General features: G+C 52.0%; 2 protein-coding genes and 1 pseudogene across 4 annotated transcripts; 2 read left to right on the forward strand and 1 right to left on the reverse strand.

The window, feature by feature from the left end:
* The first annotated feature begins 18,667 nt into the window (after positions 1–18,667).
* LOC129473786 (putative uncharacterized protein encoded by LINC00336) lies at positions 18,668–24,425 on the forward strand (annotated as a pseudogene).
* Positions 22,905–35,572, reverse strand: LOC129473788 (putative gametogenetin-binding protein 1). 3 transcript variants are annotated; one of them, XM_055264714.2, is made up of 5 exons: positions 35,416–35,572; positions 28,178–28,284; positions 26,318–26,449; positions 25,233–25,351; positions 22,905–23,065 (listed from the first exon to the last, which is right to left on the reverse strand). In XM_055264714.2, exons 3-5 carry the CDS (start codon positions 26,412–26,414, stop codon positions 23,015–23,017), a joined length of 267 nt encoding a protein of 88 aa, XP_055120689.1. In that variant the 5' UTR covers positions 26,415–26,449; positions 28,178–28,284; positions 35,416–35,572; the 3' UTR covers positions 22,905–23,014. The 3 variants fall into 3 exon arrangements, 2 of the variants coding, with proteins under 2 accessions (XP_055120689.1, XP_063489089.1); XM_063633019.1 differs by lacking the exons at positions 28,178–28,284; positions 35,416–35,572 and having other exon boundaries at positions 22,905–23,128; positions 26,318–27,085; XR_008654364.2 differs by lacking the exons at positions 22,905–23,065; positions 26,318–26,449; positions 28,178–28,284; positions 35,416–35,572 and adding an exon at positions 23,373–23,433 and having other exon boundaries at positions 25,233–25,352.
* On the forward strand, positions 30,411–38,325 carry BAK1 (BCL2 antagonist/killer 1). Its single transcript, XM_055264708.2, has 6 exons — positions 30,411–30,752; positions 33,158–33,258; positions 34,952–35,087; positions 35,439–35,582; positions 36,671–36,851; positions 36,978–38,325. Exons 2-6 carry the CDS (start codon positions 33,189–33,191, stop codon positions 37,080–37,082), a joined length of 636 nt encoding a protein of 211 aa, XP_055120683.1. The 5' UTR covers positions 30,411–30,752; positions 33,158–33,188; the 3' UTR covers positions 37,083–38,325.
* Positions 38,326–69,388: the final 31,063 nt, after the last annotated feature.

Below are 69,388 nucleotides of genomic sequence, written 5' to 3' on the forward strand. Positions count from 1 at the left end.
AGGGTGTGATGATACAAGACTGGAGCTCTCCCAAGGGAGGCTACAGCAGTAGGGGATGGGTGGGGAGGCAGGGAGGCAGGAGGGATTCCCTGAGGAAGTGACACTTGAACTGACATTCTAAGCATTGGGGAATGGAAAGTGCAAAGGCCCAGAGGCAGGAAGGAACACAGTGAACATGCTCCAGGAAGGAGCAAGCAGCGCAGCTGTAATGGAGCAGGAGGGGCCCCGGCAAGAGATGGGGCCAAGGCCAGGCAGGACTTGGAGCCACAGGAAGGGACTGGTCTTTGTCTTAAGCAATGAGAAGCCATGGAGGGCTTTTGCCTGGGAGGACTGGCTGGTAGCTGGGTTTTGAAGCCCACTCCCAGTCTCTGAGTGCAGCACTGTTGGGAGCGGCTGCCACAGGGTCCAGGCAGCAGGTGCTGGGGCTGGATGTTGGGGAGGGAAACAGGAAAGGAGAGAAGTGGGCAGATTCAAGGGAGTCAAGAGCAAATTACAGCGGTCCTTGGAGATGACAGGATATGGGGTGTGAGGGTGACTTTCCCGCCCTCTGGGGCCCCTAGACTGAGGGAGTGATGGGGCACGTCACAGTGTAGGAGCTGACAGAACCAGACAGGCTGTCATGCTTGGGGAGGTGGCTTTCATTCTCTCTCCACACCTGCTTCCCCTCCTCAGCCTCCCAAGGGCCTTGGGATGGGCAGGGCATCCGCCTGCTTCACAGGAAAATTCTAACCTCCTGAGTCCACACTGTGACCAGGCCAGTCCCTCCTGGAATCCCAGGCAGGGAAGGAGTCCAGTGGCTTAATCATCCTGCTGATTAGCTGATGCATGTGGCAGGCCAGCCAACGTCCTCCTCCCTTCTGATCCTCATCCAGGGTGGGTGGGGCTCCTGGGAGAGCAACTCTGAAGAAAGCCCTGCACCGGCTGCCCACAGATGGCTCTTTTTCTTTTTAATTAAGAGACTTTAGTTTGCAGAACAGTTTTAGGTTTACAGAAAAATTGAGCAGATAATGCAGAGTTGTCATATACCCCCCTCACCCTCTCACAGATTCCCCTATGATTACCGTGGTGCTCTGGTGTGATATGTGTGTTACAATTGTGGAACCAATATTGAAACATTATCATTAATGAAACACCACAGTTTGCATGAGGGCTCATTTTTCATTTTGTGCAGTTCCATGGCTTCTGAAAAATGTGCAATGTCATGCATCCATTTTTACAGTATGCAGACAGCTTCACCACCCCAGGAGAGCAATTCCAGAGGAAACCAGCCAGGTGCTCTCAGTCCATAGACTGCACCCCACCCTTCCAGGCAATGCTACCCTGCTACCCTCACCACGGTGGAGAGCAGCCATCATAGAGACACCAGATGAGTGAGGAAATTGAGGCTCAGAGATGTTATTTCATTTGTTCATGGTCACACAGCTGGTAGTAGCAAAGCTTGGGACCCCAGGTTCATTTGCGTTCCTCTAAAGTGGACGCTGAGGCCAGGACTTGGGGATAGCAGTTTATCTGGGAGAAGATCCCGGGAAGCACAAGCCTGGTTGGCACAGGGGCTCTACCCAGCTGGTGACATTCTCAGGGGCTGTGCCCTCCAGCTTCAGGTTGTCCCACCAAGGGGCGGGAGAGCCAAGGTGGGGGGCGGGAGAGCCAAGGTGGGGAGCAGGTTGTTTAACCACTAATTCCTCTGCTTCTTGGTTGAGGGTAGTACTGGGGACATTAATCCCAGCATTCCCATGTCCCTGTGGAGAGGGAGGAAGCCCAGGACAGAGGAGCAGCCTAGCAGAGCCCATGGAAGGACTCGGAGGGGCGCTGAGGGCCAACCTAGGTCCTCTGCTTTTTCCTCCGCATCTCCAATCACTCATTCATCCCATAGACCCTCAGTGGGGGCCTGCTGTGTGCCAGCCCTGTGCAGGGCTCATTTCACAGGAAACATTGGGATCCCTGTCACTTTGCTGCAGGAAGCAGCAAAGTGTGGAATCTCAGGGTCCCTGGAAGGGGGTCCCCAGGGATGGAAGGGCCTGTGATCAGTCTCCTTCAGCTCCAAAGGGTGGTTCCCAGAAGACAGAGATGGATTCCTGCCAAGCACTGCCCCCACTCAGCCTGAGTCCCTGGGTGAACCAACCCTGAAGAACCATTGGGCCGGCAGTCTCCTCTCCCCTCCCAGCCAAAGCAGGGGCATGAGGGGGAGGACTCCCCAAGGGCCTTGGTGCCCCTGGTTGCCATGACCCCCAGTTGCAACCCAGCTCCTGACCCCCTGCAAGCCTGTGATAGACATGGATTGGGCCAAGCTAAACATCAGCAGCTCCTTCCTGTGGTTGGCACTGCTGTCATTCTATGCTCTATTTCAAAATGTAGCCACTCCCAGGAGTGACCCCAGCATACCAGCAGCTCTCTGTGTTTGTCCGGAGTTGGCTGGGAGAGCGGAGAGGAAAACTACCCAGGGTGAGGCACATGGGGAGGATTCAGAAAGGAGGAACAAATAACCAACCATCTCCAACACCCGATGCCCACCCCTAGGTGGTGCCATGGTGCATAGGTGTGTTGGTGCTTAGTCTTAACTCGTTCTAGTCCCCATTTTACAGATGAGGAAACTGAGGCTTACCAAGCTGTTGGGACTTGCTGCCGATCAAACAGCTAATGGATCATTCCCATGCTCCAGATGGGGGATGGAAACTCAGCTGTTTAACAGGTTGGTGAAGGCTGTACAGCCAGCAAGGCATCCTCATTGTTCACATAAGGAAAGCTCAGGGAGGTGAAGGGGTTTGCTCAATGTCACAAGCTAATAAGTGACAGAGCTGTGACTTAAACTTGGGTCTGCTTGTCGCCAGAGCCTGGAGGCATCACCTCCATGCTGCAGAAGGGTCACAGCTAGGGAATCTGGGAGGAGAATCTCTTTTCACTCAGGAGTTATGCCCAGACAAAGGCAGAGCAGCCCGGCAGAGGACCCCTCACAGACCCTGCCCCAAACACTTCCCCAGCAGTGGCTGGGAGGAGCCTCGAAGTTGGGACAGAGACTTCACCAAGCCTGTCTCCAGCCTCCACCTGCAGCTGCCTCCAAGATCTCTGATTCCACCTTCCGGTGGCGGCCCCTGGCCCACTCCCTCCATCCTGAGCCAGACAGGCCTTTGAACCCAGGGTGAGTTTTCTCTGGCACCACAGTCTGTGGACCACACACAGGCTCCACCTGCCCTGCTTCCAGCCAACTCCACTGCCAATCACTGAGATTCATTAGCTCTCCCTTTGCCCCACAGACAAAATGCACAGGAAGAAGCCAAGAGGTTAGACAGCAGGGAGGACTTCCAGGTTGTTGGGAATGGAGATGTGAAGATTGGGTGACAGAGGTTGTAATGTTCTTTGAAAAAGGAAAATGCAGGAATGCAGCCTGCCTGACTAAAATTCCAAGTTCAGAGGCTCCAGACTCTCCAGAGTGATTAACCGTTTTTTTTGTTTGTTTTTTTTTTGTCCTTTCCAGCTCTCTCCCTTCAGGGCTTGGGTGCTGGGATCGGGAACTGGAAGGTTGCCTCTGGAACCTGTTCAGACCTCCAACCAGGACCACACCCGACAGCTCACATTGTTCCCATTCATAGTCAATAATAATTAGCATTTAGTGAACAGTTACTACAGGCTCTTTATGTCTATATCAACTCACTTAATCCCCAAATGGCCCTATGGAAGGGGTACTATTATTAGGCCTACTTGACAGATGAGAAAACTGAGGCCGAAGGCCCTCCACAGGACTCTTCATCTTCCCAACGTCTGCCCATCCTTCAAGGCTCAGCTTAAATGTCTTCCTTCCTGAAAGGTCATGCCAAGGACCTCTAGCCTCTCTCTTTTCTGCTCTCCACAATGCAGTCAGTGCTTAGGGACCACCCCTGTTTGGAGCCTAGGCTCTCCAGGCAAACCTGCCACTGCCTAGCTCTTTTTTTTTTTTTTTTTTTTTTTGAGGCAGTCTTGCTCTGTCACCCAAGCTGGAGTGCAGTGGCATGATCTTGGCTCACTGCAACCTCCACCTCAGGTTCAAGCGATTCTCCTGCCTCAGCCTCCTGAGTAGCTGGGATTACAGGCGTCTGCCTCTGTGCCTGGCTAATTTTTGTATTTTTAGTAGAGACGAGGTTTCACCATGTTGGCCAGGCTGGTCTCGAACTCCTGACCTTGTGATCCACCTGCCTCGGCCTCCCATAGTGCTGGGATTACAAGTGTGAGCCACCACACCTGGCCAGTATAGCTCTTAACCTTGAACAAAGCCTTCTCTAAACCTCAGCTTTCTTATCTGTCAAGTGGGGATTATGAAGTAACAACTGTAGAGGACTGACACGGTTTGGATATCTCATGTTGAAATGTAATCCTCACCAGGCGCAGTGGCTCACGCCTGTAATCCCAGCACTTTGGGAGGTCGAGGTGAGCAGATCACGAGGTCAGGAGTTGGAGACCCTGGCCAAAATGGTGAAACCCTGTCTCTACTAAAAATACAAAAATTAGCCGGGCATGATGGCATGCACCTGTAGTCCTAGCTACTAAGGAGGCTGAGGCAGAAGAATCGCTTGAACCCAGGAGGCAGAGGTTGCAGTGAGCTGAGATCGTCCCACTGCACTCCAGCCTGGGTAACAGAGCTAGACTCCATCTCAAAAAAAAAAAGAAATGTAATCCTCAATGTTGGAGGTGGGGCCTGGTAGGAGGTGTTTGGGTTAAGGGGGTGGATCCCTCTTGAATGACTGGTGCCCTCCTCATGGTAATGAATGAGTTCTTACTCTGGGTATTGTACAAAATCTGGTTGTTTAAAAAAAAAAATGTGGCACCTCTCTCCTTGCTCTCTCTCTTGCTTCCTCTTTCACCATGTGGTATGCCTGCTCCCCCTCTGCCTTCCACCATGATTGGAAGCTTCTTGAGGCCCTCACCAGGAGCAGATGCTGGTGCCATGCTTCCTGTACAGCCTGCAGAACTGTGAGTTGATTAAGCCTCTTTTCTGTATAAATTACATGATCTTAGGTATTTTTTTAGAGCAATGCAAGAACGGACCAACAGAGAAAATTGGCACCAAGAGTGGGGCATTGCTATAAAGATACCTGAAGATGTGAAAGTGGCTTTGGAACTGAATAATGGGTAGAGATTGGAAGAGTTTGGAGGGCTAAGAGGAAGACAGGAAGTTGAGGGAAAGTTTGGAACTTCTTAGAGACTGGTCAAATGGTTGTAACCAAAATGCTGATAGTGAGATGGATAGTGAATGCCAGGCTGATGAGGTGTCAGATGGAAATGAAGAACTTATTGAGAACTGGAGCAAAGGTCACCCGTGTTATGCCCTCGCAAAGAACTTGGCTGCATTGTCTCCACGCTCTAGGGATTTGTGGAAGTTTGAACTTAAGAGTGATGACTAGGGCATCTGATGGAATAAATTTCTAAGCAGTAAAGCATTCAAGATGTGGCCTGACTGCTTCTAACAACCTATAACCAGATATGGGAGCAAATAAATGACTTAAAGTTGGAACTTACACTTAAAAGGGAAGCAGAGCTTAAAGGTTTGGAAATTTTGCAGCCTGACCATGTGGCAGAGAAAGAAAAAAAGCATTTTTGGCCAGGCGCGGTGGCTCACGCTTGTAATCCCAGCACTTTGGGAGGCCGAGGCGGGCGGATCATGAGGTCAGGAGATCGAGACCACGGTGAAACCCCGTCTCTACTAAAAATACAAAAAAATTAGCCGGGCGTGGTGGTGGGCGCCTGTAGTCCCAGCTACTCAGAGAGGCTGAGGCAGGAGAATGGCGTGAACCCGAGAGGCAGAGCTTGCAGTGAGCCGAGATTGCGCCACTGCACTCCAGCCTGGGCGACAGAGTGAGACTCCGTCTCAAAAAAAAAAAAAAAAAAAAAAAAGCATTTTATTTTCTTTTCTTGAGATGGAGTTTTGCTCTTGTTGCCCAGGCTGGAGTGCAATAGCATGATCCTGGCTCACTGTAACCTCCGCCTCCCGGGTTCAAGCAATTCTCCTGCTTCAGCCTCCCTAGTAGCTGGGATTACAGGTACCCACCTAACTTTCTGTATTTTTAGTAGACTCAAGGTTTCACTATGTTGGCCAGGCTGGTCTCGAACTCCTAACCTCAGGCAACCCACCCACCTCAGCCTCCCAAAGTGGTGGGATTACAGGCGTGAGCCACTGTGCCCGGCTCATGAAAAAAGCATTTTCAGAAGAGGAATACAAGCAGGCTGTGGAGCAATCACTTGCTAGAGAAAATTTCAAGAATAAAAGGGAGCCAAGTGCTAATATCCAAGACAATGGAAAAAAAAGGCCTCGAAGGCATTTCAGAAACCATTAGAGGCAGCCCCTCCCATCACAGACCCAGAGGCCTAGGAAGAAAGACTGGTTTCCTGGGCCAGGCCCAGGGTCCTGCTGCCCTGCCCAGCTTTGAGACAGTGCTGCACACATCCCAGCTGCTCCATGTCCAGCTGTGGCTCAAAGGGCACCAGGTATGGCTTGGGCTGCCATTCTGGAGGGTGCAAGCCGTAAGCCTTGGCAGCTTCCATGTGGTGTTAAGTCTGCATGTGAACAGAGTGCAAGCATGAAGGAGGCTTGACAGCTTCCCCCTAGATGTCAGAGAATGTATGAGAACGGCTGGGTGCCCAGGCAGAAGCCTGCCACAGAGGTACAGCCTGCCACAGGGGAGGAGCGATGTGGAAATGGAATCCCCACAGAGTCCCTATCAGGGCACTGCCTAGTGGAGCTGTGGGAAGGAGGCTGCCATGCTCCAGACCTCAGAATGATAGAGCCACGGGCAGCTTGCATACTGAGCCTGGAAAAGCTGCAGGCACTCAGCTTCAATGAAGAGCACCCACAGGGGCTGCGCCCTCCAAAGCCACAAGGGCAGAGCTACCCAGGATATGGGACATGGAGTCAAAGGAGATTATTTCAGAGCTTTAAGAATTAATGACTGGGCCGGGTTCTGTAGCTCATGCCTATAATCCCAGCACTTTGGGAGGCTGAGGGTGGTGGATCACCTGAGGTCAGGAGTTCGAGACCAGCCTGACCAACAAGGTGAAACTCCGTCTCTACTAAAAATACAAAAATTAGCGGCCGTGGTGGGAGGCACCTGTAGTCCCAGCTACCTGGGAGCCTGAGGCAAGAGAATGGCTGGAACCTGGGAGGCGGAGTTTGCAGTGAGGCAAGATCGCACCGCTGCACTCCAGCCTGGGGGACAGAGCGAGACTCTGTCTCAAAAAAAAAAAAAAAAAAATTTAATGACTGCCCTGCTGGATTTAGGACTTGTGTGGGGTGTCTTGACCCTTTCTTTTGGTAAATTTCTCTCTTTGGGAATAAGAATGTTTACCCAATGCCTGTACTACCGTTGTATCTGGGAAATAAATAACTTGTCTTTGACAAGCTCCTGACCTCAGGTGATCTGCCTGTCTCGGCCTCCCAAAGTGCTGGGATTACAGGCATGAGCCACCGTGCCCAGCCGGTGCCAGCTACTCGGGAGGCTGAGGCAGGAGAATCTCTTGAACCTGGGAGGCAGAGGTTGCAGTGAGCCAAGATCATGCCATTGCACTCCAGCCTGGGCAACAAGAGTGAAACTCAGTCTCAAAAAAAAGATCTTGCTCTGTTGTCCAGGCCTGAGTGTAGTGGCAGGATTATAGCTCACTGCAGCCTTGGACTCCTGGGCACAAGTGATCCTCCCACCTCAGCCTCCCGAGTCACTAGGATTAGTCACGTGCCACCGTGCCCAGCAGGGTTTTTTATCAACTGCTGGTTGATCATTGCTTGAAGGCTGCTTCTGGGGCCTTAACTCCCTGGCACCTCCAGCCTGCCCTGTGGCCATGACCAGGCAACCTCCCACAGCCAGAAAAAAGACCTTCGGGCAGAGAGTTGCCAAAGAGCTCAGTAAACAGGCTTCATAGGTGCAGAGGAAAGCTGAGGGATGCAGGCAGGGCATCCAGGGCAACTGCTGCAGCTATCTCCCAGCTGTCATCTATCTTCGTGTTCATGTAAGCATGTATGTGTGTATTTGGACCAAGTTTCACAGTCACAAGGAATGTCCAAGTGGTAAAAAGGCAGACAGGGTGCCGGGCGTGGTGGCTCACGCCTGTAATCCCAGCACTTTGGGAGGCTGAAGCAGGTGGATCATGAGGTCAAGAGATTGAGACCATCCTGGCCAACATGGTGAAACCCTGTCTCTACTAAAAATACGAAAATAAGCTGGGAGTGGTGGCACGCGCCTGTAGTCCCAGGTACTCAGGAGGCTGAGGCAGGAGAATCGCTTGAAGCTGGGAGGCGGAGGTTGTGGTAAGCCAAGATCGCGCCACTGCACTCCTGCCTGGCAACACAGAAAGACTTCGTCTCAAACAACAACAACAACAAAAAGGCAGACAGGCTGGGAGTGGTGGTTCACACCTCTAATCTCAGCACTTTGGGAGGCCGACGCGGGCAGGTCACCAGGCAGGAGATCAAGACCATTCTGGCTAACACGGTGAAACCCCGTCTCTACTAAAAATACAAAAAAATGGGCCGGGCGCGGTGGCTCACGCCTGTAATCCCAGCACTTTGGGAGGCCGAGGCGGCGGATCACGAGGTCAGGAGATCGAGACCATCCTGGCTAACAGGTGAAACCCCGTCTCTACTAAAAATACAGAAAAATTAGCCGGGCGTAGTGGCGGGCACCTGTAGTCCCAGCTACTTGGGAGGCTGAGGCAGGAGAATGGCGTGAACCTGGGAGGCGGAGCTTGCAGTGAGCCGAGATGGCGCCACTGCACTCCAGCCTGGGCGACAGAGCGAGACTCCGTCTCAAAAAAAAAAAAAAAAAATACAAAAAAATTAGCCAGGCCTGGTGGTGGGCACCTGTAGTATCAGCTACTCGGGAGGCAGAGGCAGGAGAATGGCGTGAACCCAGGTGGCGGAACTTGCAGTGAGCTGAGATCAGATCATGCCACTGCACTCCAGCCTGGACGACAGAGCTAGACTCCATCTCAAAAAAAAAGTAGACAGAAAAACATCTCCTCCCTCCATCAGCCCCAGACATTCCCTTCCCTCTAGAGGCAGCCCTTTTCCCAGCCTCCCTCCCACATGCCCTTCTCTTGCCAGTCAGTCTTTCTAGTGTTTACTCCAGCCCCAGCCACATCTAAGGCCTCAGTTCCCCAAGGCCCGGATCCTTGGTGACGGCTCATCCTGTCTTCATCCGGCTCTCACCCTGCTCAGCCAGTAGGCCAAGGATAGGAGCTCAGGCCTTGGAGACGTGAGGTGCCAGAGGCTGAGGGCAGGGCCTGGCTAACGGCCAGCATGGGCACAAAGGCAAACATCAGGGACATATTGGTCCTGGCCAAACAGTAGGGACTGGGGTGGGATGTGCTGCTAGCGGCTCATCTGTCAGGTGCGTGGCTGCTCACTGCCACCAGGGTTGGCCAAGTGCTTTCTGTTTACCCCCTGGGGGCTGGAGGAATGATGGGCAGCCTGCCTCACTCCCTCATTGTATTTTCAGAGCCCAGTGAGCCATGGCCCAGCTTTGGGTCCAGTCCAGCAAGGGTTTAGCCTAGGAGCCGTGGTAGGCAGGGACTAAGGAATGAACCGGGAAGGGCTTTGAGGCAATGTTCTGCTTACTACAGTCGGCCCTCTGTATCTGTGGCTCCACATCCACAGATGTAAACAACTTCCGTTTGAAAATATCTGGGGAAAAAAAAAAAAAACACACAAATTTTAAAACAGTACAGTATAACAACCATTTACACAGCATTTAAATTGTATTCAGGGCCAGGCATGGTGACTCACACCTGTAATCCTAGCACTTTGGGAGGCTGAGGCAGGTGGATCACCTGAGGTCAGGAGTTCCAGACCAGCCTGAGCAAAGCCCCGTCTCTACTAAAAAAATACAAAAATTAGCCAGGTGTGGTGGCAGGTGCCTATAATCCCAGCTACTCAGGAGGCTGAGGCAGGAGAATTGCTTGAACCCAGGGGGCGGAGGTTGCAGTGAGCCAAGACTGTGCCACTGCACTCCAGCCTACCAGCCTAGGCGACAGACTGAGACTCTGTATCCAAAAAAAAAAAAAAAAAAAGGCCTGTTGGGGTGAGGGGGGCTGGAAACCTACACCTGGTCTCTCAGGTTCAAAAGAAGCTGAGCTGCAGCCAATCACAGAAACCCAGCTAGGGCAGGGACTGTTCACAGCTGTACTCCCAACAGCCTCTCAATAGAGATTTGTTGGCCAGGTGCAGTGGCTCATGCCTGTAATCCCAGCACTTTGGGAGGCAGAGGCAGGTGGACCACCTGAGGTTGGGAGTTCAAGACCAGCCTGACCAACATGGAGAAAACCCATCTCTACTAAAAATACAAAATCAGCCAGGCATGGTGGTGCATGCCTGTAATCCCAGCTACTCAGGAGGCTGAGGCGGGAGAATTGCTTGAACCCAGGAGGGAGAGGTTGTGGTGAGGCGAGATTGCACCATTGAACTCCATTCTGGGCAACAAGAGCAAAACTCCATCTCAATAAATAAATAAAAATACAAAAAATTAGCCCGGCATGATGGGGGGCGCCTGTAATCCCAGCTCCTCAGGAGGCTGAGGCAGGAGAATAGCTTGAACCCAGGAGGCAGAGGTTGCAGTCAGCCAAGGTCGCTCCATTGCACTCCAGGCTGGGCAACAAGAGTGAAACTCTGTCTCAAAAAAAAAAAAAAAAATTAAAATAGAGATTTGTTGACTGAATGAGGAGTGGGGCATGTTGGGGAGGAGTAGGGATCTGCCCTGGCCCCTGCCCCTTGCTCCTCTCTGCCTTGCCTCCACCCAGGGTAGCTGCCAAAGTGGCAAATGCCCAGCCCCTTGCCCACTCCAGGGGCCCACCCAGGCCCTTGGGCACTTCCTGAGTAGCAGGACACGTCCTGCCCTTCGTGCCCATGAAAGGAGGCAGCTTATCAGAGGGGAAAGGACACTCTGTTCAGGCCTGGCCATTTGCCTGGGCTGGAAGAGCCATGTCTAGGAGCTGGTAAGCAGAGCAGACCTGGCTGGAAGGGCCTGGGGAAAGCAGACAATTGAGGCTCCGTGCCCCAGGCCAGGCCAGGACCCTAGCCTCTCTCAGGGTCCACTCAGCCCCTGCACTCCTTTGTACCATCCTATCTTCTCTCCATTCCCTTCCTACTTCTCTGACTCCTAGTAGAGTTTTTCACTCACTCCATTCATTCAAGCACTATTTAAGGAATATTTTATGTTTGATTTTTGTTTGAGACAGGGTCTTGGTATGTTGCCCAGGCTGGTCTTGCTCAAGTGATCCTCTGGCCTCAGCCTCCCAAACAGCTGGGACTACATATGCGAGCTACCATGCCTGGCTCTATTTAAGGAAAACTTTATAAATGCTAGGCAGCTGGGCTCACAGCAGCAAACAAAACAGGCAACAATACCTGCCCTCATGAAACTTACATTCCAGTTAAGAGAGACAGACAATAAGCACATAAATAAATTAAATATATAATATGTTAGATGATGAAAGTGATCTGAGGAAAGATAAAGCAGGGCAAAATGGGCTGGACACGGTAGCTCATGCTGTAATCCCAGCACTTTGGGTGACCGAGGCAGGCAGATCACTTGAGGCCAGGTGTTCAAGACCAGTCTGGCCAGCATGGAGACCAGCCTGACCAACGTAGCAAAATGCTGTCTCTACTAAAAATACAAAAATTAGCTGTTGAAAAATAAAAAAATCACCTCATTGCCCCTAGGCTGGTCTCAAACTCCTGGGCTCAAGTGATCCACTCACCTTGGCCTCCCAAAGTGCTGGGACTGATTGTAAGTGTGAGCCATGGCACCCATTGCCTTATTTATTTATTTTTTTAAAATATTATGTGGTTTACTTTCTTTCTTTCCTTCCTTCCTTCCTTCCTTCCTTCCTTCCTTCCTTCCTTCCTTCCTTCCTTCCTTCTTTCTCTCTTTCTTTCTTTTCTTTCTTTCTTTCTTTCTTTCTCTCTCTCTCTCTCTCTCTCTCTCTCTCTCTCTTTCTTTCTTTCTTTCTTTCTTTCGTTCCCTCTCTGGCCCAGGCTACAATCTACTCGGCTTGCTGCTACCCGCTCTGCGGACTGCCTGGGACTGCCGGCGCGCGCCACCGCTGCCTGCCTTTTCTCCTTTGGATGCAGGCACGCGTTCGCCATCTTGGCCACGCTGGTCGCCAGCTCCTGACGCCGAGTGCTCTGCCCGCCTCAGCCTCCCGAGGTACTGGGACTACAGACGGAGTCTCGCTCACCCAGTGCTCGGTGTTGCCCGGACTGGAGTGCGGTGGCGTGGTCTGGCCTCGCGGCAGCCTCTACCCCCCGGCCGCCTGCCTTGGCCTGCCAGGGTGCTGGGATTGCAGCCCCTGCCCGGCCGCCGCCCCATCTGGAAGGTGGGGAGCGCCTCTGCCTGGCCGCCCCGTCTGGGAGGTGAGGAGCACCTCTGCCCGGCCGCCCCGTCTGGGAAGTGAGGAGCGCCTCTGCCCGGCCACCCACCGTCTGGGAAGTGAGGAGCGCCTCTGCCCGGCCACCCACCGTCTGGGAAGTGAGGAGCGCCTCTGCCCGGCCACCCATCGTCTGGGAAGTGAGGAGCGCCTCTGCCCGGCCTCCCATCGTCTGGGAGGTGAGGAGCGCCTCTGCCCGGCCGCCCCGTCCGGGAGGAAGTGAGGAGCACCTCTGCCCGGCCGCCCCGTCCGGGAAGAAGTGAGGAGCGCCTCTGCCCGGCCGCCCCGTCTGGGAAGTGAGGAGCACCTCTGCCCAGCCGCCCCGTCCGGGAAGAAATGAGGAGCGCCTCTGCCCGGGCGCCCCATCCGGGAAGAAGTGAGGAGCGCCTCTGCCCGGCCGCCCCATCCGGGAAGAAGTGAGGAGCGCCTCTGCCCGGCCACCCATCGTCTGGGAAGTGAGGAGCGCCTCTGCCCGGCCACCCACCGTCTGGGAAGTGAGGAGCACCTCTGCCCGGCCGCCCCGTCTGGGAAGTGAGGAGCGCCTCTGCCCGGCCGCCCCGTCTGGGAAGTGAGGAGTGCCTCTGCCCGGCCGCCCCGTCTGGGAAGTGAGCAGCGCCTCTGCCCGGCCACCCCGTCCGGGAAGAAGTGAGGAGCGCCTCTGCCCGGCCGCCCCGTCTGGGAAGTGAGCAGCGCCTCTGCCCGGCCACCCCGTCCGGGAAGAAGTGAGGAGCGCCTCTGCCCGGCCGCCCCATCCGGGAAGAAGTGAGGAGCGCCTCTGCCCGGCCGCCCCGTCTGGGAAGTGAGGAGCGCCTCTGCCCGGCCACCCCGTCCGGGAAGAAATGAGGAGCGCCTCTGCCCGGGCGCCCCGCCCGGGAAGAAATGAGGAGCGCCTCTGCCCGGCCGCCCCGTCTGGGAAGTGAGGAGCGCCTCTGCCCGGCCGCCCCGTCTGGGAAGAAATGAGGAGCGCCTCTGCCCGGGCGCCCCGTCCAGGAAGAAGTGAGGAGTGCCTCTGCCCGGCCGCCCCATCCGGGAAGAAGTGAGGAGCGCCTCTGCCCGGCCACCCACCGTCTGGGAAGTGAGGAGCGCCTCTGCCCGGCCACCCACCGTCTGGGAAGTGAGGAGCGCCTCTGCCCGGCCACCCACCGTCTGGGAAGTGAGGAGCGCCTCTGCCCGGCCACCCACCGTCTGGGAAGTGAGGAGCGCCTCTGCCCGGCCACCCACCGTCTGGGAAGTGAGGAGCGCCTCTGCCCGGCCACCCACCGTCTGGGAAGTGAGGAGCGCCTCTGCCCGGCCACCCATCGTCTGGGAAGTGAGGAGCGCCTCTGCCCGGCCACCCTGTCTGGGAAGTGAGGAGCGCTTCTGCCCGGCCGCCCCGTCTGGGAAGTGAGGAGCGCCTCTGCCCGGCCACCCATCGTCTGGGAAGTGAGGAGCGCCTCTGCCCGGCCTCCCATCGTCTGGGAGGTGAGGAGCGCCTCTGCCTCTGCCTGGCCTCCCATCGTCTGGGAGGTGAGGAGCGCCTCTGCCCGGCCGCCCCGTCCGGGAGGAAGTGAGGAGCGCCTCTGCCCGGCCGCCCCGTCCGGGAAGAAATGAGGAGCGCCTCTGCCTGGGCGCCCCATCCGGGAAGAAGTGAGGAGCGCCTCTGCCCGGCCGCCCCATCCGGGAAGAAGTGATGAGCGCCTCTGCCCGGCCACCCATCGTCTGGGAAGTGAGGAGCACCTCTGCCCGGCCACCCACCGTCTGGGAAGTGAGGAGCGCCTCTGCCCGGCCGCCCCGTCCGGGAAGAAGGGAGGAGCGCCTCTGCCCGGCCGCCCCGTCCGGGAAGAAGTGAGGAGCGCCTCTGCCCGGCCGCCCCGTCGGGAAGAAGTGAGGAGCGCCTCTGCCCGGCCGCCCCGTCCGGGAAGAAGTGAGGAGCGCCTCTGCCCGGCCGCCCCGTCTGGGAGGTGAGGAGCGCCTCTGCCCGGCCACCCATCGTCTGGGAGGTGAGGAGCGCCTCTGCCCGGCCACCCATTGTCTGGGAGGTGAGGAGCGCCTCTGCCCGGCCACCCATCGTCTGGAAAGTGAGGAGCGCCTCTGCCTGGCTGCCCCATCTGGGAAGTGAGGAGTGCCTCTGCCCGGCCACCCATCGTCTGGGAGGTGAGGAGCGCCTCTGCCGGGCCACCCATCGTCTGGGAAGTGGGGAGCGCCTCTGCCCGACCACCCATCGTCTGGGAAGTGAGGAGCGCCTCTGTCCGGCCACCTATCGTCTGGGAAGAAATGAGGAGCGTCTCTGCCTGGCCGCCCCGTCTGGGAAGTGAGGAGCCCCTCTGCCCGGCCGCCCCGTGTCTGGGTAGAAGTGAGGAGCTCCTCTGCCTGGCCGCTCCGTCTGGGAGGTCTACCACGGAGGCCAGAAGCAATGTGGGGGCTGGACGTGGTGGCTCACGCCTGTGGTCCCGGCACTCTGGGGGGCGAGGCGGGTTGATCACTTCGGGCTAGGAGTTCGAGACCAGTCTGGCCAACTTGGCGAAACATGAAGAATACAACAGACAAACCAACCAACCAACTCAATGACAACAAAACAGGTCTACCCTGGAGTCATACTCTAATTTTTTCTATTTTCCTCCCTTTCTGATCCTTTATCCCACTTTTTTTTTCTTCCTCTTCCTTCTCCCTCTTCTTTGTCAAATAGAGGATTGAGTTATTATCACTGATCCATATAAAGTCCCTCTCTCATTTATTTTAACTCCCACCCCCATTTCTATTCCCCGACTTCCCATGTGCAACCTTCCTAATATGTTTGATACGCATCTTTTTGTTTGTATGTATTTTTAGAAAATGTTTATTGTTTTTGTATGCAAAAAAAATTAATTAAAATATTATGTGGTTTAGAAATACCCCCTTAGAAAGTGACAGCTGAGCAGAGGCCTCAGGAAGTGAGGTAGTGAATCACACAGACTCCCAGAGGCAGGGCCTCCAAGACAGAGGGAACAGCAAGGGCAAAGGCCCTGAGGCAGGGTAAGTTGGGTGTGGGCAAGGAACAGCAAAGAACCCAGAGTGCATCTGGGCACAGTGGCTCACACCTGTAATTCCAGCATTTTGGGAGGCTGAGGCGGGTGGATCATCTGAGGTTAGGAGTTCGAGACCAGCCTGGCCAATATGGTGAAATCCCATCTCTACTAAAAATACAAAAATTAGCCAAGCATGGTAGCACATGCCTGTAATCCCAGCTACTTGCAAGACTGAGGCAGGAGAATTGCTTGAACCCAGGAGGCGGAGGCAGAACCCAGGAGCTGAGATTGTGCCACTGCACTCCAGCCTGGGCAACAGAGCAAGTGAGACTCCATCTCAAAAAAAACAAAAAAAAAGAACCCAGGGTGGACAGAGCACATAGAACAAGAAGGAGAGCAATAGGAGATGGGGTCATAGACGTAGGGAGAGCCAGATGCCAGGGGCCTTGTTAGCCCTTGAAGGACTGGGGCGACGTGGAGTCAGTGCAGGAATCTGGACAGAGGCCTGATGCTTTAGAATCACAGTAGTTCAGGGACATAGTGCTTACTATGTGTCAGTCTCCTTCCTAGGCACTGAACATGCATTCAACCACTTAATCCTCCCAATACCTTTATTAAAGATGAGGAAAGCCCGGTGCGGTGGCTCACGCCTGTAATCCCAGCACTTTGGAAGGCCGAGGCGGGCGGATCACCTGAGGTTGGAAGTTCGAGACCAGCCTGACCAACATGAAGAAACCCCATCTCCACTAAAAAAAAATACAAAATTAGCCAGGCATGGTGGTTCATGCCTGTAGTCCCAGCTACTCGGGAGGCTGAGGCAGGAGAATTGCTTGAACTCGGGAGGCAGAGGCTGCAGTGAGCTGAGATCACACCATTGCACTCCAGCCTGGGCAACAATAGCGAAACTCTGTCTCAAAAAAATAAATAAATAAATAAATAATAAAAAAGTAAAGGTGAGGAAACCGGCTGCGCGCAGTGGCTCACACCTATAATCCCAGCACTTTGGGAGGCCGAGGCAGGCAGATCACCTGAGGTCAGGAGTTGGAGACCAGCCTGACCAACATGGAGAAACTCCATCTCTACGGAAAATACAAAACTAGCTGGTTGTGGCGGTGCATGCCTGTAATCCCAGCTACTTGAGAGGCTGAGGCAGGAGAATTGCTGGAACCTGGGAGGCGGAGGTTGCGGTGAGCTGAGATCACACCATTGCACTCCAGCCTGGGCAACAAGAGCGAAACTCCGTCTCAGAAAAAACAAAAACAAAAACAAACAAAACCCCAAAAAAATGACGAGGAAACTGATGTGCAAAGAGGCTGAGTGACTCACTCAGGGTTGTTACATGGCTAAAATACAGAAGAGCCAGGCCTCAGCGTGGCTCCGAGAGTTCAGGCTGAGATGCGCTCCATTTCCCTCCATCCAGCAGGCGATTCTCTGGGTTTTCCTCTAGGGCAGGGTTTCTCACCCTCAGTGCTGTTGACACTTTATGCCAGATCATTGCTTGTCATGGGGGGCTGTCCAATGCTAAATGTTTTGAAGGGCAGGGGTAAAATTGTCCCCAGTTGAGAACCACTTCTTTGTTTTCCTGTCCACTCCACCTGCCACTGTCCCAGCTCAGGTCCACTCCTCTCTCACTGTGACCATTGTGAAGGCCTCCACATTAGCCCCTGCCCCCTCGCTGTACATCTTACCAGGCCACTCTCCCAGGTCTCCAGCCCTCACTCCCATTGCCCTGAGGATGAATGCCAAGCTGCTTAAGTTGGCTTGTAAGGCCCTATGTAATCCAGCCCCTGCCTGCTTCTCCAGCTCTCATCCACCCCTATTCGCAAGCGTCCTTCTGCAAGCCACCCTCTGCTCATTCAGTCTAGTGCCATATATTGAACCTGACACCATGCTGGACACTGCAGACAATGGAAACAAAGCTCCCCCGAAACCCCTGCCCGCACCCCCAGGGCCTGCCTTCATGCTGTGTTTGTCTCCCGTGGGGAGAGCACGTAAAGAAATGCAGTGAATCCTATTAGCCCTAAAACCGGGGAGCTGTGAGGAAACCAGGGCTGAAGTAGGTGCCATGGCTGAGCTGTACAGGATGGGTAGGGGTTATAGAGGGGGAGAGAGGAAGAGAGCCAACAGCATCCTGGCAGTGGTGAGGCAGATGCGGTGAGAGGACAGAAGGCTAGGGCAGTGATTTAGGGCTCCAGCAAAGGCAGTGAGAGTGGGGGTGTTGAGTGGGACAGATGGCGGACAGAAAATAAGCTAAACATAAATGGGTGGGCTGGGTGTGGTGGCTCATGCCCATAAACCTAACACTGTGGGAGGCCAAGGAGGGCAGATCACCTGAGGTCAGGAGTTCGAGACTAGCCTGGCCAACATGGTGAAACTCCATCTCTACTAAAAACACAAAAATTAGCCAGGCGCACTAACACGGTGAAACCCCATCTCTACTAAAAATACAAAAAATCAGCCGGGCATGGTGGCGGGTGCCTGTAGTCCCAGCTACTTGGGAGGCTGAGGCAGGAGAATGGCGTGAACCTGGGAGGGGGGAGCCTGCAGTGAGCCGAGATCGCACCACTGCATCCAGCCTGGGCGACAGAGCGGGACTCCGTCTCATGAAATGAAATGAAATGAAAATAAAATAAAATAAAATAAAATAAAATAAAATAAAATAAAATAAAATAAAACGGTGCACTAAACAAGGAGGCCCAGGACAATAGAGCAGTCCAAATGGTTCCTACTTGGTCAGGAAGGTGGACAGTGGGCTCATGGCGCAGACTGGACACTTCCTAATCACAGACTGGTCGCCTGCAGGCATGCCCTCCCCTTATTTCACCTGTCAACTTCCTCCTCCTGCTACAAGCCCAAATCATAAATGGTGCCTTCTCCTGGAAGCCTTCTGGATTCCTCCCTGCTGGCATTGCTTGCTTCCTTCTCTGCAGTCTCCAAACTGTACTACAGCAACATCAACATCTGGTTCTTTTTTTTTTTAATATATTAATAGGGAAGAAGTTTATTGTAACTTCACAAAACTTTGAGAATATATGCTATTTTAGATATCCCCTTTCCAAACTGACATCAATAAAAAGTAGTTCTGACATTTGCATGGCTGCCCAGCATCAGAGCACTAGAGCAAAGTGGAAAAATACATAAAGACAAGCATCCAACAAGCAAGTAGGTAAAATTAAGACACAAGGTGATTTCTGTAAATAATAGACATCTGGTTCTTAACTGCGCGGGTCTGTTCCTGCACTCCCACCGCTGACCGTGAGTTTCTGGAGGCCAGGGAGCTGCCTTCAGCACAGGAGACCCCGCGCTCCGCCGCCGGTCGACCCCTGAGGGCGAGGCCAGAAGGAACGGAAATGTGGCACGGTTCGGCAGTTCTCAGATGCGAGCGTCTGCCCGGGTACGCAAGCTCCGCTGGAGCCTGGGGTGGCCGGGCAGTCGTGGCCGAGACGTGTTTGCTAAGCTTCGGGGCACACAGGCACTGCGGTGCCAACCTCTTGGTTCCGCCCTCCCCCCCGCAGGCGCCCACGCGTGACCTCGGCCGCCCACAGGCCTTCGACTCTTCCCGGACTCCAGGTCCCAGGCCGCCCCGCTGCACCTGCGGATGATGGAGACGAAGTCCCCCACAAGCCCCTCATGTGGGGCAAGGGGGAAGGTACCATCTGGGGCGGGGCCTGGCTCCCCACTGAGCAGAGGTGCTGGCCAAGGCGCTCCCCCTAGTGGTAAGTACCCTCTTGGTTCCCCCTCATACCCTCTGCAGTAAGTCACAGCCAGACGACCCCGCCCCACGTCTGCGGCAGCCTCGGAACCTGCCTCCCTGTTTCAGGCCCCGCCCCCTACAGCCTTCCCTCCTCGGCAGCCCAGGGAGCTTTAAAAATGCAAACCACATCGCATCACTCCACACTGGATCCGAGAAACCCAAGCCTGGTGCGGTGGCGCGCGCCTGCAGTCCTCGCTGACGCGGGAGGATCGCCTGAGCCCAGGAGTGAAGGTTGCAGTGAGCTGTCACCGCGCCACTGCACTCCAGCCTGAGCGACAGAGAAAAAAAGAGAAAGAAACAAACCCCCAAACCTCAGATCAGCAAAGCACATGTCCACATTTCCTTTCCGACCTCACCTCCTGTCCCACCCCCTCCCACTTATGCCTTTCCAGCTCCAGGGATCCCTTTCCTCAAGCCCACCATGCCTGCTCCTGCCTCAGGGCGACGCACTTGCTGTGCCCGCGGCTGCCCTTCCCCCAGATGGCTCCCTCCCTGGCTTCCGGCACACGACCTCCTCAGCAAGGCCTCCCCATCCCTCTGTGATATCCCCCCAACTATCCAGTCTCAGCTTTCTTCATAGCACCTCTCACCCTGAAGTATCTGTTATCTCACTAGCGATAATGTAAGTCCCCCAAAGTGGAGGTTGTGTATGTCTTGCTCATTGCTCTATTCCCCAGTGCCTAGAACAGGACTAGGATGTAGTAGATGCTTCATAAAAATGGTTCCATGGATTCTTATTTTTTAGACGGGGTTTCACTCTTGTCGCCCAGGTTGGAGTGCAATGGCGCGATCTCGGCTCACTGCAACCTCCGCCTCCCGGGTTCAAGTGATTCTCCTGCCTCAGCCTCCAGAGTAGCTGGGATTACAGGTGCCCGCCACCATGCCCAGTTAATTTATTTGTATTTTTAGTAGAGATGGGGTTTCATCATTTTGACCAGGTGGGTCTCGAACTCCTGACCTCAGGTGATCCACCTGCCATGGCCTCCAAAGTGCTGGGATTGCAGGCGTGAGCCACTGTGCCCGGCCCCACGGATTCTTTGAGAATCTTCTATGAGCCAAGCAGCTCTTCATTCAGCTCACATGAGAAGCCTATGATTCACCCATTGCACAGATGTGGAAACTGAGATTCAGAGAGATATGAGACTTGTTTGCCTTCATATGATACGAAGCTTGCTGCAGTGGGAGCTGGTTTTCAACCCAGCTGAGTCTCTCCCCTCTGCATCTCTGCTTTCCAGCTCATCTCCCAGTTGAGAAGGGGAGCAAAATCTCCGGTTTTGCCCTCCCTTCACCCTAGTGTAGGCGAGGCTGACCCCCAGTTACCCCAGGCAGGGCCTGAGGCACCATCTCTCTGGGAGGTCTTGACCAGGGGGCCACAGGAGGGGGATCATACAGTCTCCTGAGGTGGACAGGCCCATCTTTGGCCCTGCCCACATTTTCCTGGGACCACCCACTCTGACCCCCAGCTCCTAAATGACCCAACCCACTGCCTTCCTTTCAGCCACCACTGAGTCCCTAAACTCTCTCAGAATGGACCTGGGTGCCTCTTTGCTTTGCTTTTGCCTTCATCCCACCTGAGATACAGTGAGAGAGACAGAGACACTGGGAGACATGGGGAGACAGGGACAGAGACAGAAACACACACACAGAGACACACTTATATACCAGCAGAGAGAGACCAGGAGAGTGACAGAGACATGGCAAGTCCCTTCGCAATGCTCCAAACCTCATGGACCCAATCAGGACCACTGCCAGCCCATTGTCTCTTTTGAGCAAGTTAGGAAAGGCACCCTCCAGGGGGATGCTACCCCTCCCAGGGCCTGGTGAGTGAGTGTGATGGGCTGGGCTTCAGTCCTGCTGGCCCTTCGGCCGAGTGAGTGAGCTGCTGCAGGAGGGTCCGTGGAAGCTGTCCCCAGATGTCTCTCTGCAAGGGGGAGAAGGCAATGCTGCAATGCTCCCCAGTCCTCGGGCCCACCCCACAGGCCTGCCCTTGCAGTGTTCTCTGAGGCCTTTCAGGAACGCTTGGGCTCTCACCATTCTGGCCTTGACCGGAGCCCAGCCCTCTGCACTCACCCACGGGGCCTTCCCCGACAGCAGGTCCTTGGGTCACCTCTGCCTTCACCACCCAGAAATGTCAAGCCAGGCCCTTCCACAGAAACCAGCCCAGGACACTGTGTGTCTGGGAAGAGGCCCTCAGGCCTACTCCAGCACACAGACCCCCTCCTGCTCCAGGGACAGGACCAGCACACCACACTTCCCAGCCTCACAGACCCCCGCAGTTCAGAGGAATCCCAGGAGTGGACGAGAAGGTGCCATGGGCCTCACTGGACAGACAGGGAAAATGAGGAACAGAGAGGAAGGGTGACCAGCCCAGGTCCCACACCCCGAACCAAGGTTTCTGCCCTCCTCCGCCCCTCCCCGCTCATCCAGGTGCTCCCAGGGAAGCCCTGCAAGGCCCCACCCTTCCCAACAGAGAACACTCTGGGAGGAAATGATTAACAGGGCAATTAGGGCACAGGTGAATCATCTGGTCACAAGGCCGCCTCCTGGCTGACTCAGGGGGGCAGTCCAGATGGGCCCTTCCACCCGGCCCCAGCTCAGGGTCTGAGTCAAGGACTCCATGGGCTCTGGCCAGGAAATCCAGGAGAAAGCCCTCTGCCCTCTCCAGGCTCCACCCACACCCTGCAGGCTGGGGGACAGAGGCAGGGACTCCCACCTTCACTGGGCTGGCCTGGGCCAGGGCAGGGGACCAGGCTGCTACAGTTTCTGTCTCCCCACGCCAAGTCTGTGGCCACAGGGCCGGCCATCCAACCAACAGCTGTTGTTATCAATCACAGCGATTACTAAGAATAGCCATCACGTTCTGATATTGAAGTTCAGCTCTGCAACAGGCCTCAGGCTAGACATAATGGGGACCCATAGGGACCATCAGACAAGTGTCCATGGATAGCAGTCATGTTGAAAAGAATTGGGGACAGTGAGCTCTTTTTCTCATACATCTGCTGAAGGGTCTCAGAGCCTGGACCCAGGAAGAAAGGAAGGAACGGGGGACCCCACAGGGAAGCCAGCAGGACCTTCTGGTGAACAGCACCTCCTGGTGTCCAAACTAGGCCTGGCCCTGCTGCGCATCTCATCTCTAGGAAGCCAGGTGTGTCGGTCTCCGTCCCTGGCCAGTAAGGGCCCATCATTATGCACCCCATCCCAAGCCCACCCTTACTTTTGAGATTAGGCAACACTGGACACCAGGGACCCCTGGCCTACCCAGGCCCGCCCTCCCGAGGCAGATCCCCCGTCCCAGGGCCTCTTTCCTGGCTTTGTCCTTGGGCTGGCTAGGCAGGAACTTCCTGCTGGAGAATTCCCGGATCCTCCCTAGGAGGCTGCAGCATGGCCTGGGAACTTAGGGAGGGAGGGAAGTCAGGGACACCCCTCCTAACAGGGGCAGGGCTTGTGGGCAGCAGGGTCCCCTGGCACTCTGGGCCCTGGGTCCTTCCCCAGCCCCAGGTCAGGCCAACCAGACCTCCTGCCCTCTCTGCACAGATGCCCTGCTGCGACCCCTCCACTCTGCAGGAGGGCAGCCCTAGCAGCCCCATGGGCACCGACTGGGGATGAGATCAAGACCTCAGATAGACTGGGCTTGCTCCGGGGTTGAAGATTGGGGGGCGGGGTCCAAAGATAGCCAACAGTGAGGCCAAAGTCAAGCAGATTTTTATTAATAACATCACAGGCCCGAGTTGGCTGGGTGGGATAGAATTTGAGGCAGGCCCATCCTACAGACACATGGACACTGTGACTCAAGACCCGCTGGCCACAGGGGCTCCTTAGATGTACCCTAAGAAGAGAGATACCCCCATGTACTAGCTCCGGGGATCTGAGCAGGGCAGACTCAGGGCCAGCACCGGCTTCACTCCGGATGCCAGTTTCCCATCTCATCCTTCTCCTCAAGAAGCAGGCACTGGGGGGCAGAAGTGGGTGAAGGAAGATGCCTCAGTCTTCTCTGCACCTCATAACCTTCCCCCTGCCCCCCAGAGACAAGCACCCGAGGACACCTTTCCCCCACCTCCCCTCGGCTGGCACAGCTCCACCAACCCTGAGCCACCTCCCTGCCACAAAATGGAGAATCCCTTCTCCCTCCAACTTGGGGGTTCCTTGGAAGCCCCAGGAGTCAGCACCGCAGCCAGTCTCTCCCCTCCCTCACTTCTGGACACCACCCCAAGGGGGGTCTGCGGCCTCTCCTCAAGCCCAAGGTGGCGCTGCTGCTTCCTCCGTGCCCCTCCGTAGGTCCCCAGCATTCCCCAAAGGCTGGGGGCAGCCTCCTTCCACCTCAGCGCAGTGTTCCTGAGGGCAGTAAGGGGAGATGGGAATGGTGATGAGGACAGGACCTTTAAAATGTTGTGCACATGTACCCTAGAACTTAAAGTATAATAATGAGAAAAAAAAAGAAGGCAATGAACCTAAATAATAAAGATAATAATAAGAAGATAATAAACCTAAGATAATAGAAAAAAAAAACCACCCACTGGGGAAAGGTATTCTTAAGGCAGCTCTGTCCCCAAAGTGAGGACCGGGCTGAGCCCTTACTTGCCACCACCCAGAAATGACCCAGGCCTCTCAGCAGTACTCAGGCAACCCCAGGACTGTGACTCCTGGGACAGGGCAGGCTGGCTGGGGAGGGGATGGGAAGAAGAGGGAGGCACCAGAGAGGGCAGATCCCAAGATTCAAACCCTTCGATGTGAAAAGACAAAAGTGAGGGGCTCTGCCAGGTGCTGACAACCTATGTGGCTGTGGATGAGGTGACACAGGGGCTTCCTGTGACATGGGCATGCAGGCGGGCTTGGGGCAATCAGAAGGATGCCCGTCAGTGCCCAGCAGGCATGTTTTTCTTTTTGTTTGAGACAGGGTCTCGCTCTGTTGCCCAGGCTGGAGTGCAGTGGCACTCTCATAGCTCACTGCAGCCTCTACTGCCGGGGCTCAAGTGATCCTCCCACCTCAGTCTCCCAAGTAGCTGGGACCACACATGCACACCACCATGCCTGGTTAATTTTTGTATTTTATGTAGACAAGGTTTCGCCATGTTGCCCAGGCTTTTCTCAAACTCCTGAGCTCAAGCAGTCCGCCCACCTCAGCCTCCCAAAGTGCTGGGATTATAGGCGTGAGCCACTGCACCCAGCCCCAGGTGGCAAGTCTTTCTGACAGGCAGTGCTCCCAAGTGAATCACACTGTGCTAAGCCCCCGCAAGGGAGTGCCTTTGCAGCTTACAGCTGCACACTCATCATCTCAGGAGGTCCTTGCAACAGTCCCCTTTCACGGGTAAAGAAACTGAGGCCTCTACTCAACATCACAGAGCAAGCTAATGCCAGACTAAAACCTCTGGCCTCCAAACCCCATGCCCTTTCCTTTTGTAAGCTACATAGACTGTCAGGGCAAATGTCCACTGAATAAAAGCATGAGATGATGAATAGATGGAAATTAACCAAAAAGGTCATTGACACATTTTCAACAGATCCATCAATGTGCACTCAGAGAAGCTGAGACAGGCCTAACCTTTAAAGGTGGATATCAAGGAAGGGGAGCAGCAGGATGGTACTCGGTTTGACCCAGTGGGGTCGCTCCCCTGAGCCTATGTGTGTTTGGAATGGACGAGAATGGGAGACAGATTAGAAAAACAGCAGCATCATGTGAATTACAGATGCACAGGAAAGCTTACAGCCTGTCTAGACAAATTCACTCATGTTACAGATGAGGAAACTGAGGCTCAGAAAGAGGAAGGGATTTGCCCAAGGCCACGTAGCAAATGAATAGCAAAGTTCAGACAAAAAAAATGGACATTGTGACTCTGAGTCAAGTGAGAAACAGAAAGACTGATAGAGAAGAGTGTGTGTGTGTGTGTGTGTGTGTGTGTGTTTATGTGCATGCAGTGTGCGCTCACTCACGGGGCCAGGGTCCTGAATTCAGAAATACTACCACCAAGAAGGCATTATGCCTACCCTACCCCGGCAGTGGGGGCTGGAGCCAGGGCCCAGGGCCTGGAAGGGATGGTAAGCCTCCAGCCCCACCTTCTCCAGGAAGGGTCTGGTGGTCTGGCATGGGCCCAGCGTACCTGGCCATCCACAGTGCTCACCTCCACCAGGGTGATCTCTGGCCAGGTAAGCAGCTCTCGGCCCTCTTGGCTGCCTAGCTTCCAGAGGTGGGACACTTGCTGCATTCCCAGAAGCTTCTTCAACTCTGACTCCAGGAAACCTGAGAGCCAGAGAGATGGCAGGGGACAGGGAGATGGCAGGGGACAGGGAGATGGCAGGGGACAGGCAGGAGTAGGGTGGAACAGCCTGCTGGGAACCCAAGGACCCAGAGGTGCAACCGCTCCCTGAGCCTCATCCCAGCTCTGTGTGGTTCCTGCTCACCCTCAGCCACAGCCCTTTCTTCTTCCAGGACATGGAGCCAGCCAGGCACCACCCCTCCTTCGCCCTGCCTTCCCCAGGAAGCTCACTCTTTGAGGGCCTTCTCCGGCAGCAGCAGCATGAGAGCCTGCGTCTTCACCCTCTGGGGACAGCATGTGAGGGGCAGGTATTTGCCCCCACCACCAACCAACTCAAGAGCCTGGATCTGGAACCCAAAATGCCTGCACTCAAGTCCCAGCTCTGCCCATCACTAGCTGTGTGACATCGGGCAAGTTCTCACCGTGAACTGGAGATGGCAATAGGACCTACCTCAGAGTCGTAATGCAGTATTTTATGAAAAGTGCTTAAAGAGGGTCTGCCCTATTAATGGCTATGTAAATGTGAACCACGATTTTCATCATATTATGTATGCTATCATCACTAACCCAGCTGCTGTCCATGTCTGGGCTGCCTGGGGCTCTACTGGGAGAGAGGACCCTGTGGGGCTCTGTCACAGCAGTGCATGATGGGAAAACCAGGGATGGAGGCAGCCACTGAAGGCGTTAGAAGCCTCTGAGCTGGGGGAAAGGGTGGTGCTTGAGTAGTACCACCCCCGCAGTCACCACCTCCCAAACCCTGAGGAAGACCCCAGTTATACCTAGTGTGGCCTCCAGCCCAGCCACACGCTGCTCCCCGGTCTCGGGTGGTCATCTTAGGTCCTCTGGTACCATCTGGTGGTACCTGCTGGTATTGCACCCCTGAGCCGCCGGCCAAAGAGAGGCTTCCTGGGCCTGGGGGCACGTGGGAGGGGAGGGGCGGAAGCCCTTACCCACTGTGTCTGTGGATCTGAAAGCCTTGTTCAGTGGCGACTGGAGGACAACAATGCCTGGGACACAGAGCTTGAATGAGCTGTCCTCTTCCTTCATTTTCTCTTCCTAGCTTTTCTCCTCACTGGGCAAACCTTGGAGAGGAGTCCAGCCAGTCTCTGAGCACGTGAGGAGGCCCAGGAGGACCCCAGGCCTGCAGCCCCACCCCACCCCTAGGCAAGACAGGAAGCAGGACGGAGCTTGTCCCAAAAGGTTAAGAAAGGGGAGTGCGGCCGGGCGCGGTGGCTCAAGCCTGTAATCCCAGCACTTTGGGAGGCCGAGGCCGGCGGATCACGAGGTCGGCGGATCACGAGGTCAGGAGATCGAGACCATCCTGGCTAACACGGTGAAACCCCATCTCTACTAAAAATACAAAAAATTAGCCGGGCGTGTTGGCGGGCGCCTGTAGTCCCAGCTACTCGGGAGGCTGAGGCAGGAGAATGGCGTGAACCCGGGAGGCGGAGCTTGCAGTGAGCCGAGATCGCGCCACTGCACTCCAGCCTGGGCGACAGAGCGAGACTCTGTCTCAAAAAAAAACAAACAAGAAAGGGGAGTGCGGCTGGGCGCGGTGGCTCACGCCTGTAATCCCAGCACTTTGGGAGGCCGAGGCGGGCGGATCACGAGGTCAGGAGATCGAAACCATCCTGGCTAAAACGGTGAAACCCTGTCTCTACTAAAAATACAAAAAATTAGCCGGGCGTGGTGGCGGGCGCCTGTAGTCCCAGCTACTCGGGAGGCTGAGGCGGGAGAATGGCGTGAACCCGGGAGGAGGCGGAGCTTCCAGTGAGCCCAGATCACACCACTGCACTCCCACCTGGACTCCGTCTCAAAAAAAAAAAAAAAGAAAGGGGACTGCTCCTTCTGGGCCCAGGCCACATATTCTGGGGCCCAGCCTGATGTGGGAAAGGCCCCAACCCACGCCTCATGCCCCCATCACCCACAGACCTTGGCCATGGCCGAGTTTTGAAGCTCCTTGTTCAAACTGTGGAAGTGGTTCCAGGGAGTCGCCTCCACCCTGGAAGAGGCCAACACAGCCTCCCGAGTAGCTGGGACTACAGGCGCCCGCCAACACAAGGTCTCCTGTGAATGGGGTGGTGCTCACTGACAGGCTGGCAGCAAGTGGGGTGGTCCAGGCCTCGGAGGGCAAGCACACAGGGGGGCTGAGTTGTGGGTGGGGTTGCCCTGTTTTCTTTAGCAAATGCCTACTGTGTGCCACACACCACTCTGGGCATTTTACAAAGAGTATCTCAGTTCATCCTTGCAACTTCCTTTAAGGATAGCTACTATTATATTCCCACTTTATTTTTTTTATTTATTTTTTTTTTTGAGACGGAGTCTTGCTCTTTCGCCCAGGCTGGAGTGCAGTGGCGCAATCTCGGCTCACTGCAAGCTCCGCGTCCCGGGTTCACGCCATTCTCCTGCCTCAGCCTCTCCGAGTAGCTGGGACTACAGGCGCCCGCCACCACGCCCGGCTAATTTTTTGTATTTTTTAGTAGAGACGGGGTTTCACCGTGGTCTCGATCTCCTGACCTTGTGATCCGCCCGCCTCGGCCTCCCAAAGTGCTGGGATTACAAGCGTGAGCCACCGCGCCCGGCCATATTCCCACTTTAAAGACAAGGAAACAGACGCAGAGAGGTTGAGCAAGCTGCCACCTATCGCACGGCTCAGCATGTTAGAACTGGCATTTGAACCCAGGCAGTCCGACTCCAGCAGTCCCTCAAAATGTGTCCCGTGTCCTGCCAGGCCCCACACCCCTAAGAAGTTCTACAAGAAGAGGGTCTGTTTCTGGCGCTTGCCCTATGCCTATGGCCACCACACTCACCTTCAAGCAGACACTCCTCTCTGGGGGAGGCCTCAGGGCTGACCTCACGGGGCCTTGTGGCTCTCTGCAGGTTTTCTTCCTTCAACTGCAGGATCTGGATAAAGTGGCTGCTAATCCCAAAGCACAGTCAGGTGAGGGAGGCAAGTGGGGCTCAGAGATGTGGCAGAGACCCCCTAAACCTCCCCGCAAGGCTCACCCACAGGTCTGCCAGCCCTCTCCAGCCTTCCTCTCCCATCAGCCCCCTGCTCTGCATCTGGGGTCATCATAGAGGGGGATTATCGCTCTCAAAAGTAGGGTGATGAGGGAGTGGGGGACAGAGAGAGAGGTGGGTCCCTGTCCTCACAGGGGATGGCTGCCAGGCCTGCAGAAGGAGCTGGGAGCAACAGGACCCCCCGCCCCCATGGCCCTGGCACATTCCCTTTCTACTCCCTAGCCTGTCCTCTTTCATATCTGGTATCCCCCATCAACAACCCCTCACTTGTGGGAGGACCCCATCTCTGCCTCCTCCCCAACCCAAACCCCCATCTCCAGCCTCCTCCCCACCAGACGCTTCTGTCCGTTGGCCCCACCCACATCTCCCTGTCCTTCCCCACCAGGTGCCCTGTCCCAGGCCCTTACCCATCCAAGGCCTCCCTCCCCAGACCCTCCCCAGCATGGGTCCCCCATCTCAGGCCCATGCCCTTCCCCCATCTCATGTCCAGGCCTCTTCTCAGTACCTCTGTCCCAGGCCTTGCCCACCTGGGCACCCCCCAATTCCAGCCCCTCACCTGTCTGAGGCCCCTGTTTTCCCAGAGGCGTCCCTTGCTGGCTCCTTCCCCTCCTTCTCAGGCAGGTTGCCCGACACCTCCGGGCTTGCTATGGGCAGAACTAACTTCACCTCTCTGCCCCCGGCTTTCTTGCTCTTGCGGGTGTAGGTCACCATACCCCCCATGCCCAGCTTTGAGGGAGGCTGCCGTGACAGTTTTTAGAAGCCCCTGGGTACGACCACAGAGAAGGCATGGGGCAGCAAGGCAGATGATCCTGGCCCCCTCCTCCCCACACGTCCCTCTCAGCTCATCATCAGGGAAATGGCACCCTGGTAGCGGAACATGGAGGGGCAGCCCGAAATTCATGATCGCGGCTTCGGAGCTGGGGCCTCCACCCTGAGAAGGTCCCCAACTCAGATCCTGTAGCAGCCACCCCAGGACCAACTGCTTAAGAACAGGAGGAGTTTTCAAATTAAAACCTCCAGTTGGAAACTTCCCAGAATTCTGGGAGGCAAAGACTGGGGAGGACAGGGGGTTGGGGGAGATTAGTTGGAGGTAGAGGGGGCAGGGGTTTGAGGAAGCAGGGAAGGAGGTGTGGGGGGCAGGCAGGGGGTTTGGGGGAAAGGGGGTGGAGACTTGGAGGAGAAGATGTGACAGCCCCAGGAAGCTTGGCAGGGAGCAAACAGGGAGAGGCAGGGAGGGAACTGAACCCTGAGGGCAGAGGCTGTTGAGGACTGCACACACCTCTGTCCTTCCTGGGTTTGTTCTGTCCTCAAGAACACTCCCAGCAGCCAGACAGTATCTGTCTTGCCTCAACATCCAGGTTTTATGTGTCCGGGTGGTAGCACAGACCCCACTAAGTCTATTTATTTATTTGTTTTTATTTTTATTTATTTATTTTTTTGAGACAGAGTCTCGCTCTGTCGCCCAGGCTGGAGTGCAGTGGGCGATCTTGGCTCACTGCAAGCTCCACCTCCCGGGTTCACGCCATTCTCCTGCCACAGCCTCCCAAGCAGCTGGGACTATAGGCGCTTGCCACGGCGTCCGGCTAATTTTTTGTATTCTTAGTAGAGACGGGGTTTTACCATGTTAGCCTGGATGGTCTCGATCTCCTGCCCTCGTGATCCACCCACCTCAGCCTCCCAAGGTGCTGGGATTACAGGCGTGAGCCACCGCGCCCGGCCCAGAACTGATTATTAACCCAGCTCAGTGACCTTGAGAGAGCACCTTAAACCAGCTGAGCCTCTGTTCATCTGAATGGGTATTGTCAAAAGCACTCACTTACAAAAGTTGTTGAGAAGATCCAATGAGACAATAGTTGCTAAAGTGCCAGGCATGCAGCAGTGCTTAAGGAACTTCTCACCCTGGGTTTTTTATTGGTATCGATTGATGTAGAGGTGGGGGAGAAGATCAAAGACAAGGACTGAGAATCAGGGATGGGAAAAGCAGTGAGCCACTGACACTGCTCTGCCTGGCTGGGAGGTGGGGTGGGGAAAGTGGGCGGGAGCTGCTCCTGGGCCTGGCCCACCCAGATCACCCCTACAGGCTGTCGGCCTGTGCGTCTGCATCCGGTGGCCACAGAGCAACTTCCTCTAGAGGGAGCTGATTGGAGCCGGGTGCCGTTGGCACCTCTATGATCACTGGAGTCTCGCGGGTCCCTTGGGCTGCACAGGGACAAGCAAAGGCTACATCCAGATGCCAGGAATGCACTGATGCCCGTTCCTGAAAGCCGGGCTCCCACTCAGCCCCTGGGAGCAGCAGCCGCCCGCCCCTCAGGACCTCCATCTCTGCCCTGCTGAGCCACCCGGGTTGGGCCAGGATCCCGGCAGGTAAGCTGGAAGGGTCCTGTTCATCCTCCCAGATCTCAGCAGCCCCAGCCCCAGGGTGGGGCAGGGAGCCTGCCGGGAGCCGGGTGGGGAAGGGGAAGCTCAAGGCTTGCCTGGGCAGGTCTGCCGCCCCGGCTGGGGACCTGATCGTGCCATGCCTGCCTCTGGCTGCCCCTCACAGCTTCCCCTCTTGCCCCAGCCCTGGATGCCGGAGAACTGTGAGAACTGGGTCTTTTAACAGTCTGGGAGATGGGAGTGGAGGTCAGAGCCAAGGTCAAGGGCAGAGAGAGAACTTTCTCAGTGCTTCCTGCTGCCCAACATCCCTAGACTGGGTCCAGGGCCTGGCCAGGCATTTATCCCTGGGGAACATTCATCAGGGCCCAGCAAGCCCAGGAAGTCAGGGGTGGCTCCCCTCACCGGGAATTTAGGCCACTTGGATGGGGGGCAGAGCTAGGCCTGAGTCAGCATAGGTTGCTGGCCTTGGGGGGTGTTCTGAGGCTCTACCTGCTCCCCTCAGGAGCCTGGGGTGTTGGTAGAGGGAGTTGGGGGTGCAGTCAGCATCCTCCAGCCCTACTATCCTAGGGGTGCCGGGTCCTGGAGACTGGGGAAGAAGGAAGGCCATCTTATTTAAGGAGCTACGGGGGGTGGGAGGCAAGCAAAGGTCTGTTTTTTTTTGTTTTTGTTTTTTGAGACGGAGTCTCGCTCTGTTGCCCAGGCTGGAGTGCAGTGGCGCGATTTCGGCTCACCGCAACCTCCACCTCCAAGGTTCAAGCGATTCTCTTGCCTCAGCCTACCGAGTAGCTGGGACTACAGGCGCGCGCCACCATGCCCAGCTAATTTTTGTATTTTTAGTAGATACAAGGTTTCATTATGTTGGCCAGGCTTGTCTTGAACTCCTGACCTCGTGGGCCACTGTGCCCGGCTGCAAAGTTCTGTTTTAACAAGGCCTTGCCCCTAGAGGTGGAGGAGAGGAGGGTCTGCCTTCGCCCTGTCCCTGTCCGGCAGAGAGGAGGAGTGGGGAGCTGGGTGAGGGCACAGGTGGTCCAGCCCTCTTCCACCCTTTCTTGAGAGCTCTTGGGGCACTTTCGAAAACACTCCCAGGCCTAGCGGAAGGAGGGTGGGCGAAGGTCCCCAGGCCCTGGGCGGTGGGGGTGGGGCTGTGTGCTTGGCCCAGGGTGGGGCTGCACACCCCCTCCCTCTGGGATAGGAGGAGGGCGCTCTCCTTCTGAAGGCTGCAGGCTGGAGGCTGCCTGGGGAAATGGGGCTCTGGGAGGGCTGCAAACTGAAAGTGAAACAGCTGACATCCAGGAAACACTCGCCCTGATGAGGGGTCACAGCAGGTTGGGGCTGCGGTCAGGACCAGGCAAGGAGGAAAATTGGGGCTGGGAACAGAAGGCCAGGTGTGTGGTGGGAGTACGAGGCAGGTTATGGGGCTTCGAAGAAGGCCCTGATCCTGAGGGCTCCCTCCGGTCACTGCAAGGCAGGAGTGGGGAAGGCACAGACAGGAGGTAAGTAGGGAAAGTTGCCCTGAGAAAGAACACCCTCTGAGGTCCACAGACTGGAAAAGAAATCTTACATGCATGTTGAGTACATGGACTCACGGAGATTCAGACAAACAACCTGACTTTCTGTGACTAATGATGTGACCTCGGGCACTCAACTCTTTGTGCCTCACTTTTCCTGCCTGTAAAGTGGGTATGATGGCACTCACCCTGCTGGGTTCATGTGAGTTTTCAGTGTTCAACACCCACAGAGAGCTCCTAAGTGGGAGAGTATATCTTAGGCTCTCAGGAAATATTTGCAGCTAACAGCCCAGAGTTAAAAAACAGGTGTGTTCTGGCCAGCCAGAGGGAAGTAGGGCCTCTGAGGGCGGCCTTCATGGGCCATTGGCTGGTCAGTGGCTCGCTTGCAATAAGCATTTGCTGGGTGGGCTGCAGGAGGCCCCAGAAACCGCTAAAAACCCCCCAGGCTCTTGCCCCAGAGTGGCATGAACTTGAGAGCCAGCCGGCACTGCTGCAGCCACACCCTCTTCAATGGTGCAGATACTCAGTCGGCCCTTGGCTGCCTCACCTTCTTACCCTGCCTCCCTCGAAGGGTCACCAGTGAAGTGTTCAGTAAGTTGTTTCCTCCCAGCAGACTTCACTGGGACCCATGCTGGAGTAAGAATAAAAAGTCCCAGAGGAGGCCAGGCACGGTGGCTCACGCCTGTAATCCGAGCACTGTGGATGGCCGAGGCAGACTCACGAGGTCAGGAGTTTGAGACCAGCCTGGCCAAAGTCCCAGAGGACTGAGGGCCTTTCTGGGAATGCGGGATCCTCTCTCCTATGTGGACATGGCAACCTGTATGGGGTCCCCAATCACAGGTCTGTGCTCACCCCCATCTTGCTTTTTCTTGCCCATCCCCGCAGGCTGATCCCTTCCTCCACTGAAACCTGAAAAATGGCTTCGGGGCAAGGCCCAGGTCCTCCCAGGCAGGAGTGTGGAGAGCCTGCCCTGCCCTCTGCTTCTGGTAAGGGTCTTCCTGCCCCCTTGCCCATCCCATAACCATGAGTGCTGTCGTGAGGATGGAAGGAGCAGGACTCAGGCAGGCTCCTTCGCCTCGGTTCACCCACTGTGGGTAGGGAAGAGTATTCCCCACTCACTGTGGGTGGGGAAGAGTATTCCCCACTCACTGTGGGTGGGGAAGAGTATTCCCCACTCACTGTGGGTGGGGAAGAGTATTCCCCACCCACGGGCTCAGAGGCTAGAGCTGCTGTCAAGGTTAAGCCCGGGAGGGGGAGGAGTCTGGACTGGGGAGGGCCTGGAGGTTGGGAGAGGCCAGGAAGTGAGTGTAAGGTGGGCACAGTGCCACCAGGGCAGAGGGCTGGGTCACGGGCGAGGCAGGCAGGAAGCAGAGTGGGGCCTGGCTGCTGTATCCCTCCAGCGGGAGAAATAAGGAAGTAAGCTGGCCAATCACCCAGTCAGGTCTGCTCAACAGGGAATGCAATTATTGTGACTTGGAGAGGAAGTAAGATAGCTGCCCTCCTTCCCTCTTCCCAGGGGACAGCCAGGGAAGCCCCAGCTCACACCTCATGGCGGGCTGTTCCCTGGACTTGGGAATCAGGTCCCAGGTCTGTCACTATCTCCCTGTGTGACTTTTCTGGGCCTCGGCTACAATTTCAGATTTTGTTTCCCACATTTCCCTGCATGCAAAGGGCTGCGGAGCTGAGATGTACTAACGTAGACTCAGGACCCCAAATGCCCGGGACTGTCCCGGCTCCCCGGCTTGTTCCGGCTGTATGACCTTGCACACGTTACTTAGACACCCTGTGCCATTTTCCCCTGCCAGCTGGGGATTGCCTGCTCCCAGGGCTACTGTGAGGACTCAGTGCAAGTGCCGGAACAACTCTCCACACAGCATAAGCTCTAGGGGCAGCTAAGGTGCTGAAGTAGAGATATTTCTTTTCTTGTTTTTTTTTGTTTGTTTGTTTGTTTTGTTTGTTTTTTTGAGATGGAGTCTCGCTTTGTTGCCCAGGCTGGAGTGCAGTGGCGTGATCTAGGCTCACTGCAAGCTCCGCCTCCTGGGTTCACGCCATTCTCCTGCCTCAGCCTCCCGAGTAGCTGGGACTATAGGCGCCCGCCACCACACCTGGCTAATTTTTTGTATTTTGTTTAGTAGAGACGGAGTTTCACCATGTTAGGCAGGATGGTCTCGATCTCCTGACCTCGTGATCCGGCCGCCTTGGCCTCCCAAAGTGCTGGGATTACAGGCATGAGCCACCTCGCCTGGCCATTTTTTTTTTTTTTTTTTTTTTTTTTTTTTGAGACAGAGTTTCGCTCTTGTTGCCTAGGCTGGAGTGCAGTGGCGCAATCTCGGCTCACCGCAACCTCCGCCTCCCGGGGTCAAATAATTCTCCTGCCTTAGCCTCTTGAGTAGCTGGGATTACAGGCATGTGCCACCACGCCTGGCTAATTTTGTATTTTTAGTAGAGACAGGGTATCTCCATGTTGGTCAGGCTGGTCTTGAACTCCCGACCTCAGGTGATCTGCCCACCTCGGCCTCCCAAAGTGGTGGGATTATAGGCATGAGCCACCGTGCCTGGCTGGGATATTTCTTTCCATGGGTGAGGGCGGCTATGGCCTTAGGAAGAGTGAACTCCCTATGAGGCATGGGGCTGCCAGGGTTCGGCCCTGTCTCCCTGACTCCCAGCTTTGATTCTCAGAGGAGCAGGTAGCCCGGGACACAGAGGAGGTTTTCCGCAGCTACGTTTTTTACCGCCATCAGCAGGAACAGGAGGCTGAAGGGGCAGCTGCCCCTGCCGACCCAGAGATGGTCACCTTACCTCTGCAACCCAGCAGGTGAGCTACAACCGCTGGGCCCACAAGGACATCTTCAGGGAGGCAGTAGCTCGCATGGGTCTCTGTGCAGGTCCTGGGAGCTGGGGAGGCCCGGGGGGTCTTGCCCTTCTCTCATGGTTGCTCCTCTTTTATGTTGGGCTCCCACCCCCATCCAGGACCCTGTATCCTTTTTAGCCCATGCCTGCCCCTTGTCCCGGAGCCCAGCACTCATGTCTTGGAACACTGTCGGGGACCTCCAAGAAGGGGTGCACAGGGCCATGGACAGCTCAGGCAGAACCCCTCTGCCATGAGCCAGGACCTGGCACCGACTGCCTGGTTACTGGCTCACCTGCGTGCCTCCTGATCCTACAGCACCATGGGGCAGGTGGGACGGCAGCTCGCCATCATCGGGGACGACATCAACCGACGCTATGACTCAGAGTTCCAGACCATGTTGCAGCACCTGCAGCCCACGGCAGAGAATGTCTATGAGTACTTCACCAAGATTGCCTCCAGGTACCCCAGCCACCTCCCTGCCAGCTCCAGTCACTCCTCTGTCGTGTCACAACCACACCATACCCTGCCTGCATGATGCACTCTTGGCATGGGGAAATGCCTTCTGTCAGTGTCCAATGTCTGCTGTGAACTCACATGTGGTTTCGGCCCCCGATTTTTTCTCTTTCGGGGTCCCAGACTTGTATTTTGGGCATTAGCTCACAGCTGTTTTGAGCTCTGACTCCAAGGTCTTCACTGGTTAGATCAGGATTCTAGAGGGGGCCTGAGGTGGGGACGTCCCCCACAGCTCCCCAGCCCAGCTGGGACACAGCTGTCCTTCGTGGTTCCAATTTGAAACCAACCACATATCACACTGAAGATGGTGAGGGTGCTAACCTCTGCCAGGTCCTAGAAATGGCTCCTAGTTGCTATAATCTGGCATCCAAGTGGTTAAAGACACCAAATATTTGGGTGCACATCCAAGCTTTGCCACTTACTGCCTTCGTGAAGCTTCCTAGCCCTTAGTCTCCTGGTTTGTAAAATAGGGAAAATATGCTTAGATCAGTGTCCACCTTACAAAGTGTTAGCCATTGCTACCACCAGAGTTAGGGAGGTCAGTGTCGGGGTAGATTTGAAGCTGGAGGTGAAGGTAGGAGTAAGTAATAGATTTTAGAATTAGTGCTCAGAGCTAAAATATCCAGTCCGTGAACTTAGAGGCCAGCCTTCATACCACTGTGATGACAGGAACTACCCTAATCCTTTCTGTCCTTTTCTCTCTGCTGTCCCTCGGGCTGCCAGGCCAGCAGCAACACCCACAGGTAATCTCCCCGCTGACTCCATCCACTTGCTCTGCCCTCTGCCCTCTCTGTGCCCCGTTGCACCTGAGCGTACACCCCAGCAGTGGCATCCAGCTCATCTGCCCCTGAGCTTTCTCCTTTCGCAGAGACCCAGGTTGTTCCCAAATACAGGCCAGGTTGGGGCAGCCTCTGCGGCCTTAATTCACAGCTAAGCTATTTAGCTTCCAGCTGGGAGAGGGGTGGGAGAGGCCAGGCAGTCTGAAGGGCTTCCTGGGGGCTCTCCACCAATGGTATGGGATGCTCTGCCCACAGCCTGTTTGAGAGTGGCATCAACTGGGGCCGTGTGGTGGCTCTTCTGGCTTTCGGCTACCGTATGGCCCTACACGTCTACCAGCACGGCCTGACTGGCTTCCTGGGCCAGGTGACCCGCTTCGTGGTTGACTTCGTGCTGCATCGCTGCATTGCCCGGTGGATTGCACAGAGGGGTGGCTGGGTGAGTATCCAAGGATTGCAATGTCCTCCTTGCTGTTGGGGCTGCCTCTCTCCCAGGCCCCACCCCTTCCTTGGGTTCCTATATCTTCTGCCAGCCTCTCTGTGACCACCTTGTTTCTCCCGGCAGGTGGCAGCCCTGGACTTGGGCAATGGTCCCATCCTGAACGTGCTGGTGGTTCTGGGTGTGGTTCTGTTGGGCCAGTTTGTGGTACGAAGATTCTTCAAATCATGACTACCAAGGGTGCCCTTTGGGGTCCCAGTTCAGACCCCTGCCTGGACTTAAGCCAAATCTTTGCCTTCTTCACTCCCTTGCAGGGGTCCCCCCTCAAGAGTACAGAAGCTTTAGCAAGTGTGCACTCCAGCTTCGGAGGGCCCCTGCATGGGGGCCAGTCAGGCTGCAGAGGCACCTCAACATTGCATGGTGCTAGTGGGCCCTCTCTCTGGGCCCAGGGGCTGTGGCCTCCTCCCTCGGCTCTCTGGGACCTCCTTAGCCCTGTCTGCTAGGCGCTGGGGAGACTGATAACTTGGGGAGGCAAGAGACTGGGAGCCACTTCTCCCCAGAAAGTGTTTAACGGTTTTAGCTTTTTATAATACCGTTGTGAGAGCCCATTCCCACCATTCTACCTGAGGCCAGGACGTCTGGGGTGTGGGGGTTGGTGGGTCCATGTTCCCCAGGATTCAGCTATTCTGGAAGATCAGCACCCTAAGAGATGGGACTAGGACTTGAGCCTGGTCCTGGCCCTCCCTAAGCATCATGTGTCCCAGGAGCAGGACCTACTAGGAGAGGGGGGCCAAGGTCCTGCTCAACTCTCCCCCTGCTCCCATTCCTCCCTCCGGCCATACTGCCTTTGCAGTTGGACTCTCAGGGATTCTGGGCTTGGGGTGTGGGGTAGGGTGGAGTTGCAGACCAGAGCTGTCTGAACTCACGTGTCGGAAGCCTCCAAGCCTGCCTCCCAAGGTCCTCTCAGTTATCTCCCTTCCTCTCTCCTTATAGACACTTGCTCCCAACCCATTCACTACAGGTGAAGGCTCTCACCCCCATCCCTTGGGTGAGTGACCTGCTAAGGCCCCTCCTTGCCCAGACTACAGGGCTTAGGACTTGGTTTGTTATTTCAGGGAAAAGGAGTAGGGAGTTCATCTGGAGGGTTCTAAGTGGGAGAAAGACTATCAACACCACTAGGAATCCCTGAGGTGGGATCCTCCCTCACGGCTCTGGCACAGTGTAATCCAGGGGTGTAGATGGGGGAACTGTGAATACTTGAACTCTGTCCCCCCACCCTCCATGCTCCTCACCTGTCTAGGTCTCCTCAGGGTGGGGGTGAGAGTGCCTTCTCTATTGGGCACAGCCTAGGGTCTTGGGGGTGAGGGGGAAGAAGTTCTTGATTTAGTCAAATGCAGGGAGGGGAGGCAGATGGAGCCCATAGGCCACCCCCTATCCTCTTGAGTGTTTGGAAATAAACTGTGCAATCCCCTCACCCTGACTTAGTAGTTTTTGTATTCTCTGCTACCCCTCTTTCCATCAGGCCAGACTGTGGGAACCTGGGTGTGCCTGGCATGCATCTGGCTTATTACTGAATAACACCTCACACTAGGCCTCCAGAATCCCATAGAGGTCTGAGTATGGTTCTGCAGCCCCCAGCCCGATGGAAGGCCTTCGCCCCTCCCCATGCACTTCTCTCATCTCTTTGGGTTTCATGCAGTTTCCCACCCTTGAGGAAGTCTGGGAGGTCCTTTAACTACGGAGCTGGTGGAGCAGCTGCACATATCTGAGGACCCCCACAGGCCACCTCTGACCTGGGCTGAATTCTTCTCCCACCCTGGGGCTACCACCCACGCTGGTCCAAAAGGCCCTTCTCCCCCACATTTAGCTCTGCCTGGGACACAATGTCCCAGCTCCCCCTTCCTGATGTCTCCACAGTCAGCACACACGCAGGGCTTTCATTCTAGTTTTATGCTGCTTGGGAGTCCCTATGGGGACCCAGCCAGGGGTGATAAAAATAACAAGCATGGGGGCGTTGAAATGTTCCAAAATCTACAGTCTTTCCAGTCCTGGGCACCCTGGTTTGTGTTTCTGACGCCCTTCCAGAACGGTCACATGTAAGTCCAAGAGAACTCGTGAACTTCACTTTCACCCTCCTGGGGTGGGCTTGCCAAGCCCCTTTTCCCTCCACAAGGTCTTCAGAGTCTAGTACAGACGCGATCTTGGAAAAGGGAGAAGGCGGAGCTGCAGGCAGTGGTGGCTGGAAGGTGGTTGCTACAAGGCACCCCGCAGTGTACAGGAAAAGCTCACAGACAACATTTATAGAACACATACTGTGTGCCAGGCTTTATGCTGAGAGTTCATCATCTGCCCAAATAATAGGTAGGAGACGAGGGTGGGGGTACTCAAACTACTATTTACAGATAAGGAAACGGGTGCTTTCTCAGTCACCCAAGGAGTGAGGACTTGCCACCAGGAAACTGGCTCGAGTCTTACGTGGAGGCCAGAGGGAAATGTGGGGCTCGCGAGCACAGGTTTAGGGGGCCCAGAGTGCGGGGTCGCCTCCACCCCCGAGCGATGCCATAGAGGTTAGAGGTGGGCGGCTGCCCGAGTCCAAGATGGCCGCCGCCGCGAGCACGCAAGCGTGCCCTTCCTTGGGCGGGGCCTTCGGGGCGCACCCGCTCCAGCTTCTGGGCTTTGAACAGCATGCGGCATTGACTGGCGAACAGATCGTTGCATCGCTGGAAGAAAGGCGGGTGGGCTGTGGTTAGCCTACTCGTCTAAGGAGTTGCAACGCTAACCGGAAAGGCATGGGTGGGGCAGCCCAAAAAGTTTTGGCCTGCACCGCCCCCCAACGCCCTCTATTCCGCTGCCAGGATGTTCTGAAACCAGGTGGTGAGAAGTTAGGTCGGACACAGTCGGCCAGGGGCTGCGAGGATAACGGGAGTAGGGGCTCTGCGGGTATTAGGGAAGAGAAACCAAAAAAACTCATTTCTACTCAAATTGTGCGCTGCTTCTGAGATTGTGGCTTGGTTTCCACCAAATACGTCTGGGTTCGTCACAGTCTGTGATGTCACTGAGCTGGGGCAGCCCGGCCAGGGAAAGGAGCGGTGTGCAGCTGTCACCTGCTTAGTTCTGCAGTTTCAGTATGAATACCCGCCCTTCCTTGCACACAACAGCTTCACATTCTCCCCTCCCCCACACTGCCGTTTTACCTTCACGTATTTGTTTTTACCTCCTCTGAAGAGTATATTTGAGAGAGTCACCGAGTGTCCATCCAAACCCTTTCATTTGAAAAAATCCTTCCTTAGCCTAAAATCACTCAGTATATTGAACAGGTTATTATGACATAGTCACCTGAATGCATTAAAATAAATTTACATGTATTCATTAAACTTAAACCACCATATCCACTAGTTTTGTTTTTTTGTTTTTGTTTTGTTTTTTTCACTTGTGACAAAAATGTGCCCCTCCTGCTCCAGTTGTATGCACTTCTGATGTAGAGGCCCCATTTTGTAAGATGCTTGTAAAATTGTGGATTTAATTCCTTTTTTTTTTTTTTGAGACAGAGTCTCGCTCTGTCGCCTAGGCTGGATGGAGTGCAGTGGCGCAATCTCGGCTCACTACAACCTCCGCCTCCCGGGTTCAAGCGATTCTCCTGCCTTAGCCTCCCAAGTAGCTGAGACTACAGGCACGCGCCACCATGCCTGGCTAATTTTTTTTTTTTTTTTTTTGTATTTTTAGTAGAGATGGCATTTCACCATTCTGGCCAGGCTGGTCTCAAACTCCTGACCTCATGATACGCCCGCTTTGGCCTCCCAAAATTCTAGGATTACAGGCGTTGAGCCACTGTGCCCGGCCCAAATGTGGATTTAATTCTATCTGAGCTGAACAGATAAGGATAATCATGATTTTGTGTGTGTGTGTATATGTGTGCATGCGTGCGTGTGTGTGTGTGTGTGGAGAGAGAGAGAGAGAGAAGGGAGTTATCGAAGGTTGCTGGAGATGCCCAAAGGTCAGGAACCAGAATCAGCAAAACCCAGCTTCTCCTGGGGTGTGTTGAGCAGTTGCTGTACACGTTAAAGGTGAACACTGGACTCCTGGGATATAAAAGTAAGATGTGAGAGGAGAGGGGATTCAGTTCACTAGATAATAATACAACAGGCCGGGCCTGGTGGCTCACGCCTGTAATCCCAGCACTTTGGGAGGCGAGGCGGGCGGATCACCTGAGGCCAGCAGTTCGAGATCAGCCTGACCAACACGGAGAAACCCCACCTCTACTAAAAATACAAAAAATTAGCCGGGCATGGTGGTGCATGCCTCTAATTCCAGCTACTGTGGAGGCTGAGGCAGGAGAATCGCTTGAACTCAGGAGGCAGAGGTTGCAGTGAGCTGAGATCGTGCCATTGCACTCTAGCCTGGGCAACAAGAGCAAAACTGTCTCAAAAAAAAAAAAAAAGAGAGAACAGAAAGTAATGATCTGGCCTACTGAAGCAGATCCCTGGCATATTGTCTGAGTGGTCCAGTGAAGGGGCACCCCGCCCCCATTACCAAGATCAGGTGATGGACTAACAGGCAAAAACTGGACTTTTCTAGGAAAAGCCACTTCATAGCTGAAGAGACTGAAACCATACAATCTCCCTTTACCTGGAGTATGGGATTTGGCAATGGACGTGGGCAGGCACCAAATGGATGCATGTGAGAGTGAGAACGTGCATGCGGCTAAGTGTTTATGTGGCATCTGGTGAGTAACGTGAGTGGGCATTGGTTGTTGGAATCAAAGTATGAATCAATACATCTCTTAGCTCCATTTATCTCAGCTCTTCCTTTGCAATCTTGGAATCATTCCTGGTGTCCAATGTCACAATTTTTTCCAAACAGCTTTGGCTAAGGACACACTGAAGGCTCCACTGAACCTTGAGGTGAACCTACTCTGTGAAGTTCATGGCACAGACTTTTGTGATGGTTGGCTCTGTGGGGCTGGGCTCACCAACCTTCTCATGTTCTAACCTGACCTGTTCTAACCTGACCTCTGACCCCACTGAGGGCAGCTTATCCAATTAATTTCCAGCGGATGGTTAGGCTTCCTCAAGAGTGTGAATATTTTCTTGCTAAAGTCTCAGGTGGGCCATACTGAGGAAAGGCAAAATGCATTTAGCATGTCTGGTGTCTCTGAAATTTGGAAGCTGTGAATTAGAGTGCAAGACGCACTTAGATGTTGGTTACCATGTCTGCTAAAAAAAAAAAAAAACAGATTTGCAGGAACCTAAATAACACTACTACCAGGCTATGTGTGAGAGCGGCTGTGGGCAGGTTAAAAGCCGAGTGCTATCCTAGTAAGGGCATGGGGGATCCCCCTGGTTGTAATGCCTAGTAGAATGGGTGAGTGTCTTTTTTTTTTTTTTTTTTTTTTTTGAGATCGAATCTCACTCTGTTGCCCAGGCTGGAGTACAGTGGCACAATCTCGTATCACTGCAACCTCTGCCTCCTGGGTTCAAGTGATTTTCCTGCCTCAGTCTCCAGCTGGGATTACAGGCTCACGCCAACACGCCAGGCTAATTTTTGTATTTTTAGTAGAGACGGGGTTTCGTCATGTTGGCCTGGCTGGTCTTGAACCCTTGACCTCAACTGATCCATCCCTCAGCCTCCCAAAGTGCTAGGATTACAGGCGTGAGCCACCGTGCCCGGCCGGATGAGTGTCTTAACGTGACCTTGGACTTTCATTCTGGGTGGCCTGCAGAATGGGCTAACCAGGAATAGCCCTTCGTTTTCCTGGCAAGAGGGGGCACATCCACGCTCAGTTCACCAGGAGACTAGGGATTCTTCTGAGTATTCCATGCATGCTTTTCCCTCTCCCTAGCTCCCTCCACCAGTGGGAGGCACTGCGACGTCTACAGGACTAGGGTGTTCAAATGCTAGTGTTCTCAGGCAGCTCCTGTAATGGGCTGGCACCCCAAATCTACACTGCATGGTGCCAAGCAGCCTGGTATACCTCCACTGACAAAGCTGCTTTTTCATGCCAGCTCTACACAAAGGCAGCATGATGGCAGGAAGGCCCTCCCACTGCAATGCACACTGGAAAAGCGCCCGGCTGCTCTGGCTCAGGGCCCTCCCCACCCTCTCCGCAAACCCCCACCCCCTGCAGGGTGGGGAGGGTGATGAGCGGAGGGTCAAGGAACCCATGCTGCTTTTCTTGATGATTTGTTGTTTTCTCTCCCCCCAATAAAGCCCATTCCCAGGCTGTGTCATGCTGTGGAATTTGTCTCAAACCCAAGTGCCTGACGGAGAGACCCCGAAGCGTGCTGTTCCGTGGGAAAAGTAACTTGTAGAGAGTAGAGGAGGAAGAGCTGAGCGCACACAGGGTTGGGCAGGGAGGAGGCAGGTCCCTGCCTCACAAGAATTTCCCTTCCTTGCTGCTCACCAGTCTCCGAAGCCACTGTGCCTCCCTCTGCTCATGGCCACCCTGAGTCAGAGGCCGCTCCTGTAGACGGTCACTCCTTAGCTGCCCATCTCTGCCTTCCCATTGCCACTGCCAAGGCTGTGGGGTGTATTCTCAACTTCGTCTTGATCCCCACTGAAAATCCATGAGGTGCATGATATTCATTACATTTGCCTCCTCCTTGCCCATCCCTGGTGGGAGCACAGGAGTGTTGAAGGGTCTGCCCTCAGGCAGCTTACATAGCCATGGAGGAGGAGGCATCAAGCAGTAATCTGAGTGGGATGCAGGGAATTTGGTGCCCCAGAAAAAATGTGCCAGGTTGGCCTGGTCTGGGAGTACCCAGGGAGGCTTTTCAGAGGAGGGGACACGTAAACCATTGCCTTGAACAAACTCAACATATTCAGGCAGGCACTCAAGGCCTTCTCGGTGGCTTTCCAGACTTTTTTCTGACTCCTGCCTTTGCTACAGCCAGATGGTCCAGGCACTACTCTGGGCTCTCCCAAGCTCCTTCCACCTCTCCCCTCCTCTCAACCCACAGGACATTTTACAGGATCTGCTTCTCACCTGGAATGTCTCCTCTGACTCATCTCCTTTCTGTTTCAATGTGCTTTCCCGTTTCTTAACATCCAATGCTGATTCCCTGTGGGTCAGTCTCTCCCCTTCTCAACACCAATGGCCCTTGGGATCTGATCCACTCATTGGCCAGTTAATGGTCTTGTTGAGTTGGAAAGAGCATTTCATTTATTAAATAAAAATTATAGAAAGCCATCAGCCCAGTCAACACAGTGAGACGCCCCCTTCTCTACCAAAAAAAAAAAAAAAATACATTAGTCAAACATGGTGGCGCATGCCTGTAGTCCTAGCTAGGACTGAGGGGGAGGAAGGCTTGAGCCCAGGAGTTCAAGGCTGCAATGAGCCGTGATTGTGCCACTGCACTCCAGCCTGGGCGACAGAATGAGACAAATGAAGGAAGGGAGGAAGGAAGGGAGGGAGGGAGAGAGGGAGAGAGGGAGAGAAGGAAGGAAGGAAGGGAGGGACAGGACTGCACTAGGCCAAAATAGATAGAACTAAAACTCAAGATGGAGTCACCCATGCTAAACTAAGTTGTTATCCGACCTTCTGAAAAATAAGGAGAGACAGATAACAGCCAATTTCTCAAAAAGATCAGTTTATTTATTTATTTATTTTTTGAGACGGAGTTTCGCTCTGTCGCCCAGGTTGGAGTGCAGTGGCGCGATCTCGGCTCACTGCAAGCTCCGCCTCCCGGGTTCCCGCCATTCTCCTGCCTCAGCCTCCCGAGTAGCTGGGACTACAGGCGCCCGCCACCACGCCCGGCTAATTTTTTGTATTTTTAGTAGAGACAGGGTTTCACCATGGTCTCGATCTCCTGACCTCGTGATCCGCCTGCCTCGGCCTCCCAAAGTGCTGGGATTACAGGCGCGAGCCACCGCGCCTGGCCGATCAGTTTAAATCTTTAACCACATGATAATGAAGTTCTCTCTGTTTTAATCCTTAAACAAAAAAAAAGGATTAAAGAACCTGAAGAAACCCGATGTTAACTAATCAGTTGTTTTTCAATTGTTTTGCTTCCCTTTCCCCACCTTACAAGAGAAAAATAACTTTGAAGTATGGGTGTGGTGGCTCACACCTATAATCCCAGCACTTTGGGAGGCTGAGGTGGGAGGATTGCTTGAGGTCAAGAGTTTGAGACCAGGCTGGGCAACAAAGCAAGACCCTACCTCTAAGAAAAAGAAAAAGAAGGCCAGGTGCGGTGGCTGATGCCTGTAATCCCAGCACTTTGGAAAGCCAAGTTGAGCAGATCACCTGATGTCAGGAGTTTGAGACCAGCCTGACCAACATGGAGAAACCCTGTCTCTACTAAAAATACAAAATTAGCCGAGCGTAGTAGCGCATGCCTGTAATCCCAGCTACTCGGGAGGCTGAGGCAGGAGGAGCTTGGAGTGAGCCAAGATTGTGCCATTGCACTCCAGCCTGGGCAACAAAGCCTGGAGCGAAACTTCATCTCAAAAAAAAAAAAGAAAGAAAGAGAAAGGGCCGGGGGCGGTGGCCCAAGCCTGTAATCCCAGCACTTTGGGAGGCCGAGGCGGGCGGATCACGAGGTCAGGAGATCGAGACCACGGTGAAACCCCGTCTCTACTAAAAATACAAAAAATTAGCCGGGCGCAGTGGCGGGCGCCTGTAGTCCCAGCTACTCAGGAGGCTGAGGCAGGAGAATGGCGTGAACCTGGGAGGCGGAGCTTGCAGTGAGCCGAGATCGCGCCACTGCACTCCAGCCTGGGCGACAGAGCGAGACTCTGTCTCAAAAAAAAAAAAAAAGAAAAAAAAAAAAAAAGAAAGAGAAAGAAAAAACTTTGAAAAGTAACTTAATACATTCTTCCTTACTTCTGCTGTCTTCAGCTCTTCTCTCTATAAAACCAACTTCAGGCCAGGTGCAGTGGCTCACGCCTGTAATCCCAGCATTTAGGGAGGCCAAGGTGGGTGGATCACCTGAGGTCAGGAGATCGAGACCAGCCTGGCCAACATGGTGAAACCCCATCTCTACTAAAAATACAAAAATTAGCTGGACATGGATGACTCTCTTTTCAGACTCAGCCCACCTGCATCCAGGTGTCCCAGGTATCCAGGGCAGCCCAAATGGCAGTCCCCAGCTCACGGATCCTCCAGTTTTCAAAGCCGAAGGCCCCAGCCACCCTGTTGGAAGAGTGGGACCCCATGCCAAAACCCAAGCCACATGTTTTTTTTTTTTTTTTTTTTGAGACGGAGTCTCGCTGTGTCGCCCAGGCTGGAGTGCAGTGGCACGCAAGCTCGGCCTCCTGGGTTCATGCCATTCTCCTGCCTCAGCCTCTCCGAGTAGCTGGGACTACAGGCGCCCGCCACCACGCCCGGCTAATTTTTTTGTATTTTTAGTAGAGATGGGGTTTCACCGTGGTCTCGATCTCCTGACCTCGTGATCCGCCCGCCTCGGCCTCCCAAAGTGCTGGGATTACAAGCGTGAGCCACCGCGCCCGGCCCCAACCCAAGCCACATGTGTCAGACTATAACCGCCTCCTTCACTTGGCCAGGCCCAAAGCTCAGTCGGACAAGTGCGTTCCTGACCGAGATCCTCGCTGGGAGGTGCTGGATGTCACCAAGAAGGTGGTGGCCAGCCCCCGGATCATCTCCCTGGCCAAGCCCAAAGTGCGCAAGGTCCTCAACGAGGGATACAACCCCTATTACATCTCCCCGGCCTCCCTGGTGGCCCAGGCGTCCCCTCGCCTCTATGAGCTTGCCACCCCCAAAAGCATCACCAGAAAAGTGTGATCAACCCAGGCCTGGCCTCTAAGACCTCCACTTCCAGTAAACACCCTCAGGCACCCTAACCCTGTGTATGTGATTATTCTGAGCTTTTTGGCCTGGAGAAGGGAGGGTGGGCTGGAAGGCCAAAAGAAGGATGAGGAGGACAATAATATTTATTTTTGCATCCAAAAAAGAAAAAAAATTAGCTGGACATGGTGGCATGCGCCTATAATCCCAGCTACTTGGGAGGCTGAGACAGGAGAATCGCCCGAACTTCGCATGAACCCAGGAGATGGAGGTTGCAGTGAGCTGAGATCACACCACTGCACTCTGGCCTGGATGACAGAGTAAGACTCTGTCTCAAAAAAAAAAAAAAAAAAAAGCCAACCTCTTCCGCTGAGCCCATGGAACATTTATTCTATTTTACGGAATGAAGTGTTGCCTGATTCTAGAATCGAAAATAATGCCAACTGAGATCTTTAAGCTAAATTTGTTGTAATGTTGTCTTTTGACATGGCTTAAGTTTTGGGACCTGTGTATAAGTTTAAGTCTGCCTCTTAAATAGTTTGAGGGCCAATTCCTCTAATATGAAATCAAATGAGAATTCTGGCTCTCTTTCATTCAATCAGCAAACATTTATTGAGTGCCTTGAAACCTCAATAAACAAACTCAAATAGAATGGGGAGAGGATTAGGATTTAGCTCCGGTATTTGTACTTGTCATGTGCAGTATATGACTTCAGGGCACAATCTCTGAGTGTATCTGTTGTGTGTGTTTTTGTTTTTGTTTTTGACGGAGTTTTGCTCTTGTTGCCTAGGCTGGAGTGCAATGGAACAATCTTGGCTCACTCTAAGCTCTGCCTCCCTGGTTCAAGCGATTCTCCTGCCTCAGCCTCCCCAGTAGCTGGGATTACAGGCATGCACCACCACACCCAGCTAATTTTGTATTTTTAGTAGAGACAGGGTTTCTCCTTGTTGGTCAGGCTGGTCTCGATCTCCCAACCTCAGGTGATCTGCCCGCCTCAGCCTCCCAAAGTGCTGGGATTACAGGCATGAGCCCCCACACCCAGCGATTATTACTAGTATTTTTTTGGGAGACAGGGTCTTTATCACCAAGGCTGGAGTGCACTGGTGCAATCAAGTCTCACTGCAGCCTTGACCTCTTGGGCTTAAGCAATCCTCCTGCCTCAGCCTCCTGAGGCAAAAATTAGTGGGGCAAAAATTAGCGGCCAGGCGTGTTGGCTCACGCCTGTAATCCCAGGACTTTGGGAGGCTGAGGGGGGTAGATCATGAGGTCAGGAGTTCGAGACCAGCCTGACCAACATGGTGAAACCCTTCTCTTTACTAAAAATACAAAATTTATCCGGACATGGTGGTGAATGCCTGTAATCCCAGCTACTCAGGAGGCTGAGGCAGGAGAATCGCTTGAACCTGGGAGGCGGAGGTTGCGGTGAGCCAAGATCGCACCATTGCATTCCAGCCTGGGCAACAAGAGTGAAACTCTGTCTCAAAAAAAAAAAAAAAAGAAAAGAAAAGAAATGGCTTCTAGTTGCTATAATCTGACATCCAAGTGGTTAAAGACACCAAATATTTGGGTGCAAATCCAAGCTTTGCCACTTACTGCCTTTGTGGAAAAAAAAAAATTTAACCATGGGTGGTGGCGTGCTATTTTTTTTTTTTTTTTTGAGATGGAATCTCTCTCTGTCATCCAGGCTGGAGTGCAATGGTGCAGTCTTGGCTTACCGCAACCTCTGCCTCCCAGGTTAAAGCTATTCTCCTGCCTTAGTCTCCTGAGTAGCTGGGATTACAGGTGCCCGCCACCACGCCCAGCTACTTTTTGCATTTTTAGTAGAGACGGGGTTTCACCATGTTGGCCAGGCTGGTCTTGAACTCCTGACCTCATGGTCTGCACATCTCGGCCTCCCAAAGTGCTGGGATTACAGGCGTGAGCCACCTCGCCTGGCTGGTTAAATTTTTTATAGAGATGGGGGTCTCCTGATGTTGCCCAGGCTGGTCTCGAACTCCAGTACTCAAGCAATCCTCCCACCTCAGCCTCCCAAAGTACTGGGATAACAAGTGCAGGCCACCATGCCCAGCCAAAAATTTTTTTTTTTTTTTTTTTTGAGACAGAGTCTTGCTCTGTCGCCCAGGCTGGAGTGCAGTGGCGCAATCTCGGCTCACTGCAAGCTCCGCCTCCCGGGTTCACGCCATTCTCCTGCCTCAGCCTCTCTGAGTAGCTGGGACTACAGGCGCCCGCCACCACGCCCGGCTAATTTTTTTTTTTTGTATTTTTAGTAGAGACGGGGTTTCACCGTGGTCTCGATCTCCTGACCTCGTGATCCGCCCGCCTCGGCCTCCCAAAGTGCTGGGATTACAAGCGTGAGCCACCGCGCCCGGCCACAAAAATATTTTAATATAAAGAAAATAGGCTGGGCGCGGTGGCTCACGCCTATAATCCCAGCACTTTGGGAGGCCAAGATGTGTGGATTACTTGAGGTCAGGAGTTTGAGGCCAGCCTGGTCAACATGGTGAAACCCCATCTCTACTAAATACACAAAAATTAGCTAGGTGTGGTGGCAGACGCCTGTAATCCCAGCTACTCTGGAGGCTGAGGCAGGAGAAAGAATCGCTTGAACCCGGGAGACAGAGGTTGCAGTGAGCTGAGACTGTGACACTGCACTACTTAAAAACAAAAACAAAAACAAAAAATGCCTCCCTTCTCCCACTTTCCTTTTTTTTTTTTTTTTTTTTGAGATGGAGTCTTGCTCTGTTGCCCAGGCTGGAGTGCAGTGACACTATCTTGGCTCACTGCAACATCTGCCTCCCAGGTTCAAGCAATTATCCTGCTTCAGCCTCCTGAATAGCTGGGATTACAGGTGCATGCCACTATGCCCGGCTAATTTTTGTATTTTTAGTAGAGACCAGGTTTCACCATGTTGGACCAGGCTGGTCTCGAACACCTGACCTCAGGTGAATTGCCCGCCTTGGCCTCCCAAAGTGCTGGGATTACAGGCATGAGCCACCACGCCCAGCCCCTTCTCCTACTTTCTAAGAAGAGACTCTGAGATTTTATTTTTTTTTAGAAATGTAAATTTCTAAATGTAAACTAGGCTGAGGTCAGTGGCTCACACCTATAATTCCAGCACTTTGGAAGGCCGAGGTAGGAGGATCCCTTGAGGCTGGGAGTTTGAGACCAGCCTTGGCAACATAGTGAGACCCCATCTTTACAAAAAATTTTTTTTTTACTTAGCCGAGCATGATGGTGCATGCCTGTAGTACTAGCTACTTGGGAGGCTGAGGTGGGAGGAACCCCTTCAGCCCAGGAGTTCAAGGTTACAGTGAGCTATGATCCTGTCACAGCACTCCAGCCTAGGCAACAAAAGGAGACCCTGTCTCTGACGAAAAAAAAAATTAATTTTAAAATTCATTTAGGTAATTATCAGACTTCTTTTTAGTTGTAGGGGTAAATCAATAAGATCATTGTAGAATTATGGCAAGAAAAATATGAACTGAAAGTAATTTATTACTTTGGGAAAGGAAAATAGAAATGATCAAATAAAAAAAACCACAAGATTTTTTTCTTTTTTTTAAGCTGGGACTACAGGCACACAGCCCTGAGCCCAGCATAATGTTACTTTTTTTTTTTTTCTTTTGAGACAGAGCCTCGCTTTGTTGCCCAGGCTCGAGTGCAATGGCGAGGTCTCGGCTCACTGCAACCTCTGCTTACCGGGTTCGAGTGATTCTCCTGCCTCAGCCTCCCGAGTAGCTGAGATTACAGGCGGCTGCCACCACGCCCAGCTAATTTTTTTATTTTCAGTAGAGATGGGGTTTCACCATCTTGGCCAGGCTGGTCTTGAACTCATGACCTCGTGATCCACCCACCTTGGCCTCCCAAAGTGCTGGGCTTACAGGCGTGAGCCACCACGCCCGGCCCATATGTTACTTTTTTAATGTAAAGGTTAGAAAAGAGGTTTTGGAAGACTGAGATATTCTGTGTGTGTATTTGGTTTGTTTTGTTTTTTTGAGACGGAGTCTTGCTGTGTTGCCAGGCTGGAGTGCAGTGGCGCAATCTCAGCTCACTGCAATCTCTGCCTCCCGGGTTCAAGCGATTCTCCTGCTTCAGCCTCTCGAGTACCTGGGACTACAGGCACCCACCACCACGCCCAGCTAATTTTTGTAATTTTAGTAAAGACGGGGTTTCACCATGTTGGGCAGGATGGTCTCGATTTCTTGACCTCGTCATCTGCCTGCCTGGGCCTCCCAAAGTGCTGGGATTAGAAGCGTGAGCCACTATCCCCGGCCTGGAATCTTTAAGATAACTTGACTTGCCGCATTTAAGAGTCTGAATTATTAGGTTTATGATAATTATTTACATGCTGAGTACTTTCTTCTTGTTTGACTTGTAAATCTACCCTATGAGGAATTGGAAGTGGTTGGGAAAAAAAGTCAAGTATATTAAATTTGTAAATGTAGTTTAAATATTTAAGAGAATTTAATTAACTCAGTTTGTAAATGCTATGAGTAATGTTCAAGCAAATTAAATATGTCAAGCCCATGGGCTAATTGTGTATTAATCAAAGAACAAGTTATTGCTCTTATTTTTATCCAAAACCTGCAAGATTTCTAAATAGAATATCGGGATATGGAAGTTAAACTTAAAAACGTAAGAAGATCTGTTTTTAAGCTTACAACATTAATTGAAGATTAATTTAGGCTAGGGGCGGTGGTGCAAGCCCGTAATCCCAGCACTTTGGGAGGCCGAGGCGGGAGGATCAGTGGAGCTCAGGAGTTCGAGATCAGCCTGGGTAACATCATGAAACTCTGTCTCTACAGAAAATACAAAAATTAGCCAGGCATGGGTGGTGTGCGACTGTAGTCCCAACTACTCCTCACGTTGAGGTAGGGGGAAGGCTTGAGCCCAGGAGGTTGAGGCTGCGGTGAGCTGTGATTGTGCCACTGTACTCCAGCGTGGGTGACAGAGTAAGACACTGTCTCTCTCTCTTTTTTTTTTTGAGACAGAATCTGGCTGTGTCACCCAGGCTGGAGTGCAATGCTGCAATTTTGGCTCACTGCCACCTCCGCCTCCCAGATTTAAGCAATTCTCCTGCCTCGGACTCCCAAGCAGCTGGGATTACAGGCGAGCGCCATCATGCCCAGCTAATTTTTTGTATTTTTGGTAGACACAGGGCTTTGCCATGTTGGCCAGGCTGATCTCGAACTCCTGATCTCAGGTAATCCTCCCACCTCAGCCTCCCAAAGTGCTGGGATTACAGGCATGAGCCACCGCTCCCGGCTTTTTTTTTTTTTTTTTTTTTGAGACAGAGTCTCCCTCTGTTGCCCAGGCTAGAGGAAGTCACTTGATCTCAACTCACCGCAACCGCCACCTGCTGGGTTCAAGCGACTATCGTGCCTCAACCTCCCCAGTAGCTGGGATTCCAGGTGCCTGCCACCACACCCGGCTAATTTTTTGTATTATTATTATTTGTATTTTTAGTAGAGACGGGTTTCACCATGTTGGCCAGGCTGGTCTCAATGATCTCAGATGATCCACCTGCCTTGGCCTCCCAAAGTGCTGGGATTACAAGCGTGAGCCACTGTGCCCCACCTATATTCAGTATTTAGTAGTCACATGCTATACAGGTTTGTAGCCTTGGAGCAACAGGTCTACCATAATAGCGTAGGTGTGTAGTAGACTATACTAGCTAGGTTTGTATAAGTTTACTCCATAATGTTGGTAAGACTGATTCCCTTAACACTGCATTTCTCGGGGCTAGGAGCAGTGGCTCACGCCTGTAATCCCAGCACTTTGGGAGGCGGAGGTGGGCGGATCACCTGAGGTCAGGAGTTCGAGACCAGCCTGGCCAACATGGCAAAACCCTGTTTCTACTAAAAATACAAAAATTAGCCAGGCGTGGTGGTGCACCCCTATAATCCCAGCTACTTGGGAGGCTGAGGCAGGAGAATCGCTTGAACCCGGGAGGCCGAGGTCACAGTGAGCCGAGATCAGGCCACTGCACTCCAGCCTGGGCAACAGAGCGAGAGTCCGTCTAAAAATAAATAAATAAATAAAATAAAACAATGCGTCTTTGAGAATGTATCCCCATCATTAAGCAACACACAACTGTAGCTGAGATCCCTTAGAACTGCCCTCTTTCAACAGATAAGAATCAGTCATGAGGTTGTCCCAGCTGCTCAGGAGGCTGAGCCAGGCGGACTCTGCTCAGGCCTAGGAGTTCAAGGCTGTAGTGTACTGTGATCGTACCTAAGATACCTGAGAAGAGCCACTGCATTCCAGCTGGGGCAACACAGCAAGATCTGTCTGAAAAAAAAAAAAAGAATCAGACATGAGTATAGAAGTAGAAATAATATCTTACCACTAGGACCTCAAGGCTCTCCTAGGTAATAGGGGGTTCAGGAACAGCTCTAACCACCAGTGCTCTGGCCAACAGAGGGCTTGCCATACCAATAAGGGGCACGGGGCACAGGCAAATTCTCTTTCTCTCTCTTTTTTTTTCTTTTGAGATGGAGTCTTGCTCTGTCACTCCAGCCTCCAGGCTGGAGTGCAGTAGCGCACTCTCAGCTCACTGCAACCTCTGCCTTCCGGGCTCCAGCAATTCTCCTGCCTCAGCCTCCTGAGTAGCTGGCATGTACTATGACACCCAACTAATTTTTGTATTTTTAGTAGAGTCAGGGTTTTGCCATGTTGGCCAGGCTTGTCTCGAATGCCTGACCTCAAGTGATCTACCTGCCTTGGACTCCCAAAGTGCTGGGATTACAGGCTTGAGCCATCACGCCTGACCTGGCACAGGCAAATTCTAAGCCTTTTGTCTGACACAGAAATAAGACTGCTTACTAAGATAACAAGCTAAGAGGTCTTGTTTGACACATCCTACAACATGCGGGAGGAAGAATGGGGAAGAGCCCACAGCTGGTAAGAAACTGCAGGTAAGTCCTCCAGTCAGAGGCTGTGAGTCATAGGAAAGTCCTTACTCCATAATTCTCGCTAGGTGCAGTGGCTCACACCTTTAATCCCAAGACTTTGGGAGGCCAAGGCAGGAGGATTGCTTGAGCCCTGGAGTTCAAGACCACAGGAAGGACTTACAACATAGGAAGAGGCGTCTCTATAAAGGCTCATAAATTGACTGGGCATGGTGGTGCACGGCTTTAGTCCCAACTATTCGGGAAGCTGAGGTAGGAGAATCCATTGAACCCGGGAGGCAGATGTTGCAGTGAGCTGAGATCGCGCCACTGCACTCCAGCCTAGGTGACAGAGGGAGATTCTGTCTCAAAAATAAATAAATAAATAAAAATAAATACTGAATATAATACCATGGTAGGTATTTGTGTATCTAAACATGGAAAAGGTACAGTAAAAATACTGCATTATAATCTTATGAGACCACCTTCTGTCACTGACCAAAACGGTAATGGGGTGCGTGACTATGTTGCTCGCTTTTCTCACACCTGGAGTCTCTGTGGGTGGTCTGCACAGCAGGAGCCCAGCCCTGGGACTGACTGTAGGCTTCCAGGGTGGCCGCTCACCGCCACTGTCCTTCAGGTCATCCTAGACACACAAGAAGGACGTGCCCAGCAGGACTATATTGTTTTCCAGATCTCAGAGTATAGTCTGAGCCCTGAGAGAGCTTATTTCTCCAACATCCTCAAATAGATGAAATGATTTTTTAGCTCTTTTTTGTCACTCTACTCTTGTGTTGGAATGATTTAATTAGATTAAAACTGGGGGGACGTTAAGGTGGAAGACTCCCACCTACAGTTTGCTAGCCCCTCATACTTTGTAGTTCAAAGAGAAGTCTCCCTATTGTTGGAGAAAGGATAAAAGGATGAAAGGATGGTGTGGGGGTTAACTCCACCCTTGATATGAATGTGATAGAAAAGAGATTCTCAGGATATCATCTAAAAATGAAAGCAGGAAACAGATTCAGCTTTAACTACCCATTGTCAGTATTTCTGTGGTCACTAGGAGAAAAACTTTTTTTTTTTTTTCTGAGATGGAGTCTCACTGACTTGTCACCCAGGCTGGAGTGCAGTGGTGCAATCTCGACTCACTGCAACCTCCGCCTCCTGGGTTCAAACAATTCTCCTGCCTCAGCCTCCCAAGTAGCTGGGTTACAGGCACAAGCCACCATGCCCAGTTTTGTATTTTTAGTAGAGACAGGGTTTCACCATGTTGGCCAGGCTGGTCTTGAACTCCTGACCTCAAGTGATTCTCCCACCTCGGCCTCCCAAAGTGCTGGGATTACAGGCGTGAGCCACTGCGCCCAGGCTAGAAAAATGTTTATCCGAGAAGTCCTTTTAGGCTAGTCTAGACTGGAAGAAAGTGGAGCGGTAGGGAGGCTTTGGCTCATCATGGGGAGAAGGAATCCTGAAATAATTGGTTGGGGTAGCTCCACCCCTAAGGAAGCAAATGGAGTGTCTAGAACCAGGGGGAAGGGGCTAAGGGGTGGGAGCAGAAAAGATCATACCTAGTTCTCATGGGGCCAGGAGTGAAGGGGCTAACCAGCAGAGATTTGGCCTGAGATCCCTGTTCTTAACACTCAGACCCTTTTCCTTGTCCACAAATAGGATTTTCAGTTGATAAACCTGAGGTGATAAACCAGTTGGAAAGGAGAGGTCTCGTGTATCTAGGCTTGACAAAGCCACACCAGACACAATGCCAAGAGATAGCCAGACAGGAAAACGCAGGAAGGCCTCTGGGGCCCTGTCTGCTCCACTTTCGACTTGTACTAATCAAGGCAAATAGTTGTAAAAGCTTCTGAGTTATTGCTAAGAGCATAAGCTCATTTTAATTAGTTTTGTCTTCCTGATTGATTTTACAATTACCAGTGATTATTCTTTTTTTTTTTTTTTTTTGAGACGGAGTCTTGCTCTGTCACCCAGGCTGGAGTGCAGTGGCGCAATCTCGGCTCACTGCAAGCTCCGCCTCCCGGGTTCACGCCATTCTCCTGCCTCAGCCTCTCCGAGTAGCTGGGACTACAGGCGCCCGCCACCACGCCCGGCTAATTTTTTTTGTATTTTTAGTAGAGACGGGGTTTCACCGTGGTCTCGATCTCCTGACCTCGTGATCCACCCGCCTCAGCCTCCCAAAGTGCTGGGATTACAGGCGTGAGCCACCGCGCCCGGCTAATTAGTTTTGTCTTCCTGATTGATTTTGCAATTACCAGTGATTATTCTTTCACTCTCAGGCCTTGCTCTGATTCAGGGTTACGATGAAGCAAGGTTAAGATGGGTTTCTTGGGCCGAGCGTGGTGGCTCACGCCTGTAATCTCAGCACTTCAGGAGGCCGAGGTGTGTGGATCACGAGGTCAGGAGTTCGAGACCAGTCTGGCCAATATAGTGAAACCCCATCTCTACTAAAAATACAAAAAGTAAGCCAAGCATGATGGTGTGCGCCAGTAATCCCAGCTACTCGGGAGGCTGAGGCAGGAGAATTGGGTGAACCCGGGAGGCGGAGCTTGCAGTGAGCCAAGATCCTGCTATTGCACTCCAGCCTGGGTGACAGTGTGAGACACCATCACAAAAAAAAAAAAAAAAAAAAAAAAAGAAAAAGATGGGTTTCTTGGTCAGGTGGGGTAGCTTATGCCTGTAATCTCAGCACTTTAGGAGGCTGAAGTGGGAGGATCACTTGAGACCAAGAGTTCGAGACTAGTCTGTACAACATGGTGAAACTCCTTTTCTAGAAAAAATTTTAAAAATTAGCTGGGTGTGGTGGCGCATGCCTGTAGTCCCAGCAACTCCTGAAGCTGAGGAGGCAGGAGGATTGTTTGAGTCCAGGATTTTGAGGCTGCGGTAAGCTATGATTGCACCACTGCACCTCTGCCTTGAGCAACGGAGCAAGACCCTGTGTCTAAAAAAATAAAATTAAATGAAAATGTTTAGGATGAGTTTCTTTCCACCTTCATCAGGTGGAATCCCAGTTCTCAGTGGACTTGGGATTTCAAAGTGAGCAGAGGGTCGTTCTCACAGTTCTTGTTGTTTAGTATCTGTGTCTTTGTTTTTTTGGAAATGGAAGAAGTGTAGAGAATGGGACTTTGGATCTGGAACCTCCAAATTCTCAAAAACTCTCATGTTCAGTAAGCACCGCTCTGAATCCAGTGGCCCCTCTTCTGGCATTGAGACTGAGAAAAGGGTGTCTGAGTGATGGCAATGGGACCTCCAAACCTCCTTCCTCATCTGTGCCTTAGTGAATTCCTAGGGACTGGGAAGACAATCCAGGCAGTTGTCCCAACAGAAAAAGCTGTTTTGCCCCCTTTTTTTTTTTTGAGACAGAGTCTCGCTTTGTCTCCCAGGCTAGAGTGCAGTGGCATGATCTTGGCTCACTGCAACCTCTGCCTCCTGGGTTCAAGCGATTCTCATGCCTCAGCCTCCCAAGACACTGGGATTACAGGCGTGCAACGCGACACCCGGCTAATTTTTGTATTTTTAGTAGAGATGGGGTTTCGCCATGTTGGTCAGGCTGATCTTGAACTTCTGGCCTCAATTGATCTGCCCGCCTCGGTCTCCCAAAGTGCTGGGATTACAGGCATGAGCCACCACGCCTGGCCTGTTTTGCCCTCTTGAAGATGAAGACCTTCCCTGGCTCCTGTGTTTGGGGGGCCAGGAGCCCAGGACTCTTCTACATTTTCCTGGTTGCTGAGGTTGGGGCCTGATACAGTACAGTACTGATGTGAACCCCATCATCCAGGCCTCCTGGGTCAGTTCTCTCCATGGGTTTACTAAAGGCCACATAATAACCTCAGCCACCAGACATGTAAACAGTTAAGGCTTTATTGCTTATGAAGTTAACTCAAACATTAGACAGTCAAATTCTGTTTAAAAACTAAATCCAAGCTGGGTGCGGTGGCTCATGCCTGTAATCCCAGCACTGTGGGAGGCTGAGGTGGGCCGATCACTTGAGGTCAGGAGTCCAGCCTGGCCAACATGGTGAAACCCCAGCTCTACTAAAATACAAAAATTAGCCAGGCATGGTGGCCGGCGCCTGTAACCCCAGCTATCCAGGAGGCTGAGGCAGGAGAATCGCTTGAACCCTGGAGACGGAGGTTGCAGTGAACCAAGACTGAGCTACTGCACTCCAGCCTGGGCTACAGAGCAAGACCCTGTCTCAAAAAAAAAAAAAAAAAAAAAAAAAGAAAGAAAAAACCAAATCCAGTAGAGTCCATCCTTATTTCCATTCATTTTCACCTCCATACTCTTATGAGGAGAGAGGTTGGTTGTTAATAATGAGCCTCTCCTGGTTTAAATGAAAAACCACACCTTCCAGAAAGCAGCATATCTATTTAAATAGCGTTTCCAGGACTACAAATCATTAAGAAACCTATCAGCATTGCCGACTTTTTAGAAGTCAGAGGTTACTTTCCCTGGACATAGTAGCAATCTCTGAAGTCTCAGAGTCTTGAAAGACTCTTTAAAAATAACCTCAGCAAGAGCAGTTTTATGACATTGAATATTTGCTTTCTGCAATTGTAGGAGAGGAGAGAATTTTTCCCCTTGTAATCTTGATGAGATTTTTCACTAGCATTTACGAAAGCCTGGCTTGGAATTCCATTAATTAGTACCAGAGAAGGGAAAAGAGAGGCAAATCTGACAAGCTCAAGTCTCATAACTTGAGAAAAGGTCTGGATGGGATAATTATCTTTTATTTTGTATTTTATTTATTTTTTTGAGACATAGTCTTGCTCTGTCACCCAGGCTGGAGTGCAGTGGCATGATCTCGGCTCACCGCAACCTCTGCCTCCCAGGTTCAAGTGATTCTCCTGCCTCAGCCTCCCAGGCACACACCACCACACCAGGCTGATTTTTTGTGTTTTAGTAATTTTAGTAGAGACAGGGTTTCACCACGTTGGCCAGGCTGCTCTCGAACTCCTGACCTCAAGTGATCTGCCTGCCTCAGCCTCCCAAAGTGCTGGGTTATAGGCTTGAGCCACCACGCCTGGCTTTGGATGGGATAATTACCAAACAGAACACAGGAATATTTATAGATTAATTTTTTCTGTACACTCCAGTTTTGGCTTTTATTTAACATTGACTACGTAATACTCTGATACTACCACATGCTTACAACCCAGAAAGGTATACTTTTATATTAGTGTCTATAAAGACGGATTTAAAATGTGTATTTTAAACACAGCAGTTCAGCTGAGTGCATTTTATATAATATGCTGAGGTTTACCTATTCTACTTCAAATTCTCAATTCCCAAGAACACGGGAATACAGTGGAGTCACGTTTTCTGCCTGTAGAATCTGCAGGATGCGTGTTAGGTAGAACACACATCAAATATAAGTTGAGTCTCAGCTGGTCCCAGCCGCTCATGTGTCCCTTAGGCCTGTAATCACAGACTCTCTTGTTGTGTCCAGAATTGGTGGGTTCTTGGTCTCACTGACTTCAAGAATGAAGCCACAGACCCTCGCAGTTAAGTGTTACAGTTTTAAAGGCGGCATGTCTGGAGTTTGTTCCTTTTGATGTTCGGATGTGTTCAGAGTTCCTTCTAGCGGGTTCGTGGTCTCGCTGGCTCAATAATGAAGCTGCAGACCTTTGCAATGAGCGTCACAGCTCATAAAAGCAGTGTGAACCCAAACAGTGAGCAGTAACAAGACTTATTACAAAAAGTGAAAGAACAAAGCTTCCACGCCGTGGGAGAAGCCCCGAGCGCGTTGTTACTGCTGGCTCGGGCGGCCTGCTTTTATTCTCTTATCTAGCCCCACCCACGTCCTGCTGATTGGTAGAGCCGAGTGGTCTGTTTTGACAGGGCGCTGATTGGTGTGTTCACACACCTTGAGCTAGATACAGAGTGCTGATTGGTGTGTTTACAATCCGTGAGCTAGACATAAAGGTTCCCCACATCTCCACCAGACTCAGGAGCCCAGCTGGCTTTACCCAGTGGATCCTGCACCAGGGCTGCAGGCGGAGCTGCCTGCCAGTCCTTTGCCGTGCGCTCGCACTCCTCAGCCCTTGGGTGGTCGATGGGACTGGGCGCCGCGGAGCAGGGGGCGGCGCTGGTCGGGGAGGCTCGGGCGGCACAGCAGCCCATGGAGGGGTGGGAGGCTCAGGCATGGTGGGCTGCAGGTCCTGAGCCCTGCCCCGCAAGAAGGCAGCCAAGGCCCGGCAAGAAATCCAGCGCAGCGCCAGTGGGCTGGCCCTACTGGGGGACCCAGTACACCCTCCGCAGCCACGGGCCCGAGTGCTAAGTCCCTTATTGCCCGGGGCCGGGGGTGCTCCGAGTGCGGGGCCCGCCGAGCCCACGCCCACCCGGAACTCCAGCCGGCCCGCAAGCGCCGCACGCAGCCCCGGCTCCCGCTTGCGCCTCTCCCTCCACACCTCCCCACAAGCTGAGGGAGCCGGCTCCCGCCTTGGCCAGCCCAGAAAAGGGGCCCCACAGTGCAGTGGTGGGCTGAAGGGCTCCCCAAGTGCAGCCAAAGTCGGAGCCCAGGCAGAGGAGGCACCGAGAGCGAGTGAGGGCTGTGAGGACTGCCAGCACACTGTCACCTCTCACTGTCACTGCCACACAGGTGGCTCCTGGGCCAAAGGCCAAGCAGTAACCCCTGGGGTCCCATGAAGAAAGGGGAGCAGAAGCTGGCTGGTGGGACAGCCCCAGGCCCAGTTCATTCCAAGTGGACTGCTCAGAGAACAGCTCCCAAGCTCAGGGCTGGTGTGGTGTCACTCCTGTAAGGAGGGCCCAGGGGCTGTGTGTCAAAGATGAACTCATTTCTACTCCGTTTCCTTCTCAAACGCTTTTCCCTGTCTCTGCGAACCAGTGCCCTTGCCCTGGCTGTAGAGGCTTTCCTGCTTTCTGTTCAGGATCCCGGAGAGGAAAATTCTAAGCTCCTGTGTGTAGCAAGCCCTTGAAATAGGTCTTCTGGATTATTTAATAGCATACGGTGGTTTGAAGATTTATTTCTGCCACGTAAGTAGATAGTTTTCAGGTGAAGCGCTGGAATTTACACTAGCCTTTGGGAACACTTTCATTTTAGTAGGGTGGCCATATGTCCCAATTTGTCTGGAGACAATGCCGGTTAAGACCCGATGTGCCAGTGTAATTATTTTTATTTTCTCGGTGCCTATGTATACCCAAGTGTAATTATTAATACTACTCCCTTTCATTCTTAGCAGTAGCTCCATTGGAACCGTAAGCCATGTGGTCACTGGAATTCTAGGACAGATTTCATTTGCCTTGGTCTTGGTTCCTGCTCCCTGAACCCCCTCCCCAGTCATTCTCTCTCTGACTTACCCGGTCCCACTAATTTACCTTCAGGACCCCTCAACTGTGCAGCCCAGGAAGCCCTTTTCACCACAGGTTGGTTGTGTAATTGGCTTCTGTCATTACTGTGGCCTGTGATGCTATGTGAGGATGAAAACCATATACTTTAATTACCTCTTGCCTAAAGGAATGATGAAAAATAGATGAATCCCAGTTGTAAGCACCCTGAGGAAGATGGAGCATTGAGTGGCTGTCCTGTGCAACTTCCTGAAGAGTTGTCATCACTTTAACTTGTTTTTTATTTCTGACTACGTTAAGACAAAACTCAGGGCAGCTTCAGGGCCAATGTGGGTTATTAGGCCAGCCCAGGGTCTTGAAGTAAGTTCAACTTATATTTGATGTGTGTTCTACCTAACACGCATCCTGCAGATTCTACAGGCAGAAAACGTGACTCCACTGTATTCCCGTGTTCTTGGGAATTGAGAATTTGAAGTAGAATAGGTAAATCTCAGCATATTATATAAAATGCACTCAGCTGAACTGCTGTGTTTAAAATACACATTTTAAATCCATCTTTATAGACACTAATATAAAAGTATACCTTTCTGGGTTGTAAGCATGTGGTAGTATCAGAGTATTACGTAGTCAATGTTAAATAAAAGCCAAAACTGGAGTGTACAGAAAAAATTAATCTATAAATATTCCTGTGTTCTGTTTGGTAATTATCCCATCCAAAGCCAGGCGTGGTGGCTCAAGCCTATAACCCAGCACTTTGGGAGGCTGAGGCAGGCAGATCACTTGAGGTCAGGAGTTCGAGAGCAGCCTGGCCAACGTGGTGAAACCCTGTCTCTACTAAAATTACTAAAACACAAAAAATCAGCCTGGTGTGGTGGTGTGTGCCTGGGAGGCTGAGGCAGGAGAATCACTTGAACCTGGGAGGCAGAGGTTGCGGTGAGCCGAGATCATGCCACTGCACTCCAGCCTGGGTGACAGAGCAAGACTATGTCTCAAAAAAATAAATAAAATACAAAATAAAAGATAATTATCCCATCCAGACCTTTTCTCAAGTTATGAGACTTGAGCTTGTCAGATTTGCCTCTCTTTTCCCTTCTCTGGTACTAATTAATGGAATTCCAAGCCAGGCTTTCGTAAATGCTAGTGAAAAATCTCATCAAGATTACAAGGGGAAAAATTCTCTCCTCTCCTACAATTGCAGAAAGCAAATATTCAATGTCATAAAACTGCTCTTGCTGAGGTTATTTTTAAAGAGTCTTTCAAGACTCTGAGACTTCAGAGATTGCTACTATGTCCAGGGAAAGTAACCTCTGACTTCTAAAAAGTCGGCAATGCTGATAGGTTTCTTAATGATTTGTAGTCCTGGAAACGCTATTTAAATAGATATGCTGCTTTCTGGAAGGTGTGGTTTTTCATTTAAACCAGGAGAGGCTCATTATTAACAACCAACCTCTCTCCTCATAAGAGTATGGAGGTGAAAATGAATGGAAATAAGGATGGACTCTACTGGATTTGGTTTTTTCTTTCTTTCTTTTTTTTTTTTTTTTTTTTTTTTTTGAGACAGGGTCTTGCTCTGTAGCCCAGGCTGGAGTGCAGTAGCTCAGTCTTGGCTCACTGCAACCTCCATCTCCAGGGTTCAAGCGATTCTCCTGCCTCAGCCTCCTGGATAGCTGGGATTACAGGCGCCGGCCACCATGCCTGGCTAATTTTTGTATTTTAGTAGAGCTGGGGTTTCACCATGTTGGCCAGGCTGGACTCCTGACCTCAAGTGATCGGCCCACCTCAGCCTCCCACAGTGCTGGGATTACAGGCATGAGCCACCGCACCCAGCCTGGATTTAGTTTTTAAACAGAATTTGACTTACTATTTTTAGTAGAGACAGGGTTTCACCATGTTGGCCAGGCTGGTCTCAAACTCCTGACCTCAGTGATCCACCTGCCTTGGCCTCCCAAAGTGCTGAGATTATAGGCAAGCCACCAGGCCTGGCCTAATTTTTGTATTTTTAGTAGAGACAGCGTTTCACCATGTTGGCCAGACTGGTCTCGAACTCCTCACCTCATGATCCACCCACCTCGGCCTCCCAAAGTGCTGGGATTACAGGCGTGAGCCACCGCGCCCAGCCATTTAATGTCTTTACAAATTTAGTGTAGCCTAAGTGCACAGTGTTCATAAAGTCTGTAGTAGTGTATGGTGATGTCCCAGGCCTTGACATTCGCTCACTACTCACTGAATGACTCACCCACAGCAAATTCCAGTCCTGCAAGCTCCATTCATCTTAAGTGCCCTATATAGGTGTACCATTTTTTAATCCTTTATGCCATATTTTTACTGTACCTTTTCTATGTTTAGATACACAAATACCATTGTGTTACAACTGTCTACAGTATTCAGTACAGTGCTGCACAGGTTTGTAGCCTAGGAGCAACAGGCTAGACAACCTAGCCTAGGTGTGCTGTAGGCTGTACCAGCTGGGTGTGAGTAAGGACACCCTGTGGTGTTTGCACAACAATGTATTTCTCAGAACATGTCCTTGTCATAACAGGGCGATGACAGTGCTTCCAGAGAGGCTCCCTCTCCAGGAGCCACAGCTCCCTTCGTTTCTTTCCCAGCTGCTTCACTCAGTTTACCATTCCCGCCTGGTGCCCAAAAATTCTGAGTTTGTGAACTCAGCTCTAAATTTCCCTTCCTGTCTTTGTTACCTATTGTTCACGCTGGAATGAATGGAAAAGGCTTGAAGGAAAGCCTGCCAGCCGCTCAGGTTGGCTTTGCAAGAGGGATCACCACAGGTAAGACAGGCCTGACCCTAAGGCTCAAACTACCCTATTCGCAAAGATGTCAGTGATATTAGCTAACCTTTACTAAGTAACTCCTACTTGCCAGTCACTATTCTAGGCATTTTCCTGCTGACAACCTTAACGGGAATGTGCTTTTATTATCCCCATTTTATAGGTAAAGAAAAGTGGCTGGCCGGGCATGGTGGCTCGCGCCTGTAATCCTAGCACTTTGGGAGGCTGAGGTGGGCAGATCACGAGGTCAAGAGATCGAGACCGTCTTGGCCAACATGGTGAAACCCCCTGTCGACTAAAAATACAAAAATTAGCTGGGCATGGTGGCACACGCCTGTAGTCCTAGCTACTCCGGAGGCTGAGGCAGGAGAATCACTCGAACCCAGGAGGCAAAGGTTGCAGTGAGCCAAGATCATGCCACTGCACTCCAGCCTGGGCGACAGAACGAGACTCCGTCTCAAAAAAAAAAAGTTGCTCTTTATTTTCTGATTTTTTTTTTTTTTTTTTTTGAGACGGAGTCTGGCTCTGTCGCCCAGGCTGGAGTGCAGTGGCGGGATCTCGGCTGACCGCAAACTCTGCCTCCCGGGTTCACGCCATTCTCCTGCGTCAGCCTCCTAAGTAGCTGGGACTACAGGCGCCCGCCACCTCGCCCGGCTAATTTTTTGTATTTTTAGTAGAGACAGGGTTTCACCGTGTTAGGCAAGGTGGTCTCGATCTCCTGATCTCGTGATCCGCCCGCCTCGGCCTCCCAAAGTTCTGGGATTACAGGCGTGAGCCACTGCGCCCGGCCTTATTTTCTGATTATAGAAGCAATTGTTCATTATAGAAAAGTTGGAAAGTACAGAAAAATAAAGACATACATTTGCAAAATTACAAAATAAAACAAGTTATCTCTATTTCCACCCTGAAATATAATCCCATATTTAGTAAGGGCTCTTCCAGGCCTTTTTTTCTTCCTGAGTATATGTATTTCTAAATACAGCTGGGATCATTTGACACATCTGTTTTGCATCCTGATTTTTAAAATGTCTTCTATTTTCCCACGGCATGTTCTGCTCTTTTACATTACTATTATTATTTTTGAAATTAGAGACATGGTCTTGCTATGTTTCTGCCCAGGCTGGTCTTGAACTCCTGGGTTCAAGTGATCCTGCCATCTCAGCCTCCCGAGTAGCTGTGACTACAGGCGTGCAGCACTCCACCCAGCTTCTTTTATATCATTTTTAAATGGTTGGAAAGTCTTGTATTATATATATATATATATATATATATATATATATATATATATATATGTATATATATATATATATGTATATATATATATATATATGTATATATATATATATGTACTGCCATGAATTTTGTTCTTAACTGATTCCCTATTGTTGGACATTTATGTAACTTCCAAGCTGTTATTATTAACCAGCATGCCAATTTTCGATGAGAAATGTATCTGGCAAGTAAATAAGACTATTCTGCAAGTTGATCACACATCTTTTCCCTATGAGAAAGGATGTAGAAAATCTAACTGTATCACAGAATTCAAAAAGGGGCATTGATTGATCCTAGTAACTGGAGTCAAGGAGCTGTGTCATAGCCTGTTAATATTGTATTTGGACATATGTTCTGATAACATTATCTACATTGCAGCCTTCCAAATTACATCAAAGACGACAAAGACAATGCCCTAATCATGTCAGTTCTCCTCCTCCACACCGTTAGAGATAGCTGGAGCCGAATGGGTTCTGCTGGTGATTAATCTTCTCTCTCCACCACTCTCAGGGTCCTGAGTGCCCTTCACCATCATCCCCATGGACTGACACCTACACATCTTACATACTTGTCCTTTGTGTATACACACTACCTTGTAATCTTTTCCCCCATAAATTACATCTCATTTGCTTGTGTGGAAAGAATCCATAACTTTGTACCATTTCAGTATTCAATTGACAAACTGTAGCAGCTTTATACACTATTAGATGAATGTATAGATTAGTGGGAACCTGTTCAGTATCCTTTTTTCTTGGAAGCGTTTACAAAATGGTTTAACGTATGTCTTTGTTTTGTTTTTTTTTTTTTGAGTTGGAGTCTCGCTCTGTCGCCCAGGCTGGAGTGCAATGGCACAATCTCGACTCACTGCAACCTCTGCCTCCCAGGTTCAAGCAATTCTCCTGCCTCAGCCTCCCGAGTAGCTGGGATTACAGGTGCCCACCACCAGGCCTGGCTGATTTTTGTATTTTTAGTAGAGACAGGGTTTCACCATATTGGCCAGGCTGGTCTCTTGGCCAGGCTGGTCTCGAACTCCTGACCTCGTGATCCACCCACCTCGGCCTCCCAAAGTCCTGTGATTACAGGCGTGAGCCACTGCACCCGGCCTGTGTATTTTTCTCTCTCTTTCTTTCTTTCTTTCTTTCTTTCTTTCTTTCTTTCTTTCTTTCTTTCTTTCTTTCTTCTTTCTTTCTTTCTTTCCTTTTTCATTCTTTCTTCTTTCTTTCTTTCTTCTCTTTTATTCTTTCTTTTTTTTTAAATCAAGGTGACTTTGCAGACCTAAGCAGACTTTTTTTTTCTTGCACACCTAATATGTGCCAGATACTGTTCTAAGATGCTTGGGATCATCAGTGAACAAAAAAAAAAAAAAAAAAAAATCCATGCCCTCATGAGTTTAAATTCTAGAGGGTGGGTACTGTTGGATTTCACTGTGTGGTATCAATATACAAGCATCTGCTTAGCCACACTCTTATTCCAGTTTCAGTGAGGTCTGCCAGTTTGGATTGTGGCACAGACATTTTAACTTAGCTATATTTACAAGATAGCTTAAATAGTGTGGCTTTTTTTATTAAATAAATTTTCTGGCTGGCAAGGTGGCTCATGCCTGTAATCCCAGCACATAGGGAGGAGAGGCAGGAGGATCACTTGAGCCCAGGCGTGGTGGTACATATCTGTAGTCCCAGCTACTCAGGAGGCTGAGGCGAAGGCATTGCCTGAGCCCAGGACATTGAGGCTGCACTGAGCTATAATCACACCACTGCACTCCAGCCTGGGCAACCTCACAAGATCCTGTCTCAAAAATAAAATAAATAACAATACACAAAATTTTATTTTATTTTTTTTTTATTTTATTTTTTTTTTTTTTGAGACAGAGTCTCGCTCTTTCACCCAGGCTGGAGTGCAGTGGCGCGATCTCCGCTCACTGCAACCTCTGCCTCCCGAGTTCAAGCAATTCTCCTGCCTCAGTCTCCCAAGTAGCTGGGGTTACAGGCGCCCACCACCACACCCAGCTAATTTTTGTATTTTTAGTAGAAACGGTGTTTCACCATGTTGGCAAGGCTGGTCTCAAACTCCTGACATCAGGCGATATGCCTGCCTCGACCTCTCAAAGTGCTGGGATTACAGGCGTGAGCCGCTGCGCCCGGCCAAAATTTTCTACTTATGTATGAAGAGCGTGGAGAGTAGAGTAAGAAGACAAGAGGAAAAGGACACGTACACAACAGGACGCTACAGTTTTCTTAAATATTAAGTATGTTGGTTGCAGTGGCTCATGCTGTAATCCCAACACTTTGAGAAGCTGAGACAAGCAGATCACTTGAGGCCAGAAGTTCAAGGCAAACCTTGGCAACATAGCAAGACTTCATCTCTACAAAATATTTTACAAACTAGCCAGGCATGGTGGCACGCCTGTAGTCCCAGCTACTCAGGAGGCTAAGGCTGAAGGATGTCTTGAGCCCAGGAGTTGGAGGTTAAGGTGTGAGCCACTGCACTCCAGCCTGGGCAACAGAATGAGACCTTGTCTCTGAAAAATAAATAAATAAATCTCATTTCTCTTTTTCACTCAGTACTGTATTAAAAAAAAATTTAAATTTTATTTTAGAGATAGAAGTCTCACTCTGTTCCCCAAGCTGGTCTTGAACTCCTGGCCTCAAGTGATCCTCCTGCCTCAGCCTCCCAACTTGCTGGGATTACAGGCATGAGCCGCTGCAGCTGCCCAAGTACTGCATCTTTGAGAACCATCCCACAGAATTTGAGGGTAAGTGGTTTAAAAAAAAAATCCTTGTTGCTCTGTGTTCATCCTTCCCATGTTTCTAACTGCTGTAAAGCGTTTCACAGCAAATATCCTCCTTCATCCTCCTTCCTTTACCCACCTTCTTTCCAGGACAAGAGACAGGGTGCCAAGATCGTTCCAACTCCCTATCCCAAAGCTGCAACTTATTCAAACAAGTTCCGAGCCGGGCAGCTCACGCCTGTAATCCCAGCACTTTGGGAGGCCGAGACGAGGGGATCATTTGGAGCCCAGAAGGTTGAGACCAGCCCAGGCAACATAGTAAGACCTCATCTCTACAAAAAATAAATAAATAAATAAATAAGAAAAAAATTAGCTGGGTGTGGTGGTGTACACCTGTAGTCCCAGCTACTTGGGAGGGAGGGATCACTTCAGCCTAGGGAGGTTGAGGCTGCAGTGAGCAGTGATTGAGCCACTGCAATCCAGCTTTGGCAACAGTGAAATCCTGTCTCAAAAAAAACAAAAACCCACAAAACCCAACACGTGCCCTTAGGCCCTGTACCTGGGTGTGGCCTTGCTGGGTCACAGGGCCTGTGGGCCTGTGGGTACTTATTTTACTTTAGTTACTGAGTCAGCTCTCCCTTCCCACTGGAGCACGGAAGGGCCCTGCATTCCCATATTCTCCCCAGTGTACGGCACCATCCCACTTTCTAACTCACCAGTCTCATAGATATAAAGGGGATCTCATTTTAATTTTGCATGTCTCTAATCATTAATGATTTTGAGTATCTCTATATGCTGATTAACTTTTTTGGTTTCCTTATCTATAGATTGCCTGTTCATACCCTTTGCCGATTTTCCCATTGGAGTTGTTCTTGTCTGGTTAATTGGTGAGAGCTTCTAGATATTAATCTCTTGTCAGTTTTTTAATTGAGATATAATTCATATACCAAAACATTCACCCTTTCTAGAAATTTGTTTTTTTATTTTTTTTAGAGACAGAGTGTCACTATGTTGCCTAGGCTGGTTTCAAACTCCTGGGCTCAAGCGATCCTCCTGCCTCGGCCTCCAGAAGTGCTGGGATTATAGGTGTGAGCCACTGCATTTGGCCTTCACCCTTTTAAAATATACAATTCAGTGGGGTTTTAAAGTTTATTTACAGAGTTGTGCAACCATCACCATAATCTTAGAACATTTTCATCATCTCCAAAAGAAGTCATGTACCCACTAGCAGCCACTCCCTCTCCTCCCCTTTTCTTTTTTGAGATGGAGTTTTGCACCTGTTGCCCAGGCTGGAGTGCAATGGCAAGATCTCCGCTCACTGCAACCTCTGCCTCCCAGGTTCAAGAGATTCTCCTGCCTCAGGAGAGAAACCCTGGAAACCACTAATTTACTGTCTGTCTCTACCATTTTGCCTATTCTAGACATTTTATATAAATGGACTCACACAGTATACGGCCTTTTGGGTCTCGCTCTCTCACCCAGGCTGGAGTGCAGTGGCACGATCATGGCTCACTGCAGCCTTGAACTCCTGGGTTCAAGCAATCCTCCTGCCTCAATCTTCCAAGTGGCTGGGTTACAGGTGTGCACCACCATGCCCAGCTATTCCTTATTAGTTTTAAATATTTCATTTTTCCCCCCAGCATCAAGTATCTTGTCCACAATATCTACATTGAACAGAAATCCTTAATATTGATACAATAAAATTCAGTTATGTTTCTTTTTCTTATGATCTGTACTTTTGCATTTCTGGTTAAGAACTTCTTTACTCTTAAGTGACAAAAATATTAACCATTTTTTTTTTTTTTGAC

The sequence above is a fragment of the Symphalangus syndactylus genome, chromosome 23, assembly GCF_028878055.3.
Source record: "Symphalangus syndactylus isolate Jambi chromosome 23, NHGRI_mSymSyn1-v2.1_pri, whole genome shotgun sequence".
In the NCBI taxonomy this organism is placed as follows: Eukaryota; Metazoa; Chordata; class Mammalia; order Primates; family Hylobatidae; genus Symphalangus; species Symphalangus syndactylus.

Excerpts from the sequence above, each read along its gene's own strand:
- BAK1 (XM_055264708.2), top strand. The coding sequence starts at position 33,189 with ATGGCTTCGGGGCAAGGCCCAGGTCCTCCCAGGCAGGAGTGTGGAGAG. Across the intron at positions 35,583-36,670 it reads TTCACCAAGATTGCCTCCAG|CCTGTTTGAGAGTGGCATCA; the intron begins GTACCCCAGCCA and ends CTCTGCCCACAG. Across the intron at positions 36,852-36,977 it reads TTGCACAGAGGGGTGGCTGG|GTGGCAGCCCTGGACTTGGG; the intron begins GTGAGTATCCAA and ends TTCTCCCGGCAG.
- LOC129473788 (XM_063633019.1), bottom strand. The coding sequence starts at position 26,414 with ATGAAGGAAGAGGACAGCTCATTCAAGCTCTGTGTCCCAGGCATTGTT. Across the intron at positions 25,352-26,317 it reads CAGATCCACAGACACAGTGG|GTTTCCTGGAGTCAGAGTTG; the intron begins GTAAGGGCTTCC and ends TCTGGCTCTCAG. Across the intron at positions 23,129-25,232 it reads CAGAGATCACCCTGGTGGAG|GGGGAAGGTTATGAGGTGCA; the intron begins GTGAGCACTGTG and ends TCTGGGGGGCAG.